Raw genomic sequence first — 72089 nt, 5'->3', positions numbered from 1 at the left:
AAGCTACCAAAGCAAGAAAATAATCGCTAAAGGGAATGAGTAGTAACACTTGACTGAGGATTTTTACAATGTATTCGGTTCTGACTAAAATACTCCTATAGTATTTTATGTTTTGTTGCGATGATGACTCGTTGTTTGGATATTTGGTAAGTTTTAGGCCTGTTGTACACCACACTCACTCCCGAGCACATGTTGTCCGTGTCTCGAATGAATATAGTTGATCAGGCTATATTGACCCTAGACACGGCTACATAACTGCCCAGGTTTAACCGCAGTGCACAACACCCAATTACTTATGTTTTGTTCTACTCGTGGATACGGTTTCTAGCGTTTAGGTATTTTAGTATACTTTTTAAAAAATACTTGTATTTTAAAGTATACTTTTAGTTCAGAGCACTTTGGCCCCTTAGTGTTTATAGTTATATACCATGTAAGGTTCGGTATACTTAGTTCACTATAAACAAGGGCTCTGATACCGATCTATCACACCTCGAAACCGATGGCGGAAACGTTCCGGGGTGGAGGACGTCATGTAAAGTATCACAACCAATGTACATAGTAAGCATAGTAAACACAACCATTACATTACATAAGGATATTTACATTTGTTTGAAAGCAAGGTAATACATGTTTTATATATACATTAGTATAACAAAAGTAAAGACAAGACTTCTATACGTTCCATCTTCTCCAAAAGAATGCGGGATACATGTCTAACGTGAACCTGGGAATACAAGCAGTTTTAGAAATATCAGCATAAAGTTGATGAGTTCATAAGCGGTTTGTTTCTGGTGAAAGAAAATGTTCCTTTAAGTTTGCGAAAAGTTGTTCCCCAAGAAAATCCCATATTTTCTTATAAAAGAAGTTTGATTATCCATTTGTTAAACAACCTGTTCATGAAAAGTTAAGTTATCCCAGGAAAAACCCTTATTTTCCTTAAAAGTTGGTGGTTGGTTATCGATCCGAAATGAAGCGTACAAGTATCTACCACACTTGCAATGTTAGGTAAAGTTTCCCCGTAAGTTTGGTTATCCTTGAAAAGTACATTAGGTTTAACACGTATATAAAACAAATCAGTAGGTTGTGAACTAATACCTAAGGGTATTACTGATACCCTACCCTCTAGTAATCAAACGGTTATTACTTTGAGGTTAGTTCACTAAGTTCATTATTACTTAAAAGTAAATCTCCATTATCTAAGTTGCGAGTTCCATAACCATACGATAAACTAGATATGGCAATAAGAAGTCTAATATCATTTTATGACTTTTGTCAACCGTAGACCTGCCGGTCCCACTGTAGCTAGCAGCAACGTGTGGGGTAGTCAGCCCCGTATAGATCTATACGCTCAAGTCACGTTCTCCCTCCAGAAGATTCTGGTTACAGGGGTGGTCCTCCACTCGCGTATCTTCGTGGAGTGTTACCGAGGACGTGTCTCCAATCTTAAGAATAACGAATTTACAAGTAATAATACGGAAAAATCCAGTTTTATGAATAGTATGTAATCCTTTGTGAAATATAAAATATAACATTTTATAGTAAGTTTCACAATTAGTTTGAAAACTAAATTTACAAGTTAAACGGTTGGTAATACGGTTTTCAGTGTTAAAAGCATACTAAACATGCAACATTTCATACAAAATAATATGTTTGGGTACAAGATTTCCTTGTACTTTTTCTTGTATTCCCCCTGAAAACGAGAAAAACACGGAAAAAGGTGTAGGGGTATGAACTCACCAGACGAGAAATGTGCTGGCTAGGATGCTAAGTGTCAGTTTAAGGCTTTAACACGCGTGAGGTTCCTATGTAATATAAGGAGATACATAATTGTATCTAATTAGACCTTGAACTACTAATTGAGTAAGTAAATACACTCAAATGCATGGAAACACTTTATCTCAAGTGTTGGAAGTGATACGAGTTGCATCTAAGGAGTCTAGGGCCTAGATAAGGAGTTTACTCCTCAAGTGTAAACCCTTAGGGGTGTTTATGGTCCAAAGACCATATCCCCCATGAGTTTACGGCTGTAAACTCATGGGTGGGGTATTTTTGGGTGTTCAATGGTCTTATATTGCACAAGGGAAGGTTCTAGGGTTGATTCAAGGGCTATGGAAGTGATCGGGACTTGAAATGACCTTGGAAATGGAGTTTAAGGTTCTTGAAGGACCTTTGGTGAGTTTACTACCATAAACACATGAGTTTACGGCCGTAAACTCATGCTTGGTTCATTCTTCATGTGTTTTGGTGGTTGTAGGTTAATCATGCAAGGTTCTAGACCCTAATATAAGCTATACAAGGTGTTAAGGGCACTTAAACACCCTTTGGAGGTGTTTACGGTTTTGGGAGACCTTCCCAAACTGTAAACTCAAGCGTGGCTCATTTTTTCATGGTTTGGTGCATCACATGAAGGAATACAAGGTTCTAGGCACTCATGCAAGCTTTTGGAGGTGTTTAAGGGACAATTTAACACCTTAAAAGGTGTTTACGGTTTATGAAGGGGTGTTTACGGTCCAAGAATGTTCTTGGGGCGTAAACTCATGTTTCTTCCCCAAATGACAAGATTTTGGTGTTCTAATCTCGTACATGCAAGTCCTTAAGTCATAGCTAAGCACTAGAAAGGATTTAGAAGGGTTTTGGGGCTTCAAAACCCCTTTAAGGGAGTTTACGGTTTTGGGAGATGTTCCTAAACCGTAAACACATGATTTTGAGAGTTTTGGGTGATTTAAACACAGATTTGCATGCTTAACAAGTTAAACAACAAGCTAGGATAGATCACTTATGATTTTTGGAGCTTAACAGGGGCATTTTTGGATAAAAACTCGAGTTTTAGAGAGAGAAAGTTATGAGGAGGTGGGAAAAAGCTCAAATGAAGGCCACTCATCCTTTATATAAGGCTTGAGTTTGTGGCCAAGTGGGGATCCACCCAATACTGACGTTAAACGGGGTTTATTGTCGTACCTGATTAAATGGTCGTAACCCGACTTGGTCGCAATTAAAAATTTTCAAAGGTTTATCGAGGACGTTTCACATGTTTTATTTCTTTCCGACATTTAAGAAATTATAATAAAAATATTAATGGATATGCCTAACCCAAAAGTTAACGGAAAAATTTAATAAAAATAAATTTTATTAACGAAATTGGGTTACAGTGACGGAATAAATTTTGGATTGTCACACGTATGAACTGAGACATTGATTATAATCAATCTCTCTGTTCATGTGTTGTTTCCCGATTTCTGATTTATGACGACTGACAACTGACTATTATTGAACACATCAAGTTAGTCCAACCTTGCCAAGCGCTTAGGGTGTCATCGCTAAATCATCGAGGGGCCCACATAAATCGCTTTTAACCCACATTGGGTAAAAGGAACGGATAAAATTTGACTCATATGCTTCCTCTATTTACTCATCAAATCACACACAACAATATGTTTTATAACACCAAGTTACTGGTGCGTTTACATATTATCAATTTGCAACCAAATTGTAAACTACAACTATATGTCTTCGTTTCAAGAATATAAGATAGTATCGTCTCACAATCACACATGATTAAATCCATGAAGTGATTCACGTGAGCGTGGGCTTAATCAAATACTTAAATCTTATTTCAAGAGTTCTCATGAATATTGCAGCAGACTTTTGCTATGTCTAAACACTTTAGAAAATCTATAGTCGGATTCATGACAGTCTTATCTCATTACCTACTTCCAAAGTTTGATTGACTATAGATGTTTGAATAACCTTGTTATTCTGAAAGTCAAAACATGCGAAGTGAAACACAAGAATAATCGAATCTAATATGGCCTCAACACTTTGAGTATAAATAAAACACATTTTATTTAATCACCATATCGATTACGCATTATTTATTGAATAATTTTTCAGATAATCAACTTAATACTTGAATTGAAACAATAGTCATCCCATGCTCCAAGCATGTACACTATGTTTACCTATGGTCCTTACTTTGTGAAATATATCAATTGAACACATGTCTAATGATACTCATTTCACAATTCCCAATCCTTATCACAAGTGTAAGAATAGCAAATTCTTGTTATGCGATATATTCTAACATTTTACGCAATGATCCTTTTGTAATGACATAGCACCAAAGTTACCAAGACTTTGCCAATGATATTACAAAGTGCTCTATTGGAAATTGTTACAAGACAACTCCATAGACATGAAGTCTCAAATTCAAAGTACATTCCTTTAAACATCCTTCTTGCATAAAAGTTTCTAATCTACATAAATTCTGAACATCCAACTCCCATTACGGAAACATTTCCATATTTGCCATATGACAACACATTCTAAATAGAATCTTATCTATTCATAATCATGCCAATATGGTCCATCTACTACTATACTTCCAACTGCCCACAAGAGACCAATCTTTAGCGAACCTTAGATTGTCCTTGACAGTTGTTTAACTACTTTAGCCATATCCGTTTTTGGTCCTTTTTCCCTCTTAATGCCCCAGGCACTTGGAAAATCAGAACGGTTGAATATTACAACAAATGCAATCCATCCTATACCCGAAGTGTATGGGATACGATTCATAACATCTTACATAAAAGCATGATACTTTACCAGTCTCCTGCTATAATATCGCCATATATAGAATTTCCTTATGTTGAATCTTTTCAACATAACATTCATATATGTCCTTTGACTAAATTTGATTAAAATTCCTCGATCTAAGCTTTTATATTTGAAATGAAGTATAAGTTCCTCTCCCTTAATTATAGAAAAACAACTTTTCAACCTTTGCAACTTTGCGAATTGAAACTTTTGTTTTCTATAATTAATATTACTAACTTGCAATACATAATAATCATGCTCCCACTAACATGATAATTATTTCCTTACCATCATAACAATTATGCTCCCACTAGCTTTCACATGTATCAAGAAAACAGCCGGACTTCTAGATATCAATACTCATTGAGTTTCTTACCAAAGTTCATATTTCTGATACGTGATGCTTCGATAAGACTTTATCTAAGCTCATACACCTTTTATTAGAAAGCTCATATGTGTGTCTAATATATCAGAACTTACAACAATAAGTCATAAATGTTAAACTAATTGCAAAATCTCACATTTCGAACTAAGAAGAGGGATGTCGTAATCATAATCGAATTTGAGAATGCAATTTACACAATCACTATCTCCTTAAAATCTTCCTAGTGAAAGCGTTTCCTCACAATCATTTTCATGAAGCGAACAGAAACCTTACCACTTAGATTTTATGGTGTATGCGTTCCTATCCATGTGAATTTGTCATAACCATAATCATAAGACAATGTTAGTGACAAATCCAAACTCATATGGACTGAACTTGTTCAACCTTTATTTCTTGCCATCTGGAAGCACAAGGGCCTACCATGTCATCCAAGTAGGTGAGCAGCTTACCCATAAAGATCAATGAACTTTCATTGATAAAGGTGCTTTGCCTTTATGCATTCAAATGAGAACTCATAGAACCTACATGCATAGTGAACTCACATGCACAGAAACAAGAATGTGTCAACACGATGGGTTATAAACCTCAAGTCGTGTGCTAGTGTAAAACAATAGGTTTACTCTTGATTAGTTCTTGAACTTTTCAAGATCATTTAGACTCCCACAGACCTCTTGACATATAAGATTCTCTTGTCAAGAAACATTCCTTGACAAACAAATATTCAAGAGTTAGTACGGGTTCTTATCAAGACAAACACTTCACACAATTGGTCCTAGTTGGTCTTTATCTTATCCAAGACATCACAACTTACCAATTTCAAATGTGCAGGAATAAGAAGACATTTTATACTCCACATTTGATGAGTGTGTTATAAACCTTCCTAAGATGTGTCACTCAATGAACAATCTTGGAGTATGACTCTAAGACTTGATTTTGGAACGAAGTATGATTCACCTTTTGATTTAACCATTTCAACAATTTCCGATTCCTCTTCTTAGCCATACTGGTGCGCTAAGGTGTCCTTAGAGGCTCAATTGTAACATCTCGTTTGTTAAATAAATAAATAGAAAAAATTAATATGAATAGTAGCCCTGAATGCGGAATAATTTAGCAAGGCGTTGGTTTTGGGAATAAAAAGTTATAATTGAGAGTTTGGGGATTGAAATGTAATTTCTGGATTTATTTGGAAAGGATTTTAAAGGTTGAGGGTTGTGTAGTAAATTATGGGTTTTATTTGAAAGGAGTTTTGAAGACATGGGCTGCATGGTAATTATTAGGACTTATTATGAAAGCATTCTTAGAGGCGGGGGTTAAAAGGGTAAATTGGGGAGCTGTTTTGAAAAAGAATTGATGAGGAGGGACCATAATTAGATAATAGAGCCTAAGTTTCAAATGCATACGGGATTAAACTTAGTTCCCTACCCCTCTCATAGAACGGATGATGCAGCTAAACCTAACCCTACTCTCGTATCAAGCAGTCGCCACCCTCACTTCAACCATCTCCGGCCACGCCCTCCTCGTCGTTGAAACACCACCCGTCGTGCCTTGTTGTTGGTGGCAACGAGGACTACCGACGATGTTGTGATCCTGCAGCCACCTCTCTGTCGTCCTTCTTCTTCTTCTTCTTCTTCTTCTTCTTCTTCTTTTTTCTTCTTCTTCTTCTTCTTCTTCTTCTTCTTCTTCTTCTCTTTTTCTATCGCCGTTCACAGCCGCACTCGGCTGTTGCCAGTATCGTTCTGACCGTCGCCCGCTTTGGAGCTCGTCCCACAATAGCTAGCTGCCACCGCCATCGCTAGTTAAACCTACATTTCAATTATTCGGTCAAGATTCACCACCGAGAGGAGGGAGCAGCAGTGGGTACGTTCACGTGAAGGTGTCGCGGTAATCCTTGGAGTCGTGTGTGTGCGCTCGTGGTCGGAAAGCTTGGAAAACCACCATGGCTGCCGACCATTGTGGCTGCCGCGATATACAAATGTTCTGCCACCACCCCTCGCCATGTGGTGGTGTCTGTGTGTGATATTTAGTGATTGTGTGCATGTGTTTTAATAAGTAAGGGGTTGTTTGCCTGGAATTCGTGAGAAAAGCCACCGCCACCACCCTCAGGTGGAAGCTGCCACCATGTGCCACCTCCGGCCGCCACAAGGTGGATGTGTGTGTTTATCTTTTAGTGTGTGTTTATTTTTAGAATTAAAGCTTTGCAAATTGTAATTAGAGATTAGAATAATGGAAAGAAACTCATAACCACCACAGTGAGGTGGTCGCTGCCGCCACCAGCCGCCGTGTTTGGTGGCGGTGTTCCTTGTTTTTGTTTTGATTCGTTTGGGATGCTTGGATAAAATGGACTAGAACCATAACCACCACCGTGAGGTGGTGGCCACCGCTGTGAGCCGTTGTTGGCCACCGCTACCCGAGGTGGTAGTGGGTGGTGCCCGACTAGCAAAACCATAATGGGCCTAGTGAAACCCTAATGGGCCTAATGAACCCTAATTTATTAAAAGACCTAGCTATTGAGCCTATTGTGCTATGAGTGGGTTGGAAACCCTAATTAGGGTTTAGAAAAACCCTAATTTTGGATATATGGGCTTGGACTTATCGGACCCACATTTGGGTCATTGGAATGGAATTGTGAGTTACACCCAATCACACCATATGACTTATCTAGTAGAGTGATGGGCTTAATGGATTAATTCCTTAATGGGTTAAGTGAGAAACGCTTAACCCTAATCGTCATTTTATGTGAAAACCCTAATTTCACTTGGGCCTTAAGTTCGGCCTTTCTATTAGGCTTTGGTGATTGGGCCAATTTGTAAGAACGTAAATTTCAAAACAAAAATTTCATTTTATCACAACCATTTTCATATAAAAAGTTTTACAACATATCCGGTAGTAGTTATCAAAACATATCGTATCCCAAGATCACAAAAATCAAATCCTCTCTCTAGTGTGTACGAATCACGCCGGCGCCTTTCCACGGTCCTCGCTAGTACCTGAAACACATAACACAACAAATGTAAGCATAAACGCTTAGTGAGTTCCCCAAAATACCCTTACACACATACGCCTTTCTAGGCCATACTCCACACGACCTTCCGGTCCATGTGTTTCAGGGGACTTCCGTCCTAGTCCCAGTAGACCTTCCGGTCCTACTCGTATTGACCTTCCGGTCCATGACTCCCTGACCTTCCGATCCACGTCATAATGCCTTCCGGCCCATATCATACATAGCATACATATCACATACATAACGCATACAAAACATGCAACTCACAACATACAAGACCTTCTGGTCACACATAGGTACCTTTCCAGGTACAATATAGTGAGAAGACTCACCTTTGATATCTCGATAAGTCTCTGTCTCGGTAGAAATGTGGTCTAGCCTCCGCCAAATCACAGAAAGCAAATACTCCCATAAATACAGCTGCACTCAACCCTAAAAGTCAACAAGGTCAAAGGTCAAACTTTGACCCAACTCGGCGAGTGCACTAGCGCGACTTGGCGAGTCTACACGTGTCCACTGACTCTCACTTAGACCCTCTCTTGGCACGTCGAGTACTCCCCTGACTCGACGAGTTCCACCTGGCAAGAATCGTGGGGCCACCCCGACTCAACTCGCCGAGTCCCAAGAACAAATTGGCGAGTTCCAACTCGAACTCAGACCCTTGACTCTCCCTGACTCACCGAGTCATTCCTCCAACTCGACAAGTCCACCCACTGAAAGATTAATGGGCAACCTTCAAACTACTCGCTGAGTCAGTTCTTCGGACTCGACGAGTTCATGACATGCACAAACTCAAAACGACTTCTGAGGTTAGATCTGTTCCATACAATCATAGATCTAGCCTCCCCAAGCATGATAATCACGTAAAGTCCATACCTTGATGCACAAACAACATCTATTTGCTCCTATATGATGTTTTAGTCCCATTTATCATAACCCATGGTCAAAACCCCCATTGATCTGCATAAAGCTTGAGGAGTAAAGCTCTTTGGACCTCAATGGATCCAGATCTAAGGCCTCATCACAAATAGGGACGAATTAGACATCAAATCTAGCCAATAAAGGGTCCAAGAAACCCTAAATCAATATCATCATCATAACAACAGAAGGGGAGCCAAAATATTACCTCAAATGTGATGCTCTAAGGTCCAAATTCGCAGAATGTCCACTTCCCTTGCTTCCTCTTGGCTAGAACCTCCTTTTCCTTGCTAAACAAAGCTTCAAAGGTTAACAATGGCTTCCTCTCTCTCCAAAACGCTCAAGGTCTCTTTAGGGTTTCTCTCTGGGGGTTGGTGGCCGCAAATGACAGCCATAAGGCCCTTTAAATAGGTCTCAAACACTGGAAATTAGGGTTTCATTAATTAGCATGGACTCGCCGAGTCCAGACGCGAACCTGCGTGAACATCCGCGACCATACTCGGCGAGTTTATATGCCAACTCGCCGATCTCAGGACTCCAAGGATCTCCCTCAAAATCTCCTCATGCTGCACACCCTATTCATTGGATCCATGAACACCGCTGGTGCGTTGGTGAGTCCAAAAGGCATCACCACGAACTCGTAATGCCCATAACGAGTCCTGAATGCTGTCTTCGGGACGTCCTCCTCCCGCACCCTCACCTGATGATACCTAGACCTCAAATCAATCTTGGAGAACCAAGATGCTCCCTGCAACTGATCGAACAAATCATCGATCCTCGGCAATGGGTAATGGTTCTTGACCATCAACTTGTTCAACTCCCGGTAATCAATACACATCCGGTGTGAACCATCCTTCTTCTTGACAAAAAGGATCGGCGCTCCCCAAGGTGAGCTACTCGGCCTGATAAACCCCTTTCCCAACAGCTCCTGAAGCTGCGAGGATAACTCCTGCATCTCCGGAGGTGCAAGGCGATAAGGCGCCTTAGCGATAGGCGCAACTCCCGGAACCAACTCAATACCAAACTCTACCTGCCTCTCCGGAGGTACACCTAGCAATTCTTCTAGAAACACATCCGGAAACTCGCACGCTATCAGAACCTCATCAACCAACTTCGGACCCTCTGAAACAACCCTCGCATCCATCACATATGCCAAAAATCTTCTACAGCCCTGCTGTAGACTCTGTCTCACTCTGGCGGCCAAACAAAATGCTGACCCTGTACGTGTACCCTCGCCGTACACCGTAAGAACTCCCCCACTAGGGTCTCGTATCGTCACCAACTGACGCTCGCAATCTATAACAGCTCCAAATCGGCTCAACCAATCCATGCCCACTATAACACACACATCCCCCATCGCAATCGGGACTAGATCTATCGGGAACTCCTCGAATCACCTCTGAAGCATACACTGCTCGCTCATCAGCTATGAAAACTCGCAGAGGTCGACTCAACACCTCTCGACGGATACTAATGTGCTGACTAAATGCCAAGGAAACAAATGACCGACTCGCACCTGAGTCAAATAACACCAAAGCAGGTACAGAATTCACGAGAAAAGTACCTACGCATATCATCATATAAGCACAACATCATAAGCAAAAGATAAAATACATAATACATACCAGCCACAACATCGGGCGCCGTGCGAACTTCCTCCGCAGTCAACTAAAAAGCTCTCCCACGAGCCTTCGGAGCCTCGACCTTCACCGGTCGAACCTCGGTAACCCTAGCAGCAGGCGCAGACCCCTGTGCTGATCACTGGTGTAGCTGAGGGCACTCGGCCTTCCGATGGCCGGCCTGGTTGCAATGGAAGCAAACCATAAATCCCTTGGGGCAATCTCTGGTGATATGCCCCTCCTTGCCACACTTGTAGCAAGCACCCGATCGACAGGCCCCCTCATGACCCTTGCCGCACTTCCCGCAAGTGCGGCCCTTCTGGCCTTCAGTCCTCGAATCGGCGGACTTGGTCCACTTGGCTGCCGGCTGAGACTGAGCCGACCGCCGATCCATCCTCTGAGACTCAGCCTCCTCCCTGGCTTGAGTCACCAACTCAATCTCCCTCTTCCGGGCATTTGCCTGGAGCTCATCAAATGTACAGTACGTTAAGTTCGACACGAACTCCCGAATGTCCTTCCTCAGAATACCCAAATACCGGCTCTGTGACAACCCGAAATTTCCACTCGGTCAATCCCTAAAAGTCAACCATTTCGTATTATAAATTAATATCATTATTTCTTATTTTTAAGAAATATAAAGTTCGTTTGATTATGTTAATATTATTTTTATACGAACGGGTGAAAGAAAGCGTTGTCTCGGGTTTTAAATTTTTAAAACCGCAAACACCTCGCGTCTGAGAAACCCTCGACCAAACTATTTCGTTTGAGTCGAAAAATCATACCAAAATCCGAAAACTCATGCTTATCCATGAGTTTACTCCTTAAGTCTAGTCAAAAGGAGTTTACTCCCCATTTATCCAAAAGAGTAAACTCCCAAAAGAGTAAACTCAAGAAACACTCTCAAGTATCAAACTAGAAACAATTCCAAATCTTCATTCTTGTAAGTGTTCTAACCATTTCTTCTTAGTAAAACACTTAATCTAGTGTTTGTGCATCTATTCATCCATTCAATTTTGTGTTTTGTTTAGATTTCCAAAAACACCAAGAACACACACTAAGTGTTCTTGGACTTTTAGCATACTTCAAGCTTCCTTATAGTAAGTACTTCACTACTTGAGTCTTATTGAGTTAGTATTACAAGTTAGCAACAAGAAAGTATGCCAAGAACACATGGAACAAGGTGTTCACATTCCAAGAAGGTTCTTGGGCCGCAAACACCATAAAGTCCCCCAAAATGAACCTAAGTCCCATGTTTAGCCCTAGTTTGATGTTTAAGACTTACCTTAACATGTTTAAACCTTCCATTGATGTGTTTAAGCCTTGAAAAACACCAAACACTAACATTTATAGGTGTTTACGGTCTAGGGATCTCCCAAAACCGTAAACACCCTAAAAGGTGTTTAAATGGGTTATTTTCCTTCCTTAGGCTTAGAAACTATCACACACCCTTACCTAATTGTGTTAGGGACTTGAAAACTTGGCAATACCATTTTCCATAAGGGTTTACGGTAGTAAACCCAAAGGAAAATGCCATGAGGCCGTAAACTCCTCAAAGGGGGTGTTTTCTATTGCCCTAGTCCACTCCAAAGGCCAAACCACTTAGTAGAATTGCTTCAAAAGGCTTGCTAAACCACAAAACAACACTTGGACCCTAAGAATAGAGTTTATGACCGTAAAATCTAGAGTTTACTGCCGTAAACTCCCTAGGTCTTGACCACCAGAACCGTAAACTCCAAGGGAGTTTACCCTTGAACCCCAAACACCATAGCAAGGTCCTTTAGCACTTAGATGCAATCCTTCTGGCTTGTAGCACTTATATAAGGTGTTTTACATACCTTAAGATGTCTTAACTTTATCAATTAGTGGTTTAGAGTCTAACTGAATACATATATGTGTGATTATATGTTATCTAGGATCATTAAGTGGGAACAAGTCTTCACTTGTCACCTAGCCATCCTGCATCAGTCAGTACACCCAAACCACCACCTACATGTGAGTTCATACCCCTAAATCAATGTTTAAATGTTTTTAAATGCTTTAATGGGGGGGGGGGGGAATACAAGTAGAAAACATCATGTTATTAAATCATGTATATGTATTTTATAACTGTGTTTTCATTCAACAGACTTCACATACTACAAAATGTGATGCATGAAATGGTTTTCTATCTTTAAAATACTTTGTTATCAAATGTATTACTTTTGAAATGTTTATCAAAATGACATCAAGTCACTTTTATATTTGTTCAAAACCCTTAGATGTCTTACAAAACCATTTTACATTCTTGAACTAAACTATGCATATATACAGTTATATTCTTATATATGTATTGTTGTTATAGTTTTCATTTTTCATTTAGTTTCCCACACTCTTGTGTAGCAAGGGTGTATAAACTTACTTGAACAACCATTACCTTTCAGTTAACTATCATAGGGATAGTTAGAAGATAACAAACATTATTCCTATTACAAGGAATCACACAAGAGTCAGTTCATTCATGAGTCTATACTAGTACATTACTTGATACATGAGTGCGTTTACATATGTTTACATGATAGATGAACATGCTTACATGGATACTTGTACCTAGAGTTGCGAGGAATATTTATTCGTACCTTCTGTGTAAATTTCCCTGCCCATCCCAGTTGAAGGGGATGTCTAGATGGGACTAACCATTCCGGAACCCAGCTGTTAGCACCAGTGGATGATGAACATCTACGGATGCCTACGGTTACTATTTGTATTAGGTAGATCGATACCAGGACTAACCCTCCCTCCGCCCTGCTGCCGCTACAGAGGATGAGTGGAAAATCTTCGGATGTTCATTAGGGTATACCTTTTCGCTTCGGCGATGTCGTGTTAATCCTGGTAAACCAGGGATAACACTTACATGATGATACTTTTTCCTGTTTACTTTATCTTGTGATATTTTCACATCAACGATGAGTTAGACTAAGTACTTTAGTACTAGTCAATAGAAGGAAAAACTATCACTTTACTTACAAAACATCTGGGTCTTGGTTGAAGACTACATTACATACTGATAGAAAATAAGGGATTTTCTAGGGCTTTTCATACTTATATCAACATTTTCAGGTCATCAGTAGACAGGTACGGTGGCCAGGTTTTAAGAAGACGGAGCAGACAAGTCTCGTATTTTATTTTGATTATATATTTTTGGTGTCTTATTACAATGAAAGAACACATATGTATTAAAAATTTACTTATAATGCAATGGATGATGTTGTTGCTTGTTTACTATTTTACACTGTTGTGATACTGTACATGACGTCCTGCACCCTTGAACGTTTCCGCCGTTCATGGTTTTGGGGTGTGACAGATTGGTATCAGAGCATTGTTTATAGTGAATATAGTATATCAACCCATAAAAGATATACTAACTATAAATACATTGGGATTAAAACAGTCTGTCTAAGAGTTATACTTTTAAATAATAAAATATTTAACAAAGTATACGTGTCTGCATTCATACTAAAACCAGTGTCACAATGACAAGAACAAAAGTATTACGATTGTTGAATATCACAAGTAAGCCTGGGGATATATGGTCAGTCTTGGGAATGGCATAGCCTGATCAACTATGTTGGTCCGAGGAGTGATTAGCATATGCCCAAGAATGGTTGTGATATGGCAACAAGCCTAAAAACTTACTAACACAACCAATAATAAATACCATAGGGGTATTTGTCTTACTGTAATTATCTTAGTCAGTTCGTCTATTTAGCTATTTCTTATATCCCTTTTCTAGCGTAGATTAAAATGGCGGGATTTCACCATGACGATCCGTACTTCCCAAACCAAGGCAATGTTGGTTGGCTAGAGGCTGAACCAGAAGATGATCACCAAATCCCTTTGGATGATCACCATGCTGAAGGTTTCTCCGATGGATCTGACTCGGAGCCTGAAGTCAACAACCTACCCCCAGATGCCCAAAACCCAAACCTGAACCCCCGTCCCGCATTTCAAGGACCCACACCTCTGTGGGCCACGAACTTGAATACATGGAGCCAGGAACAAGGTCAGCCCATTCCCTACAATGGAGACCGAAGTTTCTACAAACTCATCGAAGGAGGTTCTGCTGATAGAGTCCTACCAATCATGGTGCATAGGATTTCTCGAAACACGATAATGGCTCAGGCGACTATCAATCAAGTCTTGGAAGTTCACGCCAACTCTGGTGTTAACACTGTCCATATTCGCCAACTAGGGTCTGCTCATGAAAGGACTCTGGTCCGCAATGCAAATCTGCAGAGAGAACTTGCTGAAACTCAAGCTGAAGTTAGAGAACTTCGAGCTCATCAAGTGAGAGTGGACAGGCATATAAGGGACATTGAACGTCTACTATCGGGATTGAGAACTCATGCTAGCAGTTCTCATTGCCGATAGAATCTCGTCAACTCATCTTTTGGATATAACCTAGTTTATGTAAAACTTTGGTCTAATTTCTTGTCTTTATAAATCTTAGACCTGTTAGGTCTTGATCTAGTCTTAATTCTGTCAAAAATTTCCATCTTGGTTGATGTAAGGCCTACATCTAGGCCATTTTTCCCGAACTTGTTACATCTGTAATTCCAGTATTATTGACAGATATCTAATCTTATGGAAATTATTATCCAAATGTTGTCATCTTCATTTAGTCATTCTATTCATTCTGTTGTTGGGCTATGGGGATTTAGTCCATGAGACACATTCATTATTCATTTATTCTTATCCATGTCGTTATCTTTTAAACGTATAGTTAAAGATGCCGCCATGCAGAAATACCAGGCGTAACCCAAACAACGAAGCACCGATACCACCACCTGAACCTCTTCATCCACCTACTCCTTTCGATGCCAACATGTTCCAGGCAGCTTTCACAGCAACACTTGCAGTTGATGTGTCAACAATCAACGCTCCTGTCCCTAGTGGATCGGGATCGGGTGCACCTCCCTCTAACCACGGAGAAAGCCATGGACACTCTCGGGAATGCACCTATAAGGACTTCACGAACGCCAAGCCCCATAGCTTCAATGGTACTGGTGGGGTTATGGTGTTAAGACAGTGGATTGAAAAGATGGAATCTGTCTTTGAGATCTGCGCTTGCCAAGAAGGCAACAAGGTCAAGTTCGTAGCTTGTACCTTCTCTGACAGGGCACTAACATGGTGGAACGGCCATGTTAAGTACCTGACTCTGGTGGTGGCGTATTCCCTCGGCTGGGAAAAGTTGAAAGACATGCTGATGAAAGAGTACTATCCTCGAGGTGAAGTACAAAAACTAGAGCATGAATTCTGGGGTCTACAAATGGTTGGATCCGACATCACAACCTACACAAACAGGTTTTGTGATCTGGCAAACTTATGCCCTGATATGGTTGCTCTCGAGAGCAAGAAGATAGAGAGATATATCTGGGGACTGTCGCCCCAGATGCAGTCAAGTTTGTTAGCTTCCAGGCCTATTACTTTCGATAGCGCCAAAGAACTGGCACAATCTCTCATAGATCACAGGAAACCTCAGAACCCAACAATCCCTACACCCGTACCACAAAAGTCCAACCCCGACCACAACAGGAAGGGGTGGACTAAGAGGAAAAGAGGGGCTTTGCAAGAATCCTCCAGGAAACAACAACTTGTGGCCATCAATGCTGCCACAATGACTCCCGTTGTCCCGGCGAACCCCTTACCAGCAAAAACATATGCTGGAACTCTCCCAAAGTGCACCAAGTGTAAGTTCCACCACCACGGACCTTGCAAGGAGATGCAATGCTCTAACTGCAACATGAAGAGGCACATAGTCCGTTTCTGCAGGACTCCAACAGCTCAGGCCGCCCAGGTTCTTAACGCCGATATGGGCCAAACTTGCTACGGTTGTGGCGAAGTGGGCCACTACAAGAGGAACTGCCCTAAAGCGGGGATGGTTGGAGGGGTAGGAAGAGTTATGTACCTAGGCCACGAGGAAGCAGTAGCTGATCCTACGATAGCTATTGGTACGTTCCTCCTCGATAACTCATATGCTTGCATACTTTTCGATAGTGGAGCAGTGAGAAGTTTCGTAAGTCACAAATTTGCACACCTGCTTAAACAAAAACCATGTGCATTTGATAATTCATTCACGGTAGAAATGGCTAACGGGAAAACAGAGAGTACAAACTGCATATACGTAGGTTGTACCTTAACTTTAGATGGCCATAATTTCAAGATAGATCTCATGCCGGTCCTAATTAAATGTTTCGACGTTATCATCGGCATGGAATGGTTGAGTCTTCTTCTCGCCGACATCATGTGCTTTGAAAAAGCAGTTCGTCTTAACCTTCCTAACAACGAAACCTTAATAATCTACGGCGACAAACCTAGTACGAGCCTTCGCATCATTTCGTGCATTCAAGCCCAGAAGTGCTTGCGGAAGGAATACCATGCATTCCTCGCACACGTCGTTGATACAAGTCAAGAAACGAAAAACATTCAGAACATCCCAGAAGTACGTGACTTCCCCGACATCTTCCCATAAGAACTTCCCGGTTTACCACCATAACGCCAAGTCGAGTTCCGAATCGACTTAGTGCCAGGAGCTACCCCCGTAGCCAAATCTCCTTATCGTCTGGCACCGGCTGAAATGCAGGAACTTTCCAGTCAACTTAACGAACTTCTCAAGAAGGGATTTATTCGACCAAGCTTCTCACCATGGGGAGCACCGGTCTTGTTCGTCAAGAAGAAGGATGGATCGTTTCGCATGTGCATCGACTATAGAGAACTCAACAAACTTACGATTAAAAATCGTTATCCTTTGCCCCGCATTGATGATTTATTTGATCAACTTCAAGGAGCCAACTACTTCTTGGAGATAGATCTACGATCCGGATATCACCAACTATGAGTGTTAGAGGAGGATGTTCCCAAGGCAGCCTTTCGAACTCGTTATGGGCACTACGAGTTTGTAGTGATGCCGTTCGGATTAACTAACGCGCCTGTAGTATTCATGGATCTGATGAATAGGGTGTGTCGTCCTTAATTGGATCAGTTCGTCATCGTCTTCATTGATGACATACTCATCTACTCTCGAAGTAAGGAGGAACATAGCCAACATCTCTGTAAAATCTTAGAAACATTGCGGTCGGAGAAGCTCTACGCGAAGTTCTCCAAGTGTGAATTTTGGATTCGGCGAGTCGAATTTATGGGCCATGTTGTTAGCGAAGAAGGAATACACGTGGACCCTTCCAAAATTAAGGCCATCGAGAACTGGTCAGCACCAAAGACACCTACTGAAATTCGTCAATTTCTAGGTCTGGCTGGCTACTATCGCAGGTTCATTCAGAACTTCTCCCGCATAGCAAAACCTCTTACAACACTGACCCAGAAGGGTGTAGCCTTTGACTGGGAAGAGAAACAAGAAAGAGCGTTCCAAACACTCAAGCGAGCCTTGTGCATCGCACCAATACTGTCCCTCCCCGAAGGGATAGAAGACTTCGTGGTCTATTACGACGCATCAAATCAAGGGCTTGGATGTGTTTTGATGCAGCGAGGTAAAGTCATAGCCTATGCCTCGAGACAGCTGAAGACACATGAGGTTAACTACACCACCCACGATCTTGAGCTAGGAGCAGTAGTGTTTGCTCTGAAGATCTGGCGACATTACCTATATGGTACAAAAAGCACAATCTTTACAGACCATAAGAGTCTACAACACATTTTCGACCAGAAAGAGCTCAACATGAGACAACGATGGTGGGTCGAGCTACTCAGTGATTACGAGTGCGATATTCGTTATCATCCGGGTAAAGACAATGTAGTATCCGACGCCCTAAGTCGGAAAGAATATTCTGGTCGTAGGGTCAAATCTTTGACTCTAACTATCCATTCACACTTGTCCACATAAATAAAGGAGGCTCAGCTCGACACTTTGAAACCTGAAAATGTGGCTGGTGAATCCCTTAAAGGGATGGATAAGAACTTGGAAGTCAAGGGTGGTGGAGCCTTGTACCTCATGGATCAGATCTGGACACCGAAACACGGTGGCTTCAGAGACTTGGTCATGACGGAAGCTCACAACAGATGTTATTCCGTCCACCCGGGTTCAGATAAGATGTATCTGGATCTTAAAAAGTTATAATGGTGGCCTAACATGAAAGTAGATATTGCTACCTTCGTGATTAAGTGCCTTACTTGCGCAAAGGTCAAGGTCGAATACAAGAAACCCTCCGGTCTCCTACAGCAACCAGAGATACCAGAATGGAAGTGGGAGCGGATCACTATGGACTTCATAACCAAGTTGCCCAAGACGATGGGTGGACTTGATTCCATATGGGTCATCGTCGATAGATTGACCAAGTCTGCACACTTCCTGCCGATCAAAGAAACAGACAAGATGGAGAAACTTACCAGAACTTACATTAGGGAGATTATAAGGCTGCACAGTGTTCCTTTATCTATCATCTCGGACAGAGATAGTAGATTCACTTCGAGGTTCTGGCAGTCATTACAAAGTTCCCTAGGAACTAGGCTGGACATGAGTACAACCTACCACCCACAGACCGACGGGCAAAGTGAGAGAACTATCCAAACCTTAGAATATATGTTGCGTGCCTGTGTGATTGACTTTGGAAAATCTTGGGATACCCATTTACCCCTTGTCAAATTTTCCTACAACAACAGTTATCACACGAGCATAAAGGCAGCTCCATTCGAGGCCCTCTATGGCCGAAAGTGCAGATCCCCTCTGTGCTCGGCTGAGGTGGGTGATACCCAGTTAGCTAAGGGACGAGTTCCCAAAAGCACTCTTACGGGTCCAAAGATCATTCAGGAAACGACAGAGAAGATCGTTCAAATTCATGAATGATTGAAAGCCTCTAGAGACCGACAGAAAAGCTACGCTGACAAGCGAAGGAAACCATTGGAATTCCAGGTGGGCGACCGAGTCCTACTAAAGGTCTCACCCTGGAAGGGCTTGATACGCTTTGGAAAGCGTGGGAAGCTCAATCCAAGATACATAGGTCCTTTTGAGATTCTCGCGAGAATCGGCCCTGTAGCTTACAAACTCAATCTACCGCAAGAACTCAGTAACGTACATCCTACCTTCCACGTGTCGAACTTGAAAAAGTGTCTATCCGACGAGACTTTTGTTATTCCACTCGATGAGATCGAGATCAACGAGAGCGTCAACTTTGTGGAGGAACCAGTAGAGATCTTAGACCGAGAAGTCAAGCAGACGAAACAAAGCCGTATCCCAATAGTGAAGGTTCGATGGAACACAAAACGGGGACCTGAATTCACTTGGGAACGAGAGGACCAGATGAAACAGAAATATCCTCATCTTTTTCCTTAGTTGTCTGTAAATACTTTATTTGCTTCGACTTTAATTTCGGGACGAAATTCCCTTTAACAGGGGGATGATGTGACAACCCGAAATTTCCACTTGGTCAAACCCTAAAAGTCAACCACTTCGTATTATAAATTAATATCATTATTTCTTATTTTTAAGAAATATAAAGTTCATTTGATTATGTTGATATTATTTTTATACGAACGGGTGAAAGAAAGCGTCGTCTCGGGTTTTAAATTTTTAAAACCGCAAACACCTCGCATCTTAGAAACCCTCGACCAAACTATTTCGTTTGAGTCAAAAAATCATACCAAAATCCGAAAACTCATGCTTATCCATGAGTTTACTCCTTAAGTCTAGTCAAAAGGAGTATACTCCCCATTTATCCAAAAGAGTAAACTCCCAAAAGAGTAAACTCAAGAAACACTCTCAAGTATCAAACTAGAAACAATTCCAAATCTTCATTCTTGTAAGTGTTCTAACCATTTCTTCTTAGTAAAACACTTAATCTAGTGTTTGTGCATCTATTCATCCATTCAATTTTGTGTTTTGTTTAGATTTCCAAAAACACCAAGAACACACACTAAGTGTTCTTGGACTTTTAGCATACTTCAAGCTTCCTTATAGTAAGTACTTCACTCCTTGAGTCTTATTGAGTTAGTATTACAAGTTAGCAACATGAAAATATGCCAAGAACACATGGAACAAGGTGTTCACGTTCCAAGAAGGTTCTTGGGCCGTAAACACCATAAAGTCCCCCAAAATGAATCTAAGTCCCATGTTTAGCCCTAGTTTGATGTTTAAGACTTACCTTAACATGTTTAAACCTTCCATTGATTTGTTTAAGCCTTGAAAAACACTAAACACTAACATTTATAGGTGTTTACGGTCTAGGGATCTCCCAAAACCGTAAACACCATAAAAGGTGTTTAAATGGGTTATTTTCCTTCCTTAGGCTTAGAAACTAGCACACACCCTTACCTAATTGTGTTAGGGACTTGAAAACTTAGCAATACCATTTTCCATAAGGGTTTACGGTAGTAAACCCAAAGGAAAATGCCATGAGGCCGTAAACTCCTCAAAGGGGGTGTTTTATTGCCCTAGTCCACTCCAAAGGCCAAACCACTTAGTAGAATTGCTTCAAAAGGCTTGATAAACCACAAAAAAACACTTGGACCCTAAGACTAGAGTTTACGACCGTAAAATCTAGAGTTTACTGCCATAAACTCCCTAGGTCTTGACCACCAGAACCGTAAACTCCAAGGGAGTTTACCCTTGAACCCCACACACCATAGCAAGGTCCTTTAGCACTTAAATGCAATCCTTATTGCTTGTAGCACTTATATAAGGTGTTTTACATACCATAAGATGTCTTAACTTTATTAATTAGTGGTTTAGAGTCTAATTGAATACATATATGTGTGATTATATGTTATCTAGGATCATTAAGTGGAAACAAGTCTTCACTGGTCACCTAGCCATCCTGCATCAGTCAGTACACCCAAACCACCACCTACATGTGAGTTCATACCCCTAAATCAATGTTTAAATGTTTTTAAATGCTTTAATAGGGGGGGATACAAGTAGAAAACATCATGTTATTAAATCATGTATATGTATTTTATAACTGTGTTTTCATTCAACAGACTTCACATACTACAAAATGTGATGCATGAAATGGTTTTCTATCTTTAAAATACTTTATTATCAAATGTATTACTTTTGAAATGTTTATCAAAATGACATCAAGTCACTTTTATATTTGTTCAAAACCCTTAGATGTCATACAAAACCATTTTACATTCTTGAACTAAACTATGCATATACACTTATATTCTTATATAAGTATTGATGTTATAGTTTTCATTTTTCATTTAGTTTCCCACACTCTTGTGTAGCAAGGGTGTATAAACTTACTTGAACAACCAATTACCTTTCAGTTAACTATCATAGGGATAGTTAGAAGATAACAAACATTATTCCTATTCATGAGTCTATACTAGTACATTACTTGATACATGAGTGCGTTTACATATGTTTACATGATATATGAACATGCTTACATGGATACTTGTACCTAGAGTTGCGAGGAATATTTATTCGTACCTTCTGTGTAAATTTTCCTGCCCATCCCAGTTGAAGGGGATGTCTAGACGGGACTAACCATTCTGGAACCCAGTTGTTAGCACCAGTGCGTGATGAACATCTACGGATGCATACGGTTACTATTTGTATTAGGTAGATCGATACCAGGACTAACCCTCCCTCCGCCCTGCTGCTGCTACAGAGGATGAGTGGAAAATCTTCGGATGTTCATTAGGTTATACCTTTTCGCTTCGGCGATTTCGTGTTAATCCTGGTAAACCAGGGATAACACTTACATGATGATACTTTTTCCTGTTTACTTTATCTTGTGATATTTTCACATCAACGATGAGTTAGACTAAGTACTTTAGTAGTAGTCAATAGAAGGAAAAACTATCACTTTACTTACAAAACATCCGGGTGTTGGTTGAAGACTACATTACATACTGATAGAAAATAAGGGATTTTCTAGGGCTTTTCATACTTATATCAACATTTTCATTTGAAGGTTTACATGGCTTTTTAAACAGCTTTTCAAAGCAAGATAATGACACTTAAATACTTATGAATTCACCAGCTTCAAAGCTGATACTCCCTTTCAAAATAACTTGTATTCTCAGGTCATCAGTAGACAGGAACGGTGGCCAGGTTTTGAGAAGATGAAGCAGAAAAGTCTCGTATTTTATTTAGATTATATTTTTTTGGTGTCTTATTACAATGAAAGAACACATATGTATTAAAACTTTACTTATAATGCAATGGATGATGTTGTTTCTTGTTTACTATTTTACACTGTTGTGATATTGTACATGACGTCCTCAACCCCTGAACGTTTCCGCCGTTCATGGTTTTGGGGTGTGACAAGCTCATCCGTGCCTGCTCAGAAGACACCTGCTCAGGGCAAAACATCGCCCTCTCATGATACTTCTGAGTGACCACAACAATCGAATCATTACCCTGCTTGAGGATCAAGAACTCTTGAACCTGTCGTTCCGTCTCCACCGGAAGAACGTACTCGTCTCTGAACATGGTGGTGAACCTCTCCCAGGTCACCGCTGAAATCTCCGCAAGAGTGAAGTTCGCTGTCACGAACTTCCACCAATCCTTCGCTCCCACGCGAAGCTGGTTTAAAGCGAACCGTACCCTCAGATGCTCCGGACATGAACACATATAGAAGCATCCCTCAATGTCAACAATCCATCTCATCGCAACGATCGGATCCTGTGTCCCATCAAACTCGGGTGGCTTCGTGTTGCTGAACTCCTGGAACAACAACGAGTCACCTCCCTGAGGCCTGGCAGTAGCCACAACTGTTGTAGCTACATCGGCTACGGCCTCAGTCACCACGGTGTACCGCTCATCAAAAGTCTCCAACAGTGTGGTCTTGATAGACCCAAACATCTTCGGAATCTCGGCCCTGATCGCCGCAGCCACCTCATCGTGGATCATCTGACAAAGCTCCTCGTCACTCACACCGCTCGCCTCAGGTCTGTGGCGTGTCCCAACCATGATGCCTCTCTGAAATACAACAAAATTTATCAAAGACTCGATCGAGCATAAACATACTTGATGACGCCACCATACTCGTCCTCTGTTGTCCAAAAGATTCTTACTTAGAATGCCCACTGATCCGGTGTCTTCAGTAGTACGGGCCCAATACTACTGACCACACCGCATCAGTATTCACTCCAAGTCATCCTCCTTGGATCCTGGATTACGAGTACTCTACTCTCATGAGCTCCTAACTGCTATATACTCGCTCTTAAAGCATCTCAGCAGCAGAAATCTCCTAGGCTAAGGCATCACAAATCAGGCCACTCTAGTCCTAATATGTATACCTATCCTAATCTAGCATGTATAATGTAACATAACATTTCTCATAACACATAATGCAAGGGTACTTTTGGGAATTCACCGTTCGGGCGTTGGCTAATCGTACACACGACTCTGCTCTATTTGTCTCAAACTCTTTTTACTCTTTTCAAAAATTTTACTTCATTATCAAAATTTTCCTCAAATCCTCAGTTTGAGTTCAGATACGCCCGAAGGTGCATCTGAATCCCTCAAACCAAGGCTCTGATACCAACTTGTAACAACGTAAATTTCAAAACAAAAATTTCATTTTCTCACAACCATTTTCATATAAAAAGTTTTACAACATATCCGGTAGTAGTTATCAAAACATATCGTATCCCAAGATCACAAAAATCAAATCCTCTCTCTATTGTGTATGAATCACGCCGGCGCCTTTCCACGGTCCTCGCTAGTACCTGAAACACATAACACAACAAATGTAAGCATAAACGCTTAGTGAGTTCCCTAAAATACCCTTACACACATACGCCTTTCCAAGCCATACTACACACGACCTTCCGGTCCATGTGTTTCAGGGTTCTGTCCCAGTCCCAGTAGACCTTCGGTCCTACTCGTATCGACTTTCCGGTCCATGACTCCCCGACCTTCCGGTCCACGTCATAATGCCTTCCAGCCCATTTCATACATAGCATACATATCACATACATAACACATACAAAACATGCAACTCATAGCATACAAGACCTTCCGGTCACACATAGGTACCTTTCCAGGTACAATATAGTGAGAAGACTCACCTCTGATATCTTGGTAAGTCTCTGTCTCGGTAGAAATGTGGTCTAGCCTCCGCCTAATCACATAAAGCAAATACTCCCATAAATACAACTGCACTCAACCCTAAAAGTCAACAAGGTCAATGGTCAAACTTTGACCCGACTCGGCGAGTCTACACGTGTCCACTGACTCTCACTTAGACCGTCTCTTGGCACGTCGAGTACTCCCCTGACTCGACGAGTTCCACTTGGCAAGAATCGTGGGGCCACCCCGACACAACTCGCCGAGTCCCAAGAACAACCCGACGAGTTCCAACTCGAACTCAGACCCCTGACTCTCCCTGATCACTGAGTCATTCCCCCAAATCGACAAGTCCACTCACTGAAAGATTAACGGGCAACCTTCAAACTACTCGCCGAGTCTGTTCTTCGGACTCGGCGAGTTCATGCCATGCACAAACTGAAAACGACTTCTGAGGTTAGATATGTTCCATACAATCATAGATCTAGCCTCCCCAAGCATGATAATCACGTAAAGTCCATACCTTGATGCACAAACAACATCTATTTGCTCCTATATGATGTTTTAGTCCCATTTATCATAACCCTTGGTCAAAACCCCCATTGATCTTCATAAAGCTTGAAGAGTAAAGCTCTCTGGACCTCAATGGATCCAGATCTAAAGCCTCATCACTAATAGGGACGAATTGGACATCAAATCTAGCCAATAAAGGGTCCAAGAAACCGTAAATCCATATCATCATCATAACAACAGAAGGGGAGCCAAAATATTACCTCAAATGTGATGCTCTCAGGTCCAAATTCGCAGAATGTCCACTTCCCTTGCTTCCTCTTGGCTAGAACCTCCTTTTCCTTGCTAAACAAAGCTTCAAAGGTTAACAATGGCCTCCTCTCTCTCCAAAACGCTCAAGGTCTCTTTAGGGTTTCTCTCTGGGGGTTGGTGGCCACAAATGACGGCCATAAGGCCCTTTAAATAGATCTCAAACCCTAGAAATTAGGTTTTCATTAAACAGCATGGACTCGCCGAGTCCAAACGCGAACCCGCGTGAACATCCGCGACCATACTCGGCGAGTTTATATGCCATCTCGCCGAGTCCCCTCTCAACATCCAAAAATAAAAGAATAAAAATAATACATGGGAACCCGGATGTTACACAATTATGGACTATTTAAGAAAAATCATTTAGACTAGAATAATTGGATGGGCTTTAGGGTAAGGCCCATATGAGGGTTTGGGCCCAATTTGGAAAATTGAGCTATAGATGGGCCATAATTTCGGCCTTGATGATTATGAGATATTGGGCCACTTGAATGCAAAATGTTTAAACTGGAATAAATGGTTGGGCCTTAGAATAAGAGAATGTAAAGGTTTGGGCCCAATTTGGAAAATTAGGCCATATGTTGGGCTTTGACTCATAGTTGACTTTTGGGCCTTGGGCTTGAAGCAAGCTAAGATAGGGGTAAAGAAGTCTTTTACCCCAAGCATAGACTTATGGTTATATGTTAGAATCCAATTATTAATGGGTTGTTATTTTGATGTTGACAAACTCTACAATCTATCAGCTAGCAGCCACAACTTTATTCGCGGGACTTCAGCAGTGTGAGATGAGTCTCCTCACTGTTTGTATGGGTCGAAGGCACCAATTCCAGCCCATTTGTTTGATTCATGGTAGGAAGACCCAAGGGTTATCCCTAGGCATTATGTAAGAAAGACCAGGAGGTGACTCTTGGCACACTGTATGCTATTATGTATGGCAGAAAGACCCGGGGGTTAGCCCTAGGCAATATGTATGAAAGACCAGGAGGTGGCTTCTGGCACACTATATGCTATTATATATGGTAGGAAGACCCTGGGGTTAGCCCTAGGCAATATATATGGAAGACCAAGAGGTGGCTCCTGGCACACTGTATGCTAAATGGCTAAGTAGAGTAGTATGTATGCTAGTTGTCTTTGTGATGCTCGCATAGAAGACCAGGAGATGGCTCTTTGCATTTGTCTGTAAGACCGAGGGGGTGGCCGCAGGCTTGGATAGAAAGACCACATGGCGGCCCGTGGCATAATGGCAAGACTGTGTTCGGCACATAACAACTTATTTGATATATGAAAAATATGTATGGCTCACAGTATGTATGGATCAGTGGATATGTATGGTATGTGGTATTTGGGGAACTCACTTAGCTTCGTGCTTAAGGTTTTTAGCTTTGGTTTCAGGTACTTCGTTTTCAATGGAAAGGATTCGGCGATCGCAGCGCATCACACTATGTTTTTAGCACATGAGATCTTTTGGATTACACTATAATATTGTTTTATAATATCATGATTTGATTATTGACACTTTTGTTTGACATGAGATGTTTTTATGGATGTTTTTATACTTTTGGTTTTATGAATTGTTAAACTAAAAACGAAATTTTTGGTCTTTAATTTTGGGATGTTACAAGTTGGTATCAGAGCCTTGGTTTGAGGGATTCGGGCACACTCCCGGGTGTGTCTGAACTCAAACTAAGGACTTGGTATGAAAAAAATTCAAAAGTAAAATCATTTTATAAAAAGAAGTTTGAAAAGAGGAAAGAACTTTGAAAAGAACATGGTGTGTAATGCATGCAATCAACCGAGCTCAAGTAAGTTTTCCCTAAGATACCCATACATGTTATGATATGTTATGTTATGATATGATTATGTGATTCACATGCTAGATTGGAGCTAAGGATCTAGGAGAGATGCCTTTGTGTGCTATATGAGCTTGTAGATTTGCATGCTAGAACTGATCAGTCAGTGATAGGATGGCCTGCTTAGGTTATGCCTGATTGTATGAGCCTTTGAATTGCATGTACAGATTCCTGGTAAGAGGATTGAATGGCTTTTGGTTAGATTTTTCCATTTGTCTGAATGCTGCTTGCTTTGTGCTTTGTAGGACTTCGAGTGATGGGAGTTAACTACTAGATAAATACGTTAAGTCACATGTGACTAGGGTTGAATAATCTCAGAGTGCTAGATTTGACCCTATTGCGTAGCTCTCGTTTGATTTTAACCATTGTAGGGATGAGTCCTTTATTTGAAGGATTTTCCAAGCCTCGCAACATGTGATGGTATTCATGTAGTGGTTAATTGACATCATGAAGAGTCTTTCAGCAGCTGAGGACTGGGTGGGTTCGGGAACCTAGGAAAGCCTAGGATATGTTTCAGAGGGCTAGCAGTATGGTTCAGTGAGTACTAGCATAATGGTTTGAGAAAGTGACTTGGAGGATTTGGGACGATTGTTGAGGAAAGTATGACTAGGTGTGGAAGGTAGTATTAGGACCATACTACTGGAAGCACATGATCCGTACTCGAGTCGGTGAGAAGTCTTGGAGATTCTAAGAAGATTATGGGAAAGGACCTTTGGTTATGTTTGACTGTTGGAATGTTGTATTTCAGATTGGAGATGAGCTCTCAGGGAGATGGTACAGGTTCGTGGTGTGGCTCGGGTGCAAATGCTAAGCCGATTTGCGAGATCTTGCGAGAGTTTATTTCCTCAGAGGTTTCTCGCTATTTATCAGAGACAGTGGATGAGCGCTTAGCCACATTCCGTACAGAGGTTATGGCTATCATTGGAGCTTGCACATAGACTTTCTAGGAGATCCATGCTTGTGGAGCTCCTACGCTTCATGGGGAGAGGGACCCCGTTGTCAGTAGGAGGTGGTTAGTAGATATGGCTAACACATTCAGGACGAGTTTCTGCCCCGAGGAGGTGAATTTCAAATATGCTTCCTGCCTGTTGGAGGATCGGGCATGTGACTGGTGGGAAGAGATCGGTAGTGAGTTGGGTGATGATGCAGTAGATGTCATGTCATGGGATGACTTCTCGACCAGATTTCGAGATGAGTTTGCACCAGCGATTGAGGTGCAACAGTTGGCGCGAGAGTTCCTGGATCTCCGCCAGACCACGGAGACTGTGGCAGAGATCAATACCAAGTTCCGGGAGAGGGCTTTACTAGTACCGCATTATGTAGCAGATAAGGAGATGAGGAAAGTGAGGTATCACGATATCTTGCGGGATGGCATCAGGAAATTTGTGAGTATTTCAGGGTGCAAGACCCTGAATGATATGATGTCTAGAGCCCGAGAGCAGGAGATTGATTTGAAGCACATTGAGAAGAGTTTAGATCAGGTGCATACTGTGGAAGGTCCCGGAAGAGACCCAAGACTTCTGAACAACATCCGAGAGGCCAGCAGGACCGGATTCAGTGCAGCACATGCGGGAAACTGCATGATGGAGTGTGTCTCTCCAGGGTTTTGGGTTGTTACAAGTGTGGCAGGGGTGGTCACGTCAGCAGGGATTGCCCTCAGGGGGCAAGCCCATTATGTTTTCACTGTGATTGGGTGGGCCACAAGAAGGCCGACTATCCGACGTTGAGGGGAGGAGCACTAAGCTCGCCGGCTCCGACTACTTTGAGGATCGCCGATGAACGATAGGGTAGGACCGGAGCCCCAAAAGAGAGGATTTGAGTTCTGAAGGTGTGCATCTTGTGCCTTCTTTAAGGTTATTTATATCTGTGTATATGGTTAGGGTATTGCATCAGTTTGGGTAAGCATATAATCGGTTTATTCTCTGCTTGTGTTTGGATTATATTTTCAAGAAATGTCATATGTTAATTGCATACCTTGAATTTTTAGTAGTTAGTGTAAGATAATTTCCCTCTTGTTGGTTCAGGGTGTTCAACATTATCTCGGATCGTAATCGAGACCGGTTCAGCGACATTATGTGGAAGGTCTGCAGTCAGAGTTCAGCAGGGTGGTTATCCACCCACGCCAGTTTTCGTAGGGATTAGTTGTGCTCAGATTGACTCATGTGGTCGCCAAGAGGAGTGGCATATTTATGAGGTTTTGGTCGGAGCGTCTGTTATTTGGAGCCCAAGACCTGAGTAAGGGATCATTTCAAGGCATTTGGAGTTATCAGTATTGTTGGAGTTCAGAAAGTGTCCATCTAGTCTTCTAGGGTTGCATGATCTTTTGAGTTATCATTGTAATGGGTCGCTAGTTTTAGTAAGTGCCGGTTGTCAGCAGATTAATCATTGGAAGGTTGGAAGGATATGAAATGCTTCCATCTCTTGTATGCAATTGAGACTTAGTCGGATCGAAGTGGGGAAGTTTGGGAAACTTCCTGACTTTGGAACCATATCTGATTGATGTGTAGCAGCCTATGGGAACCCATGTTGAGGATCCCTGTCAGGACATGAGTTCAGTCTGGGATGTAAGACTGTGTGGTGGCCTGTACCAGTAGTCAACAGATAGTGTAGAGGTGTTGTAACACTGTGGGGTGGCACGTAGCATTCACTAGCTAGCAGGAAGTGTGGAAGTGTTGTAAGACTGCAGTGCGGCCCGTAGCATTCACTAGTTAGCATATAGAGTAGAAACGGTGTGAGACTGCGAGGTGGCCCGTAACATTCGTTAGTTAGCCATTAGCATAGTTGCATAGTAAGACTGCGGGGGTGGCCCATATCATTCACTAGTGGTCGGTTAGTATGTGAGTGTTGTAAGACTACGAGTGGCCCGTAGCAGTCACCAGGCCCTATTCGACAGTGAGAATATGACAAATTTGTGATTCACTCACGGATTCCTTCAGATGATTTAGGCTAGGGTGGATCAGCCGCAAAAAGGTGAGTATGCCATAATATGATCAGATTCAAGAAATGGAAGGCCTTGGTTGCCTTTGGAAAGAAGATAGGCGTAAAGTGATGCTTCAGACGGTAGTAGTGATTTGGGATTCGTTTGTGTGGAGTAGCTTGATGATCGAAAGTGCTAAGTCACTCATAGTGGGATTAAATAATCTCAAGGTAATTGATTTGACCCTGTTGCGCAACTCTCGTCTGAGTCTAACCATTGTAGGGATAAATCTCCAACTCGAAGGCTTATTTGAGCTTAATGTCAAGTGTAAGTGATCTACAGGGGTAGTTGGTCAATGATTCTACTTCTAATGGAATTCCTTAACAACAGAAGCTGAGTAGTCAGTTTGGAAAATTATGGGATGGATTCAGCTTTGCATCAATATGGGCGTCTCTCAGGGATTCATACAATCTTGAGACTTCAGATGTCATATTCTGTAAATGTGATCATAATGCCAAGAATTCATGCATCTTCGGGTTTTAGAACCCTATGAGGGTTGGCTTGATTTGCCTTGGGAAGGATGAGGTTATGCTCGGGATTGTGGCCAAGTCGTTCAAGTTGTCGTGCGTGTAAGAGACGGTAAGGAAAGATTTTGATGAGGAAATCAAATTTAAGTGGGGGAGAGTTGCAACATCCCGTTTGTTAAATAAATAAATAGATAAAATTAATATGAATAGTAGCCCTGAATGCGGAATAATTTAGCAAGGCGTTGGTTTTGGGAATTAAAAGTTATAATTGAGAGTTTGGGGATTAAAATGTAATTTCCGGATTTATTTGCAAAGGATTTTAAAGGTTGAGGGTTGTGTAGTAAATTATGGGTTTTATTTGAAAGGATTTTTGAAGACAGGGGTGGCATGGTAATTATTAGGACTTATTATGAAAGCATTCTTAGAGGCGGGGGTTAAAAGGGTAAATTATGGAGTTGTTTTGAAAAAGAACTGATGGGGGAGGGACCATAATTAGATAATCGAGCCAAAGTTACAAATGCATACAAGATTAAACCCGGTTCCCCACCCCTCTCATAGAATGGACGATGCAACTAACCTTAACCCTTCTCTCGTATCAAGTAATCGCCACCCTCACTTCAATCATCTCCGGCGCCGACCTCCTCGTCGCTGAAACACCACTCGCCGTGCCTTGTTATCGGTGGCAACGAGGACTACCGGCGATGTTGTGAGCCCGCAGCCACCTCTCCGTCGTCCTTCTTCTTCTTCTTCTCTTTTACTGTCGTCGTTCACAGCCGTACTCGGCTGTTGCCAATGTCATTCCGACCGCCGCCCGCTTCGGAGCTCGTCCGAAAATGTAACACACTGTATCAGGTACACATTTAAATTCAAGCAACTTCATATTTACCTTTGGACTCTATGAGTTGAAGGCCCAACTCGTCGAGTAGGATCGACTCCGGGTCGGGGGATTAAGTGACCTAGTCGACGAGTCAGAAGACCGAATCGGCGAGTAGGAGTTGTCTGAGTGAAACCCTAAATTGGATGCTTTGCACCCTATTTCAACATCTTATGAGGATTCCACCCCAACCTCCATCACCTCCAGAGCATAACACCCGAAACCCCAATTTCTCCAAAAGTAAACTTGAGATTTCTTGGTTGTTTTGAGTGTTATTTGGTGTATTTTGAAGTTAGTGGAAGAAGTGGAAGATAGAAGACTCAAGGGAGAAGAAGTAGATCTAGGAACTACACCCCATTTGCCATCTTTTCTGGTAATCAAGCTAACAACTTGGTCTTCTTTCTGTTAGATCTATTTCTCCGCATATTAAGAGGGTTTTGGCTCAAAAACCTTGGTCCTTGATGTTGGGACATCCTAAGTAGTTCATATCTCAAATCTAGGTTCTAGGGAGGAGTACATGGCATAAAGATGCAAGCTTTATGCCCAAGGTAGCCCCATGCATCTCTTAGACCTCATTTTTGGGTCTTTTGAGCTTAAATGGACGTAAAGTTCATGCCTTTACATGTTATATCGACCTTAGGAGCCCAAATCTACCCTTTGGATGAGATTAGCACAACATAAATCGAGTTATGGGATGAACATTGGTTGACTCGACGGGTCGTTCTTGGGACTCGGCGAGTCAGGGGTTGTCGCACCCCAAAACCAAGAACGGCGGAAATGTTCTGGGGCGGAAGACGTCATGTACAGTATCACAACAATGTAAAGTAGTAAACAAGCAACAACATCATCCATTGCATTAATAATATAATTATTATACAAGTGTGTTCTGTCAAATTTTGATAAGCACTAAAGCATAAATCAAAATGAAAGATGAGTCTTCAACGAGCTCCATCTTCCCAAATCCTTGCATCTGTACCTGTCTATGATGACCTGAGGATACAAGTAATTTTGAAAGCGAGTATCAGCTTTAAAGCTGGTGAGATCATAAGTATTTTAGTGTCTTAATTTGTATGTAATAATTTGTAAGTTTGGAAAATGTATATGAACTGTAAATGTGGAAATTGTAAGTGAACTGTAAGTATAAAAATGTTTGTAAAACAACTGTAAACGTTTGAAAAACCCTAGAAATCCCTATGATTCCTACTATTATATAAAGCGTGTCCTCTACCAAGACCTAACTGTTCTAAATGTTCGTTTCTTGTAAAAGTGTGTAATTCTCCCAAGTGTAACTATCATTATAAAAATATAGTTTTTACATTAAATTTTTAAGTGAAATGATCACTAAATATAACAAAAGGGAAAAATAAATGTAGTACTGTAGTGTTGTATTATAGGAACTACCGCTGTACTAACTACCTTAAACCGGATTTATATTAAGGTATTATGTGATTTAATTGCACCATACTATCGACTGGTAACAACGACATAATGAATGGTCGTAACACGGAATGAGGTTTGGCACCCGCAGACCTGCAGGTCCGGCTGTAGCTAGCAGCAAGGTGTAGGATAGTCAATCCAGTATAGATCTATATGCAAACTCACTCTCTCCCTTCAAGAGACTCTGGCTACAACTCGGGCCATGACATTTAAGGCATGCTCCGATACATATCACAATAATTAACGTATTCATATATATGTAATGTAATGAACTGTTCTAGCTGTAATGTACGTGCTCTCTACCTAGCAAGTATAGTAATGTAATCGTTCTAGTATCGTTGTATATGTTCTATTCCTAGTATCGTAGTATATGTAATGTACTGTAATGTTCTAGAAAGTATTGACTCATGAATGAACTGACTCATTGTATGATATCGCGTTATAGTAATTGTTCTAGTATCTTCCTAAACTACCCATATGGTAGTTTATTAGTAATCTAACTGGTACGTATGGACATGTATGTATACCCTTGCTACCCAAGGGCATGGGATGAACTGGAAGGACCTTTTATGACTATATATGTACACATGATATATAACTAATATTTAAACGACTTTCGGACGAGTACCCGATATCCTATCAGACCACATCCAAATCGAGGCATGCAATTTATAATATAAAAGCATAAAATAAGATTTCTAAACCTTTAAACATAAATATTTTCTAAGAAAAGATCGACTTGATGTCGATCTATAAAACGGTTTTGAAGGCATGGGTTTGATAAAACGGTTTAGTATAAAGAAACATTTGTTTGAAACATAATTGTAAATAAGTTTGAAAAGTAATATACAGAGTAAAATGTATAGTGTAATAAAGAGTTTAAAACATATAAAATGTTTATAAAAGTCATTTGAAGGAAACTGTTTGGTAAAACGGCTAATGTGTAGTAAATCATTTGAATGCTGCTTATTAATCACATGTGATTGATATAATAACTAGCATAATTCTACTTGTATCGCCCCATAAAACATTTAAAAATAGTTTAAAACATTATTTAAGGGGTATGAACTCACCTGTAGTGAGTGGTTCTAATGAAAATGTTGGATCAGTTGCTAAGTATCAAGTGGTGGCTTGAGTACACACACGAATCCTATTTAGCATATATTGGCATATATATGAATATAATTAGTGTTATAAACAACTGAATAATGATTTTGGGACCACCTTAGGGACTAGTAAACACTTATAATGAAGTGTTACAATCATATATGATTGTATGAGGGTTTATAAGGCTATACAAGAGGGTGTATGGCCAAAATACACACTATATGTGTGTGTGCGGCCAGGTGTACTGCCAACACATGTGTGCGGCCCTGTGTGCGGCCATGTGTGCTGCCAGATGGTGTGTGCTGCCATGTGTGCGGCCAGATGGTGTTCTTGGTATTCTTGGTACCTTTTATGAAGATCTTCAAGGAGAATGGATGATACTTGAGAGGATTTTTGAGTTCTATGTTTGAAGAAGTGAAAGAAGTGTTCAAAAATGACTAAGTGTGGTATATATAGGTGGAGTGTGCGGTTGGGAAGGGTGTGAGGCCGCAAACACATGTGTGTGGCTGCACACTCAAATGTGTAGCCTCACACTCCATGTTTTGGAGTGTTTGGCCCGGTTTTGATTCCTACACTTCGAGTTAACCCTTTTTAACACTCCTACCTTGATTATAACACGTTTAGAATGCTCCAATAGACCCTAAATGGTACTACAAGATAGCAAAACGAGTCTATTGTTGATAGCAAATGAAGAATGCAAGCTAGAAATTTTCGGGTTATCACATCATCGCCCCGTTAAAGGGAATTTCGTCCCGAAATTAGAATTTAGACAAGGAAAATAGGTACGAATGATCGAGTCATGAGAAGGAAACTTTCTAATCGATTGTTTCTAGCGCTCCTAAGTGAAATCGGGTTCTCGGTTGGTATCCCAACGAACCTTCACTAACGGGCGGTGGTGATGCTTTGTCCGCTTGACCTCTCGGTCGAGGGTCACTACGGTTCTAGTACGAAGGCGAAGATCTCGACGAGTGGAATTACTAGAGTCCTAACGGAAAGGTAGGGTTTCACGATCGAGGCGCAAAGAGTAGAATGTACGTTACTGAGTTCGCAGAGTAGGTCTAGTTTGTGCGAGGCATAGGACCGATTCTGATAAGAATCTCGGAGGTCCTAACTATACTGGATTTAGCTTGCCACGCAATACGAAGCGTATTAAGCCATTCCCAGAGTGAGTTCTCCTAAAGAACTTGGTCACTCACTTGGAATCTCCAAGGTTTCTTTTTCTTGTTTAACTTCCCAATCAAGGGCCACCCCTTGATGGGTCAGAGTCGAAAGGGTTTCTATGATTTACGAGGAGTTCTGGATGAACTATGACAGTAGGTCTGTAAGACCTAGAATTTGGCGAATTTCTGTCGGTGTCTCCGGTGTCGACGAATTCCCAACGGTTTTGGGTGAATCGACAGTGCACTCAAGGATTCCACAACACTATAAGTGTGCCTTCGGAATTCGACTCTTTAATTCTAATACCCGTGTTCAGAGAACTTTTTGCGAAAAGTTTCTCCGAGGGTAATGTTTCCGCGGGTTCCTTCTTACTACGAGGGCAGATAAGTAAGTCGTTACATGGAGAATGACGAACTGATCCAAGTGATAAAGACGGACTCTACTCGTTTAGCTCATGAAAGCTATGGGCGTATTGGTCCTATCCAAAGGGTATCACTACGGACTCGAAGTGTCCGTATCGAGTTCAGAAGATAGTCTTCCGGATATCCTTCCCTAACACTCGAACTGGTGATATTCGGATCTCAGATCCATTTCTGAAAGTAATTCTTTCCTTGCGTTTGCTCAACCATTTCATTTATGCGAGGCAGAGATAACGATTGCTAATGAAAATCTTGACGGAGTCCTCGATATCTGAGGTACATACGATGCAATTTGTCGATCTCTGGGAGAATAAGACTGGGGTTCTCCAGGGTGAGAAGCCTAGTCTTCTTATTCTATCGCTGTGCAGTTCGTTAAGTTGTTTGTACTGTTCTGGAATCTCCGTAGGTGTTTAGACTATAGGGCGATCTGTTTACACGAGTCGTACTGGGTTCTAAGTTTGTTCACATGACGATGCGATTTCTCGTAGGCTTAGGCAATTCTTTGTCCTGAAGTTCATATTAGAATTCATACCTGGTTTCAGAATCACGATTTCGTGTATACGAGTAGTATATAATTAAGATTGAAAAGGTAATCGAATAACTGATTCTTCTTTAAGCTCACATCCCATCGGAGAAAAAGAAGTCAAAGTGGAATCATCAATTCTAAACCTGTAGAACCTTGATTATATATCACTCTTATGCATACATTCCTCAGTGATAGATTAATTGTATGAATCCTTGGATTGAACTTGACGTACTGCATGAGTGGTACTTTGGGGGTTTCTTCGGAAAAGTAAAGAACTATGAGGTACTCCATGCATGAGTACTTCGGTGTTCCGATATGACGGCCTCGCTGGGAAAGTGATCTAGAAGAAAGAGATGTACGTATGAAGCTATTTTTGTGAGGATCTAATTGAATTGAGTCAGATGATAATGTCGGAATCATACTGAAACTTAAAGACATTAGATTCGAACATAAGACGTTTACAGACAAAACACAACCGTGCAGCCATGAACAGAGTTACAGTACTTCAGATTTACCACAAGACTATTGCTGCGAATAAGATATAATACAAAAGACATGTATACGCAGCACGAGAATCCCTAAACAGACAAGATCTCGCAAAAGGTAAGACTCTAGTTGCACTACTTCTGGATGGTTTACAAGTCTATTACAACGAAACGCCTAAATTACATTAACGATGGTTCCGGAGTAGGCTCTCCTGATCCTGAGAATCTTCCCATCAGCACCCGAGTTCTTCGTTATCGGGCAATATTTCTTGAGTGTCCAATTTCACCGCATTGGTGACATATCTGGACAGCACCAACATTGGTGGTGGAAGTGAAGTGTCGAGTGGGATTTATGGGGATGCGGGTTCTTTCCTTGATTTCCTTCTTCGGGCAATCTCTTTTATAGTGCCCAAACTCACCACAATTATAGCAAACTGGGCTTGCCCCAGTGGTGGAGGTAGTTCTACAGAAACGAGCAATGTGCCCCTTCTTGTTGCAATTAACGCATTGAAAGGCTCGACACATTCCCTCGTGGTGGTAGTTGCACCGGTCGCACTTCGGGAGTGTTCCTTTGTATGGTCTGCTTGGTACGGGGATGGCAGAGGTTTCCACTTGTTGTTGTTGCATGGCAAGTTTTCGGGGTTTCTTGCGTTCTTTTTGAGCTTGACGCTTCCGTTTCTTGTTCTTTGATTTTCGGCTTTACGAGCCTGAGGCCATTACCGTTTGATGATTTCCTGGATGGATACCACTATTGGAAACTTCATTCCCATCAACAGCATTGACTGTGCTGATAGTGCTATGGTGAGCAAGGACAGCGGTTATGGCAGCTACCACGGCAGCTGTAACTGCTGTTTGGAAGATAGCGGCGTCCATAGTAAAGGCGGAGGTTTCGCTGTTCGACTGATTGCTTCCAGATGACGACATGATCCTGTAATACGAAAGATAAGGATTTCGTGAGCGATTCTGGTTGACCCTAGATGTACTTAGATTGTTCAAGAAAAGAGTAAGAGTATGTTCTCGAAAGTTTGACCTACATCCCTATGATGCAGTCCTAGCACGGAATAGAAGTATGTTCGCAAAGGTTTGACCTACATCCCTATGATGCAGTCCTAATAATGAGTAGAAGTAAGTTCGTAGAATGGTCTCAAGACATTTGTCGAGCAAGCCGAGCTATCGTGGGTTGGCGAATAACAAGATCCAACCACTGAAAGAGACTTGGAAATGTCTCCGGAGGTAAATCACTATAGTCCAATGACTTGACTAAAGCATGTTTCAGATAGACCCTAATGAAAGTATGATAAGAGTACTTGAATAAAGAATGACACAGAAGTTAGCCGACTGTCAATATCTTTGATACTCGTGACGTAAAGATTCGGGAAAATGACCTTGTAGAGGTCTTACATCATATCCACAGAAGATAGTTCCTGACAGCATAAGGACTTAACTAAAAGTACTTACAGTACAAGATAATTTCATATAAAATGCCACATCAGGCAAAGACAGAAAACGATTACTTTCTAACAAGGGAAGCAAAGTAAATAGTCTACTACTGACGGCGGTCACCCTTCTGGTGAACTCTCAGTTCAGCCAGTTGACGTTCTACATCAAGTAGGTGTCTTTCGTACACCCTCCCGTGTACTCGGAGCTCTATGACTTTGGCTCGTGATTCCGCTAGTGCTTGCATCATGGTTTCATGGTTTCTCTCTGATCTCTCGTGAGCATCTTCTAGACGAATTGTGCGGAGGGTATGCATTCTAGCATAGGCAACAACTTCGGTAATCTGATGTAGGGCTGTCCTGCCTTGAATCTCCTTTCGGTTCACTCTGCGGACCAAGATTGGCAAGATTTTATCTGCTGAGCCCCCATTGTTCAAGTCATAAAAGCTTCGGTCACCATTAAATAGCATGGGCTGATCTTGTCCTTGGCTCCATGTTTCTAAACAATCCACCCACTCAGGCGTCGGGCCATGAAAAACCGGACGAGGGTTAGGGATTTGAAAGGGAGCTGCTTGGGGTAGGTTCTCAACCTCTGGTACGGAATTAGCATCGTCCGAAAGGTTTTCATCATGGTGATCATTCAAAAGGATAGGATGATCATTCTCTGGTTCTTCTCCAAACCAACTAGCAATGACTTCGTTCGGGAGACACTGGTTGTCGTGGGGATGGAGTCCAACTATGTTTTCTATGCGAGAATTTAGGGTAAGAGAATAATTATTAGATGAACTATCTAGATAATTATTTAGAAAAAATTCATTAGTTTCATCGCTATTTGTGAAGTGCATACCAGCTATGTGTAATCTAAACAGGATAGACCTTCGAATAAGTGACCTTAACTCCGTATTCACACAGAATAGGGGTGAAGTAAACTTTCCACAGATTCTAAGTCTATAACATCCTAATTACATATAGCCTTAGTGTATCCACTTAGCAACTATCAACTTAGTAATGAAGATTCCGTTTTAGTTCTCAAGTATAAAGTACTTATAGTAACACCAAATACTCCTATAGTATTTTAATTTTAATGTTATGTTCTATTGTTCTCATTGTGGTAGGGTTTGTAAGATTTTAGCATTATTGCAACCACGCAATTAAACTTAGGCACATGCTAGTCAACCCTCGGATAATATATGTGATCAGGCTATATCTTCCCAGTTTTGACCATATGCCTCTAAGCCCACTTGTGTTGCCCAACAATCGTAATTCTTTTGTACTGTCCTAGTGAGACTGATTTTAGTATGAATGCAGGCACGTATACTTACTTAAATATTTTATTATTTAAAGTATAAAATCTTGGTCAGAGTGCTTTAATCCCTAATGGGTTTATAGTTCAGTATATCTTTTATTGGTTGATATACTTAATTCACTATAAACAATGCTCTGATACCAATCTGTCGCACCCCAAAACCAAGAACGGCGGAAATGTTCTGGGGCGGAGGACGTCATGTACAGTATCACAACAATGTAAAGTAGTAAACAAGCAACAACATCATCCATTGCATTAATAATAGAATTATTATACAAATGTGTTCTGTCAAATTTTGATAAACACTAAAGCATAAATCAAAATGAAAGATGAGTCTTCAACGAGCTCCATCTTCCCAAATCCTTTCATCTGTACCTGTCTATGATGACCTGAGGATACAAGTAATTTTGAAAGCGAGTATCAGCTTTAAAGCTGGTGAGATCATAAGTATTTTAGTGTCTTAATTTGTATGTAATAATTTGTAAGTTTGGAAAACGTATATGAACTGTAAATGTGGAAATTGTAAGTGAACTGTAAGTATAAAAATGTTTGTAAAACAACTGTAAACGTTTGAAAAACCCTAGAAATCCCTATGATTCCTACTATTATATAAAGCGTGTCCTCTACCAAGACCTAACTGTTCTAAATGTTCGTTTCTTGTAAAAGTGTGTAATTCTCCCAAGTGTAACTATCATTATAAAAATATAGTTTTTACATTAAATTTTTAAGTGAAATGATCACTAAATATAACAAAAGGGAAAAATAAATGTAGTACTGTAGTGTTGTATTATAGGAACTACCGCTGTACTAACTACCTTAAACCGGATTTATATTAAGGTATTATGTGATTTAATTGCACCATACTATCGACTGGTAACAACGACATAATGAATGGTCGTAACACGGAATGAGGTTTGGCACCCGCAGACCTGCAGGTCCGGCTGTAGCTAGCAGCAAGGTGTAGGATAGTCAATCCAGTATAGATCTATATGCAAACTCACGCTCTCCCTTCAAGAGACTCTGGCTACAACTCGGGCCATGACATTTAAGGCATGCTCCGATACATATCACAATAATTAACGTATTCATATATATGTAATGTAATGAACTGTTCTAGCTGTAATGTACGTGCTCTCTACCTAGCAAGTATAGTAATGTAATCGTTCTAGTATCGTTGTATATGTTCTATTCCTAGTATCGTAGTATATGTAATGTACTGTAATGTTCTAGAAAGTATTGACTCATGAATGAACTGACTCATTGTATGATATCGCGTTATAGTAATTGTTCTAGTATCTTCCTAAACTACCCATATGGTAGTTTATTAGTAATCTAACTGGTACGTATGGACATGTATGTATACCCTTGCTACCCAAGGGCATGGGATGAACTGGAAGGACCTTTTATGACTATATATGTACACATGATATATAACTAATATTTAAACGACTTTCGGACGAGTACCCGATATCCTATCAGACCACATCCAAATCGAGGAAAAGGAAACAAGGTGGATAGCCTTCCTAAGTCTTTTAAACATTACTTATATAACTATACATATAGAGGCATGCAATTTATAATACAAAAGCATAAAATAAGATTTGTAAACCTTTGAACATAAATATTTTCTAAGAAAATATCGACTTGATGTCGATCTATAAAACGGTTTTAAAGGCATGGGTTTGATAAAACGGTTTAGTATAAAGAAACATTTGTTTGAAACACAATTGTAAATAAGTTTGAAAAGTAATATACAGAGTAAAATGTACAGTGTAATAAAGAGTTTAAAACATATAAAATGTTTATAAAAATCATTTGAAGGAAACTGTTTGGTAAAACGGCTAATGTGTAGTAAATCATTTGAATGTTGCTTATTAATCACATGTGATTGATATAATAACTAGCATAATTCTACTTGTATCCCCCCATAAAACATTTAAAAATAGTTTAAAACATTATTTAAGGGGTATGAACTCACCTGTAGTGAGTGGTTCTGATGAAAATGTTGGATCAGTTGCTAAGTATCAAGTGGTGGCTTGAGTACACACGCGAATCCTATTTAGCATATATTGGCATATATATGAATATAATTAGTGTTATGAACGACTGAATAATGATTTTGGGACCACCTTAGGGACTAGTAAACACTTATAATGAAGTGTTACAATCATATATGATTGTATGAGGGTTTATAAGGCTATACAAGAGGGTGTATGGCCAAAATACACACTATATGTGTGTGTGCGGCCAGGTGTGCTGCCAGCACATGTGTGCGGCCCTGTGTGCTGCCAGATGGTGTGTGCTGCCATGTGTGCGGCCAGATGGTGTTCTTGGTGTTCTTGGTACCTGTTATGAAGATCTTCAAGGAGAATGGATGATACTTGAGAGGATTTTCGAGTTCTATGTTTGAAGAAGTGAAAGAAGTGTTCTAAAATGACTAAGTGTGGTATATATAGGTGGAGTGTGCGGTTGGGAAGGGTGTGAGGCCGCAAACACATGTGTGTGGCTGCACACTCAAATGTGTAGCCTCACACTCCATGTGTTGGAGTGTTTGGCCCGATTTTTATTCCTACACTTCGAGTTAACCCTTTTTAACACTCCTACCTTGATTATAACACGTTTTGAACGCTCCAATAGACCCTAAATGGTACTACAAGATAGCAAAACAAGTCTATTGTTGATAGCAAATGAAGAATGCAAGCTAGAAATTTTCGGGTTGTCACAGGGGTTTGGTTCCCCAACCTTTTCTGATTCGAAGGGATCTAGTTAATTCCAGAGAGTACCCAGATGAGTCCAGAGGAAGGACTCAACAAAATTAGCGTAGTTATGGACCTGGAAACTATGGGACTCGGCGAGTGGATGAACACACTCGGCGAGTCCAAGGCAATCTCCCAACCCATGAAGATGGACTCGACGAGTTGTTCATACAACTCGGAGTAGCAGACAGAGATCTCTCACCCAGAGTTACAGTAGTTAGTCACACGAGGTGAGTTTTTCTTCCAGTGGGAACGGGTGTAAGGCACCAAGGCCAGCCCGTTTAAATAATAGAGTATGCCGGGGTGAGCTGGATGCCGGGGTTAGCCCGATGCAGTTTATATGTTTCCGAACTTTGGTCCGATGTCGGGGCGGTCCCGAGAAGTAGTTAAGTATGCTTGATGTCTTTTTGATTCATGCATGTATATGTGTTATATGCTATGTGTTCCAGGATAATCTCGATGTCGGGGCAAGCACGATGTATGTTAGTCATTATGCCATGTATTATGTATTCGGGGCAAGCCCGTTGTATGCTAGTTTATGTGTTATATGTTCTGGACTTTGGTCTGATGCCGGGGCATGCCCGATGCAGTTTACGTGATTATGTTATGTGTTTATGATACACATGTTATGTTGAGTATGTGTCGGGGTGAGCCCGATGCCTAATGCGGTCGGATGCCGGGGTGAGCCCGATACTGGACAGGAGTCCGATGTCGGATAAGCCAATGTCAGGATTCGTCCCAATGCAGTTAGGACGAGTCCCTGATTTATGTTATTTGTTATATGTGCTTTGTTTGGTATGTGGTAGTTTAGGGGAGCTCACTAAGCTTCATGCTTACAGTTTCAGTTTTGGTTTCTGGTACTCCAGCTAGTAAAGGGAAGGGCTCGAGCTGATGACTTGACACACACACACACACACCATCGTTGATTAGCCTAGGAGCTTACTCTGGTATTCGTTATAAGATTGTCATATGTTTATCATATTTTATGAGTTTTGAGATACATGTTTCATGGTTTTACACGATGAAAATGATATCTATGTTTAATAAATGAGTTTGAAAACGAAATTTTTGGCTTGTATTTTTGGGATGTTTCAAGTTGGTATCAGAGCCTTGGTTTGAGGGATTCGAGCACACTCTTGGGTGTGTCTGAACTCAAACTAAGGAATTGGTATAGAAATTTTCAAAAGGAAAATCAATTTTGGTAAAAAGGAGTGTTGAGAAAAGAAAAGAGTTTTAGAAAAAGCGAAAAGAATTTTTGAAAGAAAACTTTGAAAAGAGAAAAGGTTGTGGTGAATGCAATCAACCGAGCTCAAGTAAGTACTCCCAAATTACCCATACAAGTTGATGTTATGATTATCAGCTTTTGCAGAATAGCATGCTAGACTAGGACTAAGGATCTAGGAAGGATGCCTTATGTGCCTGCTCTATGTGTTTCAGCTTTACGAGAACTACATGCTAGTACAGATTAGTCAGGATTATAGCATGAGTAGTATCTGCTTGATTACGTGTACTCGATGTGTGAATGCTGCTTGCTTTGTGCTTTTAGGAGTTCTAGCTGTCTTTCACTAACTAGTAAACAAATATGGTTAGTTATATATTGCAAGGACTAAATAATTTCAGAAGGTTAGGTCTAGCTCTATTTTGCAACTAGTGTTTGATTCCAATCGTTGTAGGGTAGGACCTCTCCTTCGAAGAATTATCTGGTCATAGTAATATGCAATAGTATTCGCGAGCTAGTTAGGGGAAGAAGGCAGGGACTTCTTATGCAGCTGATGGTAGAGAGTGGGATGGTGATTACCCTAGGACAAGCCTAGGATGAGAGTAGCAGATAACAGTAGCAGTAAAAGGGACTTGGTGCAGTCAGGGCATTTCTCGTGGAAAGTACAAATAAATGTGGAAGGTAGTATGGGCCCGTAATACTGAAAGCAGAGGATCCGTACTTGAATCAAGGAAGGCTGAGACAAGACCAGGGGACTTGTAGTAGATATGATCCCTCGAGTTATATTTGTATTATGACGTTTGTCATTATGTGTTTTCAGAATGGTGGTTTTATGCCCTAGACCAGCAGTCGGCGGTTCAGGTGCCAGAGAGAGATCAGGTTCAGGCTCTGGAGTCGACCATTTGGCTGAGCAGACTAGAGAGTTCATCTCCTCAAAGATCACGCGTAGCATACTTGAGCAGACTCCTATGATCTTCGGTTCGATCAAGGAGGGTATTCTGGATCTTATGGATGAGAGATTGAGTGCGTTTCGCACTGAGGTGGCGGCCATGATGGGGTCCCGCACGCTCACTTTCAGAGAGTTCAGGGCATGTGGAGCTCCTGATTATGAGGGGGATCGAGACCCCATTGCTAGTACCAGATGGTTGGCGGATGTCGCCAACGCATTTCACACCAGCAGATGTCCTGAGGGGGACCAGGTTAGGATCGCGTCCTGTCTTCTGAAGGGAAAGGCACGCGACTGGTGGGAGGAGGTCGGGAGAGCCATTGGAGATGACACTGTGTTAGATGCTATGACCTGAGGTGATTTTACGACCAGCTTCAGAGTAGAGTTCGCACCTGTTATCGAGGTACAGAAGCTTGCTAGAGAGTTTCAGGACCTCCAACAGACGACAGAGACTGTGGCGGAGATTACCGCCAAGTTTTGGGAGAGGGCCCTCCTTGTTCCGCAATATGTAGCAGACGAGGAGATGAAAAGGCCCGATATCATGAGATGATGTGGAGTGACATCCGTTAGTTTGTTAGCCGATCCAACTGCAAGACGCTGGAAGATATGATAGCGAGGGATTGAGAGAGGGAGTTAGATTTAGAGACGAAGAGGAAGAGGAAGCCAAAGGGAGTTCAGACAGGGAGTTTGGGCAAGAAGCCCAAGGTATCAGATCATAGATCTCGAAGCCAACAGGGCCACGGTCGTTGTGGCAAGTGTGGTAGGATGCACAAGGGAGCATGCAAGGCAGGGAGTTCGGGCTGCTATAATTGCGGCCGAACTGGTCACATGAGTCGAGATTGTACATCTACTACCACGACCACACCAACATTAGATCTGATTGGCTTCTAGTGCACTCAGAGGGGAAAAAAGCGGTCCCAGTGGCCGAGCTTAGCAGCACTAGGGAAGGTGGTAGCACCTTCTCCTGCCACCTTGAGGATTACAGACGGCCGTCAGGGCCAGGATGATGCGCCGACGACGCGGAGCAGGGTTTTTCAGCTTACTGCAGAGGAGGCACGAGTAGCTCCTGACGTGGTAACGGGTATGTATTTTCCCCTTATCTATGTATTTGATATTGTATATGTCTCATGTTTATGTGTTTGTTTATAGGTTCGTTCTTAGTGAACGACATTTCAGCTATGGTATTTTTTGATTCGGGGGCTACCCGATCATTTGTGTCGCTCGCACTTAGCAAGCGATTTAGCAGAGTTCTAGGGGAGCTGGATCGTCCACTTAATGTTGAGATAGCTGATGACAGGACCGTTAGGGTCACGAGAGTTCATAGAGAATGTACTTTGCGGTTATTCGATGAGCAGTTCTCATTGGATTTGGTTCCTATTCCCCCACGAGGGAATAAGGTTATAGTAGGTATGGACTGGTTGAGCCCCGATGGGGCAGTGATAGATTGTGAGCAGTAGCTAGTTAGAGTTCACACTCCTAGTTCGGGAGAGTTAGTGATTCTGGGCGAGAGGTCACAAAAGGGACCAATTTTCTTTTCTGCAGCGAGAACGAGACGTCACATTCAGCAGGGCTGTGCGAGATATGTCGTGTATGTCATGGATACCCGGGATAAGGGTAAGGCGACAGTCGATCATGTACCGGTGGTTTGAGAGTATCCGGACATATTACCGGAGGATTTTCCTAGGATACCTTCAGAGAGACATGTGGAGTTCTGGATTGACTTGGTCCCTGGTGCGGCTCCGATAGCCTAGGAACCATATTTGTTGGATCCTCCCGAGATGCAGGAGTTGTCTATGTAGCTGCAAAAGCTGCTAGACAAGGGTTTTTATCAGACCGAGCAGTTCTCCATGGGGAGCCCCGATCCTGTTTGTGAAGAAGGACGGGTCGCACCGTATGTGCATAGATTACCAGGAGCTGAATAAGGTAACGGTGAAGAACTGTTACCCACTCCCGAGGATAGATGATTTGTTCAACCAACTTCAGGGAGCATCTTGGTTTTCCAAGATTGATTTACGGTCCGGATATCACCAGGTGCGAGTCAGAGTTGATGATGTGTAGAAGACCGCTTTTAGGACCCGCTATGGTCATTATGAGTTTGTGGTGATGCTGTTTGGGCTCACCAACGCTCCAGCCGCGTTCATGGATCTCATGAACCGCGTATGCAGGATGATGTTGGACTGGTCTGCAATAGTATTCATTGATGACATCTTGGTGTATTCCAAGACTCAGGAGCAGCATGAGGAGCACCTGAGGGAGGTGCTAGAGACCTTGAGGAGGGAGAGACTTTTTGCAAAGTTCTCCAAGTGTGAGTTCTGGTTGCGCGAGGTGCAGTTTCTAGGACACCTCGTCAACCAGAAAGGTATATTAGTCGATTCGGCCAAGATAGCGTCATGATGCAGTGGGAGGTCCCGAGGTCTACATCCGAGATTCGGAGCTTCCTGGGTTTGGCAGGGTATTACAGGAGATTTATCCAGGATTTCTCAAAGATAGCGCTTTCGCTGGCCCGACTAACCAAGAATTCGGTGGTGTTTCGCTGGGGTCCCGAGCAACAGACAGCCTTTGAGATACTCATGCGGCGACTGTGCGAGGCACCGATTCTTAACCTGCCAAAGGGAGTAGATGACTTTGTAGTCTACTGTGATGCTTTGATCACAAGTATGGGAGCAATGTTGATGCAGCAGGGGCATGTGATAGCTTATGCCTCGAGACAGTTGAAGCCTCACGAGGCTAACTACCCCCCGCATGATATAGAGCTGGGGGCAGTGGTGTTCGCCCTCTAGATTTGGCGGAATTACCTTTACGGGGTCCATTGTACTATCTACACGGACCACAAGAGTTTGAGTTACCTCATGGATCAGCCGAATCTGAACATGAGGCAACATCGGTGGTTAGATGTGGTAAATTATTACGACTGTGAGATCCTTTACCACCCGGGCAAGGCCAACGTAGTGGACGACGCTCTTATCTGCAAGGCGGTAGCAGCTCTGATCCGAGATATATGTCTGAGGATGACAGTGATTACTCCACTACTGGAGCAGATTAGGGAGGTGCAGGTCGAGGGCCTGAAGGAGGAGCGCCCGAAGTGCGAGAGGATAGTGAGCCAAGTAGCTTCGTTTGACTACGATATCCAAGGATTGTTGACCCTGCATGGGAGGGTTTGGGTATTGTACTGGGGCGGAGTATGGCAGGTGTTGATGGATGAGGCCCACAAGTATCGGTTCTCCATCCATTCAGGGGCAACGAAGATGTATAGAGATCTTCAACCCGATTACTGGTGGTCTTGCATGAAGCGAAACGTATCTTGGTACATGGAGAGATGCCTGACCTGCAGGAAGGTCAAGGCAGAGCACCAGAGGCCTCACGACAAGATGCAGCCGTTAGATATTCCTGTGTGGAAATTAGAGGATATCACTATGGACTTTATTACTATGCTTCCCAAGACTGCACGTGGGGTTGATTCGATATAGGTCATAATGGATCGCTTGACTAAGAGCGCTCATTGTATACCGATCCAGGAGAGCATCTCGGCCGAGATTTATGTGCGAGAGGTAGTGGCACGTCATGGAGTGTCTTTCTCGGTGGTGTCAGACCAAGACGTCCGGTTTACTTCCAGATTTTAGAAGCGGTTTCACGATGAGATGGGTACTCGTATCCATTTCAACACCGCTTTCCACCCTCAGACGGACCGGCAGAGCGAGAGGATGATTCAGACTCTTGAGGACATGCTTCGGGCGTGTGTGCTAGATTTCGGTGGCAGTTGGGATACATATCGTCCGTTAGCGGAATTTTCGTATAAAAACAGTTATCACTCCAGTATAGACCGGCCTCCCTTCGAGATGCTCTACTGGAGAAAGTGTAGGACCCCAATCTGTTGGGGTGAGGTCGGTCAGAGAGTCATGGGGAGTATGAAGGTAGTTCTCAAGACTACGGAGCGGATTCAACAAGTCCGGAGCAGGCTCCAGACTGCTCAGAGTAGGAAGAAGAGTTACGCCGACAAGCGGCCTTCAGACTTGGAGTTTCAGGTGGTCAATATGGTCCTCCTGAAAGTATCACCCAGGAAGGGTGTTATTAGGTTTCGGAAGAGGGGAAAGTTGGGCCCCATATTCATTGGTCCATTTATGTTTTTGGCCCAGGTGGGTCGGGTTGCTTACCGGTTAGATCTTCCAACAGAGCTCAGCCAGATCCACAACACGTTCCATGTTTCTCAGTTGCGGAAGTGCTTAGTGGATGATTCAATAGTAGTACCCTTTGAAGACATTCAGGTTGACGATAGCCTGAACTACATCAAGAGACCGGTGACGATCTTAGATAGCAAGACAAAGTAGTTGAGGAACAAGAGGGTAGAGTTAGTGAAGGTGCAGTGGTAGCACCGCAAGGGTTCGGAGTAGGCGTGGGAGCCCGAGAAGGATATGAGGGAGCACTAACCCGAGTTGTTTTCAGAAACAGAAGTCTTCGAGGACGAAGTCTAAGACAAGTAGGGGAGAATTGTAACACCCAGTCTCAGGTATGCATTTAAATTCAAGCAACTTCATATTTACCTTTGGAATCGACGAGTTGAAGGCCCAACTCATCGAGTAGGATTGACTCCTGGTCGGGGGATTAAGTGACCAACTCGACGAGTTGGAAGACTGACTCAGCGAGTAGGAGTTGTCTGAGTGAAACCCTAAATTGGAGGGTTTGCACCCTATTTAAACATATTATGAGGCTTCCACCCTAATCTCCATCACCTCCAGAGCATTACACCCTAAACCCTAATCCTCCAAAAGTGAACTTGAGCTTTCTTGGTTTTTTTAGTGTTATTTGGTGTATTTTGAAGCTAGTGGAATAAATGGAAGATAGAAGACTCAAGGGAGAAGGAGTAGATCCAAGAACTACACACCATTTGCCATCTTTTTTGGTAATCAAGCTTACAACTTGGTCTTCTTTCTCTTAGATCTATTTATCCCTATATTAAGAGGGTTTTGGCTAAAAAACCTTGGTCCTTGATGTTGGGACGTCCCAAGTGGTTCATATCTCAGATCTAGGTTCTAGGGAGGAGTACATGGCATAAAGATGCAAGCTTTATGGCCATGGTAGCCCCATGCATCTTGTAGACCTCATTTTTGGGTCTTTTGAGCTTAAAGTCCCATGCATGGATGTAAAGTTCATGACTTTATGTGTTATATCGACCTTAGGAGACCAAATCTACCCTTTGGATGAGATTAGCACAACATAAATCGAGTTATGGGCATGAACATTGGTCGACTCGACGGGTCGTTCTTGGGACTCGGCGAGTCGGGGGTTTGGTTCCCCAACCTTTTCTTATTCGAAGGGATCTAGTTAATTCTAGAGAGTATCCAGATAAGTCCAGAGGAAGGAATGAACTAAATAAGCGTAGTTATGGACCTGGAAACCATGGGACTCGAAGAATGGATGAACACACTTAGCGAGTCCAAGGCAATCTCCCAACCCATGAAGACGGACTCGACGGGTTGTTCATACAACTCGGTGAGTCACAGACTACACACTCATATGATGAAGATGAACTCGCCGAGTTCAAGGACTGACTCGGAGAGTCAGTTGAAGATTGTTCTGGTGTTGATTGAAGGAGAACTCTTTGAGTTCTTGCTAGACTCGACGAATAGAGTCGGGGTTGGGGGCAGATGAAAGGATATGGACTTGACGAGTTGGTTGACCAACTCGGCGAGTCGAGTCAACTGGAAATTGACTTTGACCGGGATGTTGACTTTAGCCAGGGGTAAAATGGTCATTTTACCCTAAGAGTAGTTATCAATTTTGACTAAGTACCTTTGTGGAAATTTATAGCTGGAGAGTTGCCGGAGCAGCAGACAGAGATCTCTCACCCAAAGTTACAACAATCAGTTACACGAGGTGAGTTTTTCCTCCAGTAGGAACAGGTCTAAGGCACCAAGACCGACCCGTTTAAGTAGTAGAGTACGCTGGGGTGAGCCCGATGTCGGGGTTAGCCTGATGCAGTTTATATTTCGGACTTCGGTCCGATGCCGGGGCGGTCCCGAGAAGTAGTTAAGTATGCTTGATGTCTTTGTGATTCATGCATGTATATGTGTTATATGCTATGTGTTCCCGGGTAAGCTCGATGCAGGGGCAAGCCCGATGTATGTTAGTCATTATGCCATGTATTATGTATTTGGGGAAGCCCGTTGTATGCTAGTTTATGTGTTATATGTTCCAGACTTCGGTCCGATACCGGGGCAAGCCCAATGCAGTTTACGTGATTATGTTATGTGTTTATGATATACATGTTATGTTGAGTATGTGCCGGGGTAAGCCCGATGTCGGGGTGAGCCCGATGCCCGATGCAGTCGGATGCTGGGGTGAGCGCGATGTCAGACAAGAGTCCGATGTCGGGTAAGCCGATGCTGGGATTCATCCCGATGCAGTTGGGAAGAGTCCCAAAGTTATGCTATTTGTTATATGTGCTTTGTATCGTATGTGGTAGTTTGGGGGAGCTCGTTAAGCTGCGTGCTTACAGTTTCCGTTTTGGTTTCAGGTACTCCAGCTAGTAAAGGGAAGGACTCGAGTTGATGGCATGATACACACACACACACCACCGTTGATTAGATTGGGAGCGTACTCTGATATTTGTTAAGAGACTGTCAAATGTTTATCAGATTTTATGAGTTTTCGAGATACATGTTTCATGGTTTTACATGATGACAATGATATCTATGTTTAATAAATGAGTTTGAAAACAAAAATTTTGGCTTGTATTTTTGGGATGTTTCAAACAACGTGCAACGTGCAATTTCATGGATTAGTACCAAATTCACATTTTTGCTAAATTAACTAAGATTTGGGAATTTATAAAAGTGTTTAGTTACTTCATATTTCATTGTACTTATAATGGAGGGTTGTGTCCTATCCTACCCGTTCAGCTAACGACCCTCCACTAGTCAAGAGTGCGGTGAGTAAGAGTGGATACCCAATGACGGTCATTTTACAGGCTGCTTCCTTAAGCATCCATTTAGACCAACTTCGTGAATGAGTCTTACTAACGGTAAGACTGACATTTACTTATAAATATATAATATATATTAGACTTTTAATTTTATATAGTATAAGGGTGTATTTTACACTTTTAAATACTAAATGGTTTAATCTATTAATAAATTAGACTTTTAATTTTGATTAACATAAACCATATAATTATGAATTTATTAATTATCTCTTTTAATTAAACACTTAATTAATTTACTAAAACCATAAGGGTGTAATTTGACATTTTCAAAGTACTAGGGTTTTGAATTTAATATTTCAAAATTAATACCTTTTAATTAAATTTTAAATTCCAAAACTTGAGGACAAATTTTGAAATATTTCAAAATATTAGGGTTTAACTATTTAAATTTCAAAATTAAAACTTTTAAGTTCAAATTTAAACTATAAAACCTAAAGGGTGTAATTTGAAACTTTTCAAACTTACTAGGTTAAATATTTGAATCAAAATAATCCTATATTATCCATATTTAACCAAATCCACCAATTTTGATAAGGATATCCATACCAAATTGAAAAAAAAAATCGAATTTTGGCATGAAAAACGAGTTTTGGTGGTTATCTTCATCAAAATTTGGCCATAAAATCAAAAATCCTGGCATCAGTACACTCAACTCGTCGAGTCCACTATGGAACTCGTTGAGTTCATGCAACTCGTCGAGTCCATTCATGGACTCAACGATTCAGCCAGTCAGACAGTAATTTTTTTTTGATTTTCTGATATGTGGCAGTACACTTTTGCATCTATTCAATAGAAAAACGACCAAGGCTCTCATACCATTGTTGGGTTATTAGCATAACATCATCCCTATGGTGTACATGCAACCCTAATTGCTTTGGATCTAAGTTTTTTTTTTATTTTGAACATACAACATTGAATACCAAAGCAATAACCCTATAACTAGCATACATATTTCGAAATTGACATATGATTAGGGTTAGAAACTTTACCTCTCTTATTATGTAGCAATAACAAGTTTAATCCTTCTTGATCTTGACTTCTGAAAGCCTAGTGCCCTAAGTGTTTCACCTCTAATGGAGTCACAAACACTCTATGCAAAGGATGAAGTAGGAGAGAAGGATTTTCGCCACTCTTAGGGTTTCATAAAGCCCTTCTACAAAAATCCCTTACAATGGGGTCTATTTATACTTGTGGCTGCTAGGGTTTTAGGTGGAAACCCTAATGTGACCGCGTAGGCATTAAGCAGCCCATGGAACCCTTCTAGAGTAGCCCTTGGACAAATTCCTTATGGGCTTCCCATAGAATTCGTCCAACCTTATTCCAAGGTAATCCATCAGCCCAATTGCAACTATCAAATAATTACAATATCAATCCCCTTTATTTAATCAGTCTCTTTTGACCACCAAATTAATTTCTGATCAATAGTAATTAAATAATATGATTTCCAAATAATATATTAATCTTGTAATATATTAATAAAACCATTTTGAGTATGAACATAATAAATTCTACTCTCTCTCCTCTTGTCATCCTATCAAGTTGCATAATTGAAGGTAACCCAAAAGGACCATGCTCATAATCAAATCAAGTACATACCAAAAATAGTTATGGGCTTAGACACCTAATCCAACAATAGGTTGTACGTAACAAAATCTAATGATTCAGTACATATTAACACCGTTATCGAGTCACAAGATGCAAATTTGGATGAGATGCATTTTTCAGAATTCAAAGGCCTAAGGATCTGACTTTTGGCATTAATGAAGTGCAAAAACTAAAAATTCAAGAAGTTGTTGCTACACGAGAAATGCAAGAGCTTTGTAGAAGCAAAAGAGGCTGAATTGCAAAATATTTCGGTTCTGACTTCCAAATGTATTTGATGGAAAGTTCAAGGGATGAAAGTAGTCTTGAATACTCTTATTGATATAGTATTGAGGATGATCCTAAGATATATCAATATGCCATGGAGTCTTGAGAAGTTGTCTTTTGGAAGGAAGGGATTGATCATGAAATGTCACCAATTCTTGAGAACAACACGTGGGTGTTTTCAAATTTGCATGCAGGTTCTAAACCAATTGGCAGAAAATGAATATTAAAAAACAAAATGAATGTAAAATAGTACTATTGATAAGTTTAAAGCCCAGTTGGTCATTCAAGGTTTCAGGAAAAAACTCGGTGTTGACTATTTTGATACGTATGCTCCGGTTGCACGTATTTCTACTATTAGAATGTTTCGTTATGCCTTGTAAAGAGCATCTGGTGTGTAAACTGGTAAAATTATTGTGTGGGTTGAAACAAGCACCCAACCAATGGCATCAAAAGTTTGATGAGGTTATTTTGTCCTCTAGTTTCAATTTAAACCAATTTGACAAATGTTTTTATAGTAGATTCAATGGTGCTACTGGTGCAGGCGTGATCATTTGTTTATATGTAGATGACATGTTGATTTTTGGTACCAACCAAGATTTAATAGATGAAACAAAATAATTGTTGTAATCTAAATTCTCCATGAAAGATTTAGAAGAGGCTGATGTAATTCCCGGTATAAGAATTTAAAGGGTGAACGAGGGCTTAGCAATGACTCAATGTCATTATGTTGAGAAAATTCTCAAACGGTTCAATTTTAGTGATTGTTCTCGTATGATCACTTCTATAGATTCAAGTGTGAAATTAATGCCTAACACTGACATTCCTATTTCACCATTAGAGTACTCTAAGTCTAGTAGTAGCTTGATGTATTCAATGACAAATACCAAGCCTGATATTTCTTATGCAGTCGGAAAATTGAGCAGGTACACTAGTAATCCTAGTGCTCAACATTGGCAAGCAGTTAATAGGGTGTTTAAGTATCTCAAAGGAACCATGGATTATGGATTGAGTTACTTGGGATGTCCTTCGATCTTAGAAGGTCATTTCGATGCAAGTTAGATAACTAACATGGATGACTATTCCTCAACAACTGTTTGGGTCTTCTTGCTTGTGGGAGGTGTTATTTCCTTTAATTAGTTAATTAATAAAAATCAGTAACTTAATTTACTCTAAATGATTGGCTCAAAATCAATTTTACAGGAACACAATAGTTAGTAAAAATACAATAACCTAAGCCTATATATATATATATATATATATATATATATATATATATATATATATATATATATATATATATATATAAGTTGAAATAATAATTATATACAGTAAAACACATACTTTTTGGTTTAAAAAGTATATTTTTATCGAACATACTTTCGGTTAAGAAAATATATTTATAGTAAAAGAACTTTTTTTTATATAAAAGTATATTTATATCTAATATGAGGAAACCAATTATATACAGCGAAAACATACTTTTCAAAAGTACACATCTTATGGTTTTAAAGCACATTTGAAAACATACTTTTTTGATTAAAAGTACATTTCATGCAAACATTTTAAACATGTGAACTCACTAGCATCACGTTCACGCTCTTGCAAAACAAATGTATTCTCACATAATTAAGAAGCTGGAAGTTTACACACATGAATAAAGTCTTGGAGTTATAATCACCTATAGTTTAGTGACACAGTTTATTAAGCAGCCTATTGTCTGGGGCATCACAGTATTGTAACTCTAAAAAATTATGAATGTAATTTATTTTCAGTAATAATATTTCTATTGTGATATTATTGTTGTGCTTGTTTTATCCATGTAAATCAATGTGATCCATGATGTCGTCTCACCGCCTGATGTTTCTACCGTCGGCCGACGGTGTGACAGATTGGTATCATAGTCATTGGCTATAGGGAACTCGCATCTTCCTAGAAGATTACAACTATAGATGCATTCTCACAAACTCAAATTAGGTTTACTCTTAAACCTAAGAATAAAGTATTATTCATTATAATACGGATTGACTACTTACAAGAGTGGTGCCTAGGATTGACACGTTTCTTGGGATGTTGGATTTCAAAACGAGTATATGCCAAAATGTCCCTACCTTTCAGCTATATTGACTGGCCAATCCTCATTTGATAGTCATGAAGTACAGAACAATAATTAATAATATGGCAAACATAAACATTATGTTGGATTCATATGCTCAAGAATCATTATTGAATGATATTGTTAATAACATATGATCATATAGGGTCACACATTTATAAATTTGGCACATTTTGCATATTTATTATTAATAAATAATAAACTCTTGTATTTAATTAGGTAATAATTATTGTTTTTTGTGAAAATAATAATTAAAAAGAGAAAAACTAGTTATTATATCATATAATATGATTTACTAAGTCATGTACAAAGTTTTGGACACTTTGGTAAACTATGGACTTACTAGTTAGTTTTTTAGTTAAATAAACTTTTATAACGTTTTGTCCTCTTCCTAAAAGGACATGGCCAAATATTTTATTCAAGCATGGAGGTTGCTTGTCAACCTTCCTCCTTTGTCCCCCATGCTTCTAAAAGGCTACTATTACTCTATATTATTATAAAAGAGTGTAATGCTTGCACAATTGACCACTCTTTCCCTTAGAAAAGTATCATGGCCGATAATGTTTCTTCTCCTTCTCTTCTCTTCTTCTTGTCTTTTGAAGTCTAGTGAATATTTGATCCTTAAAAGCGATTCTTATTTAGTGCTTATTTGAGATAAGCACTTAAAGGCTTAAGAAGTACTTCATACAAGATGAGAACTAGCATTTCGAGTGTCTTACTCTTGATGGTGGATACATTGTAGAGAAATTCTATTCTTGATTTTTTTTCTATCTTCATCAACTCTCAATTCCAAGTAGGATCAAAGGCTTCAAAGGTTATATCTTAAACATCCTATGGTTGTTATTATCTTTCTAGGTCATGTATTTGGATCTTTTTGTGGTTTTGTTAAAATGATCTAAAAACAAACTAGTTATTTGTAAAATCTTCCGTTTGCCACTAAAATTGCTTTTATAAATTTAACATCGTTATTGGTTATCAAAATCCATCAAATTATATATAGGGTTATCTAATAGATAAAAAAACTCAGACCCTCGATGAGAATACAACTCAAGAATTTAGGTCAAATACTATAACAAAGGTTAGTACGGTAAATAGGTTGAACCACAACTAAACGTAAATTGATCACTATGTTTTATAATGGTATATATATATATATATATATATATATATATATATATATATATATATATATATATATATATATATATATATATATATATATATATAACCTTTAAACTAAAATAAAAGTTACACAGACTTATTTAAATTATTAAACATTTAAATGGTATAAAAGAGTGGAATTAATTCATATCATATGAATTAAGATAAAAGATTAGTTTCTTAAACTAATAGATATAAGAATCATGACTTTCTAATATGGATAAAATCCACTTGTTAAAATATCAAATTGGTGTCTACCTATTATTGGTTTTACTAAATATGATCATATGTTTTTGGCAATATAATTTATGATCGTTTGAGCATATAGAACCAACACATTATCCATGATAATATGATTTTAGCAATATAATTTGATGACCGTTTAAGCATATAGAACCAACACATTATCCATCACACACACAGATGTACATAAGTTAAAACTTCCAAAATCATTTTTTTAAAAAGCTTCGCAACACCCTTAGCCGTTATCTGTAAAACATACTTCCATATATGATAAATTCAGGAAAAGACACACCGATGTCGTAAAACATATTAGTTATGTCTTCCAAACCTGTATTCTGTTTAAGAAAATTGTATAAATTCTGGGAATTTATATCTTATGAAATTTCAACACCAATATTTTTAACAATGGTCTATCATATATCAAGTCTGTATTTTCTAACTTCTATGAACTACCGATACAACAAACAATAAAATACTCATATGGAATGTTGAAACTCATATTTAGTTAACAAGAACATAAACAAGTAGTTGGAAAAATTTTCTAGTTAAATCTGACAAATAAAAACTTATCAAAAGTTGGCTAAAAAAATTAGACAAATAGAAGAAAAAAAGGTATCACAAAAACCAAACTTGTATTCTGTTTGAGAAAATTGTATAAATTCAGAGAATTTATATCTTACAGTAATTTTTATATATTTTCGTAGATAACGTCATTTTTCGCAGTCTAAAAATTCAAAAACGACGCCATTTTGGAAGAATTTTTTTGTTGGCAACCAATTGGTTATCTGCGGATGTTGGCTTAAGAAAATGATAGCTATTTTGAGCATTTTCTTAGTTTTGACTATTTTTTGAAAAACGTTGGAGAAATCAGCTATTATGGTTGTTTTATCATAGTATGATCGGGTAGAATTAACCAGTATATTGCATTAATAGAAAAGATGTTGAAAGTACAATCTTGTAATCAAAAGAAATAATAATAGGATATTCTAATATACAATTAATTATAAATGCATTGTTATTTCTTGAATATACTCATTTTGTTTTTCAACTTAACTATATATTGGTCATATCCCCCTTTTTATGTTCAACGTCTTTATATTCGGAGATCGTTTGTGTTGATAAAGCTTCTATTCAAGCAGTTGCAAATCCTACCCAAAAGTCATGTGGGGGTGCTAACTTGACCCTTAACCGGCTAGGTTTGGGGAAGATGAAAGAATGTGGTTATTTTGGTGAAGATTGAACAAAGATAGAAGAAAATACGCAACTTTGAGCCTCTGGGTGCACAAGACATATTAGTTGGGACCATATACTTTGAATAATTTTTTATGTATATACTTGGTGGGACTCACTTTTAAATAGGGTCCATGCACCCCACTATTAACACATTAGCTTTGCCACTGTATGGAGGTGATGAACATATTTTTGTCATGAATATTCAATTTGTTTATTAAAGTTTTTGATTTGCAAGTTTCGTTGAAGAAGATGATTGATTGTTATATTTAGTGATGAATAAGATGGAACGGATGAAGTAGATATCTATTTATTTTTTGTTTTTTTTCTTTTTTATAAATATTGTAAAATGTGAAATGACTAAATTGGTCTCATGTGCATCGCACATGAGGTACATGATGTAAGTTAACGCCCTAAGGTCGTCTCCAACAAACCACTATAACATAATTTTGGAGGCCATTGCCGGTCCAACCGACATTTTTGTTGTGTGAATAGTGGCTGCCATATATGGAAAAACATTGTTCGTAGAATATGAAGTTTGTATGTGAAAGTTATGATTTTTATAAGATTTGATGAATTTAATAAAATTGACCACCCGTACATCATAAACCGCGACACAACATATTAACTTCTCTAACTCCACCGGCCCCTGATAGCGTGCAAGCAAGCTTACATTAGACGAGGCATTGCTCTCTCTCTCTCTCTCTCTCTCTCCCAAGATCTCGGTCCCTCGTGATATAATTTATCGTTTTATAGTATCGTTATCGAAGCGATGGGAGTTTTGGAAGGATAGTTAAGAAAAGGATCAAGTGTCGAAGTTACGCTCGTCGTTTTCTGAGTTATTCGTCAATCGAGTTAGTTACATTTTCGATTAAGTATAACTTCATAACGGATATATCCACTGCCGTTATTATTAACCCGTACATGAGATTAATCATTAATCCTAGTTATATACTAATTGATCTACTTACGGGAGTGGTGTCTAGGATTGACACGTTGATCTGGTTGTTGGATTCAAGAAAGGCTATATGTCGAAATGATCATGCATCCCGACTGGCTAATCCTTACTTGATAGTCATTTTAGTATTAATAGGATTGGTGAATGATCTAGATATTAGTTATCAAATTTCCTTAGTTACTGATCAGTTATAGTATTATAGGTCGTTTCGTGTTTGGCACACCTACTTTCTGGATCGTTGATAGTTGTCCGAGTAGTTTTTTAGGTGAGTTTTCTCACTATACCTCGTATAACAGTGGATATCCTTGCATGATAGGATATAAGACCTGTTAGTATATGCTTATATTAGTAGACTAAATTACTCTTGTGTATGTTTGTCGTTTGCTTGTTTGGATGGTGCTTTTATGCGTCATGATTGCGAGGGTTGATGATGGAGCGATGTAATGTTGCGAGTCAAAGATACACAACATCGTTCATGGAGCGAGGCAAGGCTACGAGCCAACTATTTATTGTGTGTGGAGGGTTGATAACAGAACAATGTAAGGATGCGAGTCAAAGATACCCAAGGCGTTGATAGAACGACACAAGACTGCGAGTCAACTGTTTTTGGCGGAATGACGCTAGGTTGCAAGCGATTTGCTTATATGCATTATATGTAGCATTAAATGCACTAAGCTTCATGCTTATAGTTGTGGATTGAATGTTTTTAAGGTAGTTTTACTGTAAAAAAGAAGAGCCAAACTTGATTGTACTGCACACACATTGCTACTAATTTTGTTGCAAGATCTTCAGTGGTTTTACGTTATTAGGTCGTTTCGTGTTTGGCATACCTACTCTCTCTGGTTGGATCGTTGATAGTTGTCCGAGTAGTTCTTTAGGTGAGTTTTCTCACTATACCTCGTATAACAGTGGATATCCTTGCATGATAGGATATAAGACTTGTTAGTATATGCTTATATTAGTAGACTAAATTACTCTTATGTATGTTTGTCGTTTGCTTGTTTGGATGGTGCTTTTATGCGTCATGATTGTGAGGGTTGATGATGGAGTGGCGTAATGTTGCGAGTCAAAGATACACAACGTCGTTTACGGAGCAAGGCAAGGCTACGAGCCAACTATTTATTGTGTGTGGAGGGTTGATAACAGAACAACGTAAGGATGCGAGTCAAAGATACCCAAGGCGTTGATAGAACGACATAAGATTGCGAGTCAGCTGTTTTTGGCTGAATGACGCTAGGTTGCAAGTCATTTGCTTATATGCATTATATGTAGCATTAAATGCACTAAGCTTCGTGCTTATAGTTGTGGATTGAATGTTTTTTAAGGTAGTTTTACTATAAAAAAGAAGTGCCAAACTTGATTGCACTGCATGCACATTGCTACTAATTTTGTTGCAAGACCTTTAGTGGTTTTACATTATTACTCTATTTTGGAAACAACATCTTTACAATGCTAAACAAATAAGTCTTTGGATTACTTATGGAAACAAGGTTTGACTCTATACTTTTTATTGAAAATGAAAAAAAAATTATGTTGAAAATCGAGACATTACATTTAAGCATTATTATGTCGTGTGTGTATGTATGTATATATATTACTGTGATGTGATAAAATAAATATTTATGATAATACAGTTTTGTTGTATCAAAACTTAAACGTATATATTTAGAGTTGTCTAAATATGAATTTTCTTTTTGATAATTTTTTTTGAAATTATTTATTAATTAGTTAATTTTTTTATTATTATTGTTTTATATATTATATTAATAAGTTAAATAAAATTGTAAAATGATAAGAAACACATTATTTTATTATCTACTATAATAAATGAAAATACTTTTACCACATGTCTGTTATGAACTCAACACACAAATTATCAATCTATTAATGAAACAATGGCAGCCTCTAAATGGTATTCCAGTTCATAACAAGAACAACGCGAAATGAGGAATTTAACAATAAGAATAGCTATTCGAGATGCTATGGTCTCCCAAAAGAAAAAGAAACTTCTAATATTCTGCCTGCCTCTCACTGAGAGGGACTCTTCCTTAAAAAGACTCCATAACAGAGGATCTGTCTTATTACCCAAATTACCCCTGCTGTCCCACCAACCTGGTACTGCCATCGTGGGTATTTCTGGTCCCCACAGACGTGGGAATCTTTTTGTGTCTCCTTCTCTGATAGGTGAACTGCAATGGGGGGTGCACTACATTACTCCTTCCCCAAAGGTTGACCTTGTCCTCAAGGTCAAATTCCGGAAATGTTTGTTGGATTGTCATGAAATCCTCCCAGGTTGATTCGAATTCCGGAACGTCTTTCCACTTGATCAATACCTCCATTCTGGGCCCATAGTCTTCCACTTGGTTCCTCACCCCTATAACCGTTTCTGGTTCCCAATTGAGTATCATTTCCTCCGATAGATGAGCTGGTAAGGTGGACCTTGCCACTACATCTCCAATGGCTCTCCTTAGTTGCGAGACGTGGAACACCGGGTGAATTTTGGCAGACTCAGGTAACTGGAGCTGATAAGCGACCGACCCAATCTTTTTGATGATCAAATAAGGTCCATAGTATCGAGCTGCTAACTTCTGGAATGGTCTGTGAGCCATCGATCGTTGTCGGTACGGTTGTAGTTTCAGGAACACCCACTCCCCTTCATTGAATGACACGTCCTTGCGATTTCTATCCGCCAACCTTTTCATTTTCTGTTGAGCTTGTGTGAGATGTCCCTTAAGATCATCAAGGATTGCATCTCTTTCCAGAAGTTGTTCTTCTACAGAGGATACAACTGTCTGTCCTTTTTGCATCCTAAGTATTTCGGGTGGATCTCGACCATATAAAGCCTTAAAGGGAGTGATCTTTCCGGACATGTGATAAGCTGTATTATGCCAAAACTCCGCCCAATGTAACCATTTCGAACAAGACCGGGGCTTCCCTTGAATGAAGCAACGAAGGTAGAGTTCCACTGATTTGTTAACTATCTCCGATTGGCCATCTGTTTGCGGGTGGTAGGCGGTGCTCCTGAGCAAGTTGGTGCCCTGCAGTTTAAATAATTCGGGCCAAAACAGACTCATAAAAACCTTGTCCCGGTCAGAAACAATGGACTTGGGAAACCCATGAAGCCTCACAACTTCCTTGATGAATATGGCTGCCACCGAAACCGCAGTGAACGGGTGTTTCAAGGCTATGAAGTGTGAATATTTGCTGAGTCGGTCCACCACCACGAGAATGGAATTGTACCCCTTCGAATTCGGAAGCCCTTCTATGAAGTCCATAGAAATGTTATCCCATACTTGATCTGGGACTGGAAGAGGTTGTAGAAGTCCAGCTGGGTGGGTGTTTAATGATTTCTGTGTTTGACAAATTTGACATTCCCGCACATACTTTTGAACCGCTTTTCTCATTCCTACCCAGAACCATTCGAAGGCCAGCCTTTGATATGTTCTCAGCTCACCCGCGTGTCCCCCGATCACAGAATCATGGAATTCGTGTAACAGGCTCGGTATCAATGTGGAATTGTGGGGAATTACCAACCTACCCTTGTATAAAAGTCTATTGTTCTCCACTGAATACCCGACATGGCTCTTGTTACCTTCAGTGATGTCTATCTTCACTTGTTGAATGAATGGATCATCCCCGATTTCTTCATTAAGCTTCTCCAAGGGTAAGGACCATGTTGAATAGAGCACCTGTAATTCTGGGTTAGAATCACTCCTTCGTGAGAGAGCGTCCGCTACCTTATTCGTGGGACCCGGCTTGTAGTGAATTTCAAAATCAAACCCCATCAGCTTGTACATCCATTTCTGGTATTCCGGGCCAACCTCCCTTTGCTCCATTAGAAACTTCAGACTTCGTTGATCAGTTTTGATGATGAAGTGTCTTCCCATCAAATAGTGTCTCCATTTCCTTACCGCTAGGACTATAGCCATTAGTTCTTTCTCATAAATGGACTTGAGTCGGTTCCTCACTCCAAGGACTTGGCTGTAGTAGGCAATGGGATGTCCATCTTGTGTTAAGACGGCCCCAAGGCCAGTTCCAGATGCATCCGTTTCCACACTAAAAACCTTAGAAAAGTTAGGTAGTGCGAGGATGGGCGTATTTGTGAGAGCATATTTCAGAGCCATAAAAGCCTCTGTGGCCTCCTTAATCCAACTAAAATAGTCCTTACTCAGCTGGTCGGTCATTGGTGTTGCAATTCTCGCGTAGCCAGCTATAAACTTCCTGTAATACCCCGTGAGTCCTAAAAATCCTCTCAACTCCTTAACAGTTGTCGGAAGAGGCCAGGCCACCACAACCTTAATTTTTTCATCATCTACCGCCACACCCTATTCCGACACCACATGACCCAGATAGGCAATCCTACATTTACCCAATTCACATTTGCTTGGATTGGCATACAATTCATGTTTGATAAGAATCTCCAACACTATTTCCAAATGCCTGACGTGTTGTTCTTCCGTTTGACTATAAATTAGAATGTCATCAAAGAAGACTAATACGAACCGCCGAAGGAAGGGCTTGAAGATCTCATTCATGACAGATTGGAACGTGGCTGGGGCATTCGTCAAGCCGAACGGCATGACAGTAAACTCATAATGACCTTCGTGGGTCCTAAAAGCGGTTTTTGGCACATCTTCTTCCTTCATCCGAATTTGGTGGTACCCGGATTTTAAATCCAGTTTTGAAAAGATTCTCGACCCGTGTAATTCATCCAAAAGCTCGTCTATAACTGGGATTGGAAACTTGTCTTTAACGGTGATCTTGTTAAGACTTCTATAATCCACACAAAATCTCCAAGACCCATCTTTTTTTTTACTAACAAAACCGGGCTCGAGAAGGGACTACGGGAAGGTTGTATGATTCCCGATTGGAGCATATCACGTAACAGCCTTTCAATCTCCGTCTTTTGGGCGTAAGAATACCTGTAGGGCCTTACTGAAACCGGTCCGACACCGGCCTTCAATTGGATAGCATGTTGTTGGTTCCGTGGTGGTGGAAGACCACCCTTCCAATTAAACACCTTAGCGAAATTCCAGACCAAATGGGATAGATACGGTGGAGTTGGTGGTACGTCTAGAGTCGGGGCCTGCATCTCCAGGTGGCTGTATTGGACCAAGTATCCTCCCCCAACTGCCCCAAGAGTTCTCACCATGGTTTTCAAGGAAATTCTAGCTCGTTCCAAGGAAGGATCCCCCCGTAAGGTGACCCACTGCCCATTCACCTGAAACTTCATTATTTGAGTCTTCCAATTAGTAGTAACCGCTCCCAACTTCTCTAGCCATTGAATTCCTAAGATAACATCGGAATTGCCAAGAGTGAGAGGAAGGAAATCCTCCGTGATATCTAAGCCCTGCACCTGTAGAAGAATCCCTTGGCACTTTCCTGTTCCTGAAACTGCCTTCCCTGTCCCCAAGGAAACTCCAAACTCAGCGGTTGGTATGACCGGTATGTGGAGCTGGTTAATGGTTTGCAGAGAGAGAAAATTATGAGTTGCCCCTGGATCAATAAGGACCACCACTTCTGATTCTGCTATGGTTCCTTTGAGTTTGAGAGATTTTGGGTTTGTTAGCCCCATCACTGAATTGAGGCAGATGCCTGATAAGGTTGTGATTTCTTGGGGAGGAGTTTCTATCTCTTCCGATTGAGGGTCCGTTTCCTCTCTCTCTTCTTCCTGCATGAGCAAGACACTCAACTCCTTCTTTTTGCATTGATGGCCCGGGTTCCATTTATCATCACATCGATAACACAACCCCTTCTCTTTTTTGTGTTGTAGTTCCTTATCTGTCAACCTTCTTACTTCCCCTGATACTTGATTGTTCACCACCTGGCTCGCTGGGGTATAGATTGGAGGTGACGCTATGCTCTTGGAGGAGTAGATGGTAGTTTTAATGGGAGTAATCAAGGGTGTTCCTGATATGCTTCCAGTGGTGTTCGTTCGCTATGTGACAGGAGAGGGATGTGGTTTGCGTTTTAGTTAGGATTGAAGCTTCTGTTCGGCCTTGATAGCCATCGTCATGGCTTGTTCAACGGACATGGGGCTCAATAACTGGACCTCCGACCTAATTTCTTCATTTAGCCCATTGAGGAATTGGCCCAAAGTGATGTCTTCGGGTATGTTGCTTAGCGGGGCAAGTCGTTCAATAAATGCTCGCTGGTACTCTAAAACTGACCCGGTCTGAGTTAGGGCGAGCCATTGTTGCTGTAACGTACCTGCATTAGTCGGTCGAAACTGCCTCAATAACAGCGATTTCATCTCCATCCATCGCGTCACCGGTCGATGAGTGTGTTCCCACTGATACCGCAGAAGGGCATCGCCTTCAAGGGCTACCACCGCTGCCTCCAGCTTATCCGCCTCTGATAGTCTGTAAAAGTTGAAGTATCGTTCAGCCCTCAAGATCCAGCTGTCCGGATTTTCACCGTCAAAAAAGGGCATATCCAGTTTCCTGAACCTCCAATTGGTTCCTCCATCGTACTCGCCTCCTTGTGACCGGCCTCCACCGTCGCTGCTTCCACCCGTACCTGAACCACCGCTCCCCGTTGGTTTGGATCCTCCACTGTTATCCTTCGGGGTTTCCATCATGGAGATAACAGGTTCGTCGAACGATTCTCCTTCTTTCGACTTCTTTCCTCTACCGAGGGCCCTTAATACCTCTTCAAACTTCTGGTCCATCTTCATCTGTATTGAAGCGATAGAGTCAGCCTGTTGGATCTGGTGTCCTTGATTCTCCATTCTGTCGTTCAAATGCCCTAACTCTGCCTCTAAGGATTCAACCCTCTTGAGTTGGGCTCCTCCCACTTCTTTTCCTCCGGCCATGATCCCAGATGATTGCTCTGATACCAATTTGTTATGAACTCAACACACAAATTATCAATCTATTAATGAAACAATGGCAGCCTCTAAATGGTATTCCAGTTCATAACAAGAACAACGCGAAATGAGGAATTTAACAATAAGAATAGCTATTCGAGATGATATGGTCTCCCAAAAGAAAAAGAAACTTCTAATATTCTGCCTGCCTCTCACTGAGAGGGACTCTTCCTTAAAAAGACTCCATAACAGAGGATCTGTCTTATTACCCAAATTACCCCTGCTGTCCCACCAACCTGGTACTGCCATCGTGGGTATTTCTGGTCCCCACAGACGTGCGAATCTTTTTGTGTCTCCTTCTCTGATAGGTGAACTGCAATGGGGGGGTGCACTACAATGTCAATCTCTAATGAGTTTTGACACTTGTCATTTTGTCATAATTTTTAAATAAATAATATTCACATTTCAATTTTGTGGTTTTTTTCTAATTTTATAATTAAAAAGCCACATAATACTTATAGTTATATATGTAAAATATCAAATGTAATAAATATTATACTAAACTAGATGCGTTCCCCCGCGTTGCGGGGGTTGGAATGTGATGTTTTTGTGTTCAAGTATAATACATTGTCTTAATTGGTAGAAACAGTTAAATATTTTGCTATTCTCTCCAATTTGCCCTTTTACAATTTTGATGCTTAAAATAATAAAAATAAAGGACATTGCTTTTTGCAGAAAGAAAGATCCAAATTACATAAAGCTAAACATTAAAATGAAAATACATTGCCCTATATTAGTATTTTGTTTTAAGATATTCAAAAAAACCCACTTAACATCATTCCAATGAAGCGCAGCAAACTCTTGAAATAGCGGAAGCTGCTTTGAGAAAAGTTGAAGGAAAGAGACAAAATAGCGGAAACTGCTTTGAGAAAAGCTGAAGGAAAGAGACAAAATAGCGGAAACTGCTATGAGTAAAGCTGAAGGAAAGAGACAAACAATTGAGGCAAATATAGCTCTCTGACGGGCTAGGACATGGGTAAAGGCTATCTATGCGATTTCATAGCCAATAGGTGCGTCCGAATAATCATCGATTTATACACTTATACACCCTTTGGGTGTTTTGTTTGACTTGATTATGTCGAATTTAACTTATTAAAAAAACAAATCAACCACTTTATAGTTTATACAACATAATTCTTCCACTCAACTGACCTTGATATAATATCAGCCGAGTGGAAAAGAACCCCATGCCTCAATTCAGCAATGACTCGCAATCGACTACATAAAACACACAATAAAATCAACATGTTCAAATCTAATCGTTGATTAAAAAAAATTAAAATAAATAAATAATAACAAAGTACACACACAGAGAGAACCTGTATCTTGTAAATGTAGAAAGCACAGATTGAAAGTCATTAACCATCATGATAATCTTAAAGAGTAAACTCCCAAGTCCCACACGTCCGTAGATGTCACCCGGGTCACTCCAAACACTTGATTTGAAGTGTTTTCGCTCATTGGAGTGTATTATCATATCTAATTAGTGGTTTAAAATCTAATTAGATACATTTGGATATTATTTCATAATACATAGGAACCTCCTGTGTTATCATGCCCCGAACCAACGCTTACCATTCCAATCGTTGCGTTTTCTCGTCTGGTGAGTTCATAACCCTACCCTTTTTCAATGTTTTCACTGTTTTCAAGGGGGGGGGGGAATACAAGCAAAGTATAAGGGATACTTGTACTTAAAAACTTGTTTTACATGTGTGTGTTTCATAATTCATATGCTTTTAACACTGATAATCGTAACAGATAACCGTTTGAAACTTGCAGGATAATCATACACATTATTTGTGAAATTAGTTATAAGTTCTTATGTTTTATATTTCACAAATGATTTTTCATATTTTATCAGTTAAAAGCATGACATTTGAACCTTAAACATAAAATTTAGTGCACTGTTTTGTCCTCGGTAATACTCCACAGAGATAAGCGAGTGGAGGATTATTGTATTATTACTAGTAAATTTGTTAATCCTATATAATTTGAGACATGTCCTCGGTGAACACTCCACAGAGATACGCGAGTTGAGGACCGCATTTGTAACCAGAATCTCTTAGATAGGGAGCGTGACTTGAGTGTATAGATCTATACGAGGCTGACTACCCCGCACCTGGCTGCTAGCTACAGCCGAACCGAAATGGTTCAAGGGTGACGAAAGTCATAAGGTGATGTGGACTACTTATTGCCATATCTAGTCTGTTGTATGGTTATGGAACTCGCAATTAGGATAACAGAGATTTACTTAATAGTAATAATGAATAATGTAATTAATTTACTTTGTATATATTAGTTTTATATATGTGTTAAAACTAATACATTTCACAAGGATAACCAGGTTTTCAGTATACATCTTTCACATTGGTAACCAACATTCAGGAAAATATGGGATTTTCCTGGGGTAACACTTGTACATAACCAGAATCATGTAACAAACCAGATAACTAAACTTTACAACCACAAGGGTAAACATGTTTTCAGTGTACATCTTTTACATTACATTTTGGGATTCAATAACCAACTTTTAATAAAATATGGGATTTTCTTGGTATGTATCATTTTCAGAAATAGAAAAGGAACTCGTACATTTTTAGAAAACAAAACCGCTTATGAACTCACCAGCGTTATGTTGATTTTCAAACTGCTTGTAGTCTCAGGTCCGCAATAGACAGGTACTCGATGATTCCTTTTGGCGAAGACGAAGTGCGTAGAAGACGCGTCTCATTTTGTTCATATATACTATGTATCACTTGTACAACTTACTTTTGAAACAAATGTAAACTTTTATATATGTAATGTAATGGTTGTTTACTTTACTTACTATGTGCATTGGATTTGATACTCAACGTGGCGTCCACCCCGGAAATGTTTCCGCCTTTGGTTTTCGGGGTGTGACAGATTGGTATCAGAGCCCTTGTTTATAGTGAATAAAGTATACCAAACCTTACATGGTATAAGACTATAAACACTAAGGGGCCTAAGTGCTCTGAACTAAAAGTATACATCAAAATATAAGTATTTTCAAAAGTATACAAGTATACCGAACCGTCGATATCCGTAACTACAAGTAGAATAAAACATAAGTAAATGGGTGTTGTGTACTGCGGTTAAATGTGGGCAGTTATGTAGTCGTGTCTAGGATCAATATAGCCTGTTTAACTGTATTCATTCGAGACACGGCCAACATGTGCTTGGGAGTGACTGTGATATGTGGCATGCCTAAAACTTACCCTAATACCACAAAACATCGAGCCAGTGTCGTAGTGTATCATGAAATACTATGGGAGTATTTCTCGAGCCAATCCTTTGTAGAAATCCTCGTTCACGCATTGTTCCTTGATCATTCCTTTAGCGATAATTTATTTGCTTCTATAACTCTTTCCTGCTTTATCGCTTATTCGGTATATATATATATATATATATATATATATATATATATATATATATATATATATATATATATGTCTGTGATATCTTTTGATTCGATTCAGAGGACTTATCATCCTCTCTTTCTTGATCTTATTAGATCAAGATGCCTCCAAGAAAGAGACCCAGCTCCAAGACCAAAAACCCTTCGCCACCACCTCCTCCCCAAATTGACCCTGTAGTATTCCAGGCAGCTGTTACTGCCGCTGTGGCAGCTGCTATGTCTCAATTGAACACTGGTGGTTTCGGTGGTTCGGGAGGTGGTACTCAAACTTAGAACCAAGAAAATAGTCAGGGACACCGAAAGGAGGGTTCCTATAAAGACTTCATGAACGCAAAACCTACATCTTTTGATGGCACGGGAGGTGTCATTTCCCTTTCCAGATGGTTCGAGAAGATCGAATCTATCTTTGAAATCTGTGCCTGTTCGGAATCTGATAAAGTGAAATTCGCAGCCTGTACCTTTATCGATAAAGCTCTGACTTGGTGGAACGACCGAGTCAAATCCTTGACCCTACCTGTAGCCAATGTCATGGGTTGCGAAGCCATGAAAGAACTCCTCCTAGCTGAATACTGCCCTCGGGGCAAAATGCAGAAATTAGAGCACGAGCTGTGGAACTTAAAGATGAAAGGTTCCAATATTGATGCATACACTTCTAGATTCGATGATCTTGCACTCCTCTGCCCGGGATTGGTTACCCCAGAAAGTAAGAAGATAGAGAGGTTCATTTGGGGGCTGACCCAGCCAACCAAGGGAAATTTCTTAGCTGCACGGCCGGACACGTATGACAGCGCCAAGAGTTTAGCCCAGACCCTAGTTGACCACGGTGTTGATGTTGAGGAAACCACCACCACTCCTGAACTGACCAAGAGGAGTGGTGAGAAAAGGAAGTTCTAGAAGAAGAAGAAGGATCAATCTTCCCAAGGATCCTCAAAGAAACAGCAGACTGTAGCAGTCCATGCTGCTACTACCCCCGTTGTTGCTGCTTCTGTTGTGGGATCTACAGCTCAAACACCTACTAGCAGGTATGCTGGTAACCTTCCCCTTTGTGACAAGTGCAAATACCACCATAACCCCGGCCCCTGCCATGAACTGTCATGCACAAATTATGGTAAGAAGGGGCACACGGTCCGATTCTGCAAGGCACCAGCCCAATCTGCAAATCAATCTTATGGAATAGGTGTTGGTCAAGCCTGTTATAATTGCAGAGAAGTTGGGCATTTCAAGAGAAACTGCCCCAAGAAGGCGACAACTGATAACACCGGGAGAGTCCTAGCCATGGGACGGGAGGAGGCAGTCGTCGATCCCACTGTTGTCTTGGGTACGTTCCTTCTCGACAACTCATATGCTAGTATTCTTTTCGATTCGGGCGCTGAAAGAAGCTTTATTATTCATGCGTTCAAACATAATCTTAAATCTAATCCCCAACCATTAACTGAAACATTTACTGTCGAGATGGCTAACGATGAGAAAGAAAGCGCTAACGAGGTGTTCGTAGGTTGTACCCTTACCCTGAATGACCATTCATTTCCCATCGATCTTATGCCAGTTTCCATAAAGAGCTTTGATGTCATCATTGGCATGGATTGGTTGAGTCCCAGTCATGCTGATATCCTCTGTTTCGAAAAAGCCATCCGTCTCAACCTTCCTTCGGGTCAGACTCTCATAATTTATGGCGATAAACTCAACTCCAATCTTCGCATCATTTCCTGCATCAAAGCTCGAAAACTCTTGCGAAAGGAATGTCAAGCATTCCTAGCCCATGTAATCAATGAGAAACAGGAAGTCAAAGACCTCGCGAGCATCCCCGAAGTCTGTAACTTTCCTGATGTGTTTCCCGAAGAGCTTCCAGGAATTCCTCCCGAACGTCAGGTTGAATTCCGCATTGACCTAATTCCTAGAGCTATCCCCCGTAGTGAAATCTCTGTATCGCTTAGCTCCAGCAGAAATGCAGGAGTTATCCATCCAACTCAATGAGTTGCTCAACAAAGGGTTCATCAGACCGAGTTCCTCACCCTGGGGAGCTCCGGTATTGTTTGTAAAGAGGAAAGATGGATCCTTCCGAATGTGCATCGACTACCGTGAGCTAAACAAGTTGACCGTCAAAAACCGATATCCTCTTCAGTGAATAGATGACCTCTTCGATCAACTCCAGGGAGCCAGATACTTCTCCAAGATAGACCTTTGGTCAGGGTACCATTAGCTACGATTTCATGAGAGTGATGTTTCCAAAACAGCTTTCAGGACTCGGTATGGATATTACGAGTTTGTAGTGATGCCCTTCGGTCTAACCAACGCACCGGCAGTGTTCATGGACCTGATGAACCGAGTGTATCGCCCTTTTCTGGACAAGTTCGTCATTGTGTTCATTGACGACATCCTTGTCTACTCTAGAAGCGAAGAAGATCACAAACAGCACCTGAGGCTAGTGTTAGAAACCCTTAGATCCGAGAAGTTGTATGCGAAATTTTCCAAGTGTGAATTCTAGATTCAGAAGGTAACTTTCCTTGGTCACGTGGTAAGCGAGGAGGGTATTCATTTGGATCCTTCCAAGATTAAAGCGATAGAGAATTGGTCGGCACCGAAGACACCCACAGAAATCCGTCAATTATTGGGTCTCGCCGGCTATTATCGGAGATTCATCCAGAACTTTTCCAGAATCGCCAAACCCTTAACCACTCTGACACAAAAAGGTGTACCCTTTTGTTGGAGTGGAAAGCAACAAACCGCATTCCAGACATTGAAGAAAGCCTTGTGCAGCGCGCCTGTTCTGTCCCTACCCGAAGGGACAGAGGACTTCGTTGTCTACTGCGATGCGTCTAATCAGGGCTTAGGCTGTGTGCTTATGCAAAGAGGAAAAGTAATTGCTTATGCCTCTAGACAACTGAAAGCACACGAGGTCAACTATACCACGCATGACTTGGAG

This window comes from Lactuca sativa, chromosome 6, assembly GCF_002870075.4.
Source record: "Lactuca sativa cultivar Salinas chromosome 6, Lsat_Salinas_v11, whole genome shotgun sequence".
Taxonomy (NCBI): domain Eukaryota; kingdom Viridiplantae; phylum Streptophyta; class Magnoliopsida; order Asterales; family Asteraceae; genus Lactuca; species Lactuca sativa.
This window is presented reverse-complemented; position numbering follows the sequence as displayed.